We start from the raw sequence: 72,089 nt of genomic DNA on the forward strand, positions 1-72,089 counted from the left end.
CACTCAATATTATTTTATTTTCAAATAATATTAATCCTTCCGTTAAATATTCCCCATTAATTTTTATTTCTAACTACTAAAAATTTTTTTCAAAAATTTTTGAATTTAAACTTATCTACATTTCCTTAACAAATACTTTAATTTTACAATCAATATTCATATTATATACACCAATCTATTTAAAATTACTAATAAAATACATCTTACAATCATATAATTCTAATTTATTATTCCCTATTTCTATAGACTTCATATCTATATCTCCCGTTAATGTTACTGTCTTATTTAAATCATTTAAATTTATTATATCAGATATTAACCTTACTTTTAATATTTCATCCTATATAAAATTATTGTTTTTATTCATTATCTCTACATCTGCTTCTATAATAAATTTTTCACTGTCTTCCTATATGTCTATCTATATCTACTTTATTATAGTAGAATTCTTAAAACATATATTAGGTAAATTTATTATCTTCATTAATCCCTTCCTTACATCTCCATTCATTTTTATATTTAATTTATCCTTATTAAATATCATATCTTCTGCATCTTTTTCCGTAAAATCTTTACTAAATACTGTCTTTTTACATGATAAAAACATATCCTCTAAATTAAAAAATTCTCTTATTATCTTATTATTCTCTCCATCCACCTTAGAATTAATAAAAAGTCCCTTTTCTTCCTAAGTATTCTTTAATTCATACTTCTATTCCTATACTCCTAAAACAGACTAATTATTAAATACAGAATGCTCCTTCGCTACCTATATTTTCTTATGATTCTCTATCATAATATCCCTTAATACATCATCTTCAAACTCAATCTTCATACTATATTCTAATTCTCCATCCTTATAATTAAAAACTATATCAACTTCACATTCTTTTCCAAATATTATCGTTTTACTCTTATATATTTTCAAATTATTTTCCGATAATTCTCTTTCATTCATTCCCTTTATAATTAAACTATCCTAATTGATAGTTTTTTTTAAAAAAATTTCATCCTAATTTCCACTTCCACTTTTAGGATCTAATTCATTCTATTCATGCAATGTTTTCTTATTTATAATTATTTCATCTTCCGTATCTATATTATTTATTCTATTAAGTAATAACTATGTCATATAAATATCCTTTTTTAATAAATAATAATTTCTAATTAACATAAAAACTGATGTTATTAAACATAATATAATAAAAATTATTAAAAAGAAAACCTTAGGTTTAATTTTAATATATTTTCTCTCTTTATACTCTTTTTTCATCTTTTATGTATTAGTGTTATGTTAATTTTATATACTTTATTCTCGTTAATTTTACGTCTATTCTATACATAAAATTTATTATCCTTTATTTTAACCCTTTCTTATTTTTATCATAGGTTTAATTATAAAAATAGTTTTTAATAATTAATTATATCATTAAAAAATATACACCATCCGGGAATCGAACCCGGGCCTGTTAGTTGGCAACCAACAATCCTACCACTGGACTTATAGTGCTTATATATAATAAAATAAAATAAAAAATAATTAAAAAAAATAAAAAATAATTAAAATTAAAAGGTATAACCGGGAATCGAACCCGGAATCTTAACATTACTAATGTCACGCTATACCATTAAGCCATTACACCTTATATTAAATTTATAAAAAATTAATTATTTATTCTTTGTAATTTACTAACTCTATTATATTAGCTCTCTTACAATATTCCTTCTCTAAACATAACTTTAACATCTATTTAAAATAATTATTCCTTATAAAATCTGGTATTTCTACTGTCTTACTTGTATCCTTTAATCATATAATTTTCTCCTTTTTATCCATATATTCAAATGGTGTTTTCCCTACTAATATCTAATATAATATTACTCCTATTCCCCATATATCACTACTCTTATTTAATCTATACTAATTCCTCTTCTTATCTCTTATTAACTCTTCAGGTGCTATATAATCCATTGTTCCTATAGGAACTTCTCTAAATACTGAATAAGTATTCTAATTATCTTTAACTTCTTCCGCTACTCCAAAATCTATTAACTTTAATATATTCTAAACAAATACAAAATTAGAAGGCTTTATATCTCCATGCATTATATCCATCATATGTATCTCATATATACATGTTAATATCTATTTTCAAACTCACATTAATGTAATCTAAAAAAATTCATCATTAATATCTCCACTTAATCTATTCTTAATAAACTATAATAAATCCTATTCTCCTATTTCCATCACAAGATAAGCATATGATGACATAATTTCATATTCTATTAAATCAATTACTCCTGCTTTCCCCTATAATATCTTTAAAATATTAATTTCTTTTAAATAATTCTTATTATTTTTTAATTTAATACATTTTAATGCATATATTTTCTCCTTATATAATGTACAATAAATTTTTGCATGTCCTCCTTCTCCTATCTTATATAACTTTTTATATTTACTTAATACTTTTCCTATATCTTCATCTTCTGAATCTATCGTTAAATTATTATAAGAAACTTTAACTGGCTTTCTTTTTTTTATCATATTTGATGGAAACATTTGTGTAAAAATTATTATTTATAAATTTATGTAAAAAATTAATAAAAATATAAAAAAATTAAAATAAATTAATAAAAAGATTAAATAACTAATTAATTATTTGATTTATTTCTTTATGTACTATTTAACACTAAATGGATTATAATATTATACAAGATAATTTCTATAACTTTATAAAATATTCAAATTTATATACAAATGATAAATTTGATTTTAGAACTTTAATTTTTATTAAGTTAAAAAATATTAATTTATGCTATACTATTAGTATTCATAATTCTCATAATTTTAACAGTAAAATTGTATCTTTATTATACGCTATTAATGCAAAATTTGATTCTTCTGGTATATATTTTATTCCTACTTTATTATCTAAATATACTTGTTTAAATATAAGAAAAAAGGATGAAATTATTAATATTGATAAATTATATGAAAATAAAAATTTATTATTAAATAATATTAAAATATTACGTGATAAAATAGGAAATAATTAGAATAAAAATGAAAATATTATCTTTAGAATAAAATCTCATTGAGATTATCTTATAGATGAAATGAAAAAAATGTCAAGTTATTTTAAGTGAGAAAGAATTACTATAAAAAATAATTAGAAAAAAATTATAAGATCTTTTATTTCTCATATTAATAAGTAGAATAAAAAAAATTATTCTGATGATAAAATAAAAAAATTAAAAAAATGTTTTAGTGAAATTAAAAAATTATATAAAAATATGTTTAAAGCATTTGAAATAAGACAAATTTTAAATAAAAAATTAAAAGAAAAAGATGAATCATATTCTAAATTAAATAATATTTTTAATCAAGTTAATATAATTAACATAAATTTAAATAAAGAATAGGAAATACTTTAGAAAAATTTTAAAAAACATTATAATATTTAGAAAAATTTTAATGAAATAATAGAAAAACAACCAAATTTATTAAGATTTGGAATTTTGCGTAATTATCAAATAAAGGGAATGAATTGATTTATATCTTTATATAAATAGAAATTAAGTGGAATATTAGCGGATGAAATGGGTTTAGGTAAAACTATTCAAGTTATTGCTTTATTATCTTATTTAGCTGAAAATGAAAATAATTGGGGTCCACATTTAATTATAGTTCCAAGTTCATTAATAATAAATTGAGAAATTGAATTAAGAAGATGATTACCTGCTTTTAAATTAATTATTTATTATGGAAATGAAAGAAAAAATAAAAGAATTGGTTGATCTAAATTTAATTCATTTCATGTTTGTGTAACAAGTTATAATTTATTAATACAAGATATAAATATATTTAAAAGAAAATGATGAAATTATGTAATATTAGATGAAGCGCAATATATAAAAAACTATAAAAGTAAAAAATTTATATCTTTATTATAGATAAAAAGTATTAATAGAATATTATTAACAGGTACACCATTATAGAATAATATTACAGAGTTATGAAGTTTATTACATTTTTTATTACCTGAATTATTTGAAGAAAATACTGAATTTAAAGAATGATTTTAGAAGCCATTAATTAATGCAATAAATAAGTGTAAAGATGGAAAAAATACTTTATTATAGAATTAGATTATTAATTGTATACAATAGATAATTTCTCCATTTATGTTAAGAAGAATGAAGAATGAAATAGATATATAGTTACCATAGAAAAATATAAAAATTATTTATTGTCAATTTAGTAAATTATAGAGAAAATTATATGAAGATTTTTTATAGAATAGAGAAACAAAAGAAAAATTAAAATCTAAATAGTATTTATCTATTATGAGTGTAATAACTAATTTAAGAAAAGTTTGTAATCATCCAGATTTATTTGAAGAACAGATAATAAAGACACCATTATATGTTAATATTAAATCAGATAATAATTATTTATTTAAAAAATTAAATTTTAAAAAAAATTTAAATTTAAGAAAAAAAGAAAATTTAAATTTTAAAATTTAGAATAAAAATATAAAAGATGAAAAATTTAAAAATTATTATATGAATTTAAGAAAAGTTATTAATAAAGAATATTTAAGTTAGATAAGTTAGAAGGGAGATATAAACAAAATAATAAAATTTAAGAATGAAAAATTAATAATTTACAATTCGGGAAAGTTATAGTTATTATATAAATTATTACCGGAATTATATAGGAAGAAGAATAGAGTATTATTATTTTGTTAGATGAGTAAAATGTTAGATATAATAGAAAGATTTTTAAATATATTATGTTTTAAGTATTTAAGATTAGATGGAAGTGTTAATATAGAATAGAGATAGTTAAAGGTTGAAAAATTTAACATAAATTTAAATATTTTTATAATGATAAGTACAACAAGAACAGGGGGATTAGGATTAAATTTAACGGGAGCAGATACGGTAATATTTTATGATATGGATTGAAATCCAATGATAGATTTATAGGCAGAAGATAGAGTTCATAGAATAGGATAGAAGAAGGAAGTTATGATTTATAAATTAATAAGTAAAAATTCTATAGAGATGAATATAGAACAGGTTACTATATAGAAGACTAAGATTACTAATTCTATATTAAATAAGGAAGTTGAATAGAATTTAATATATAAGCCTATATTAGAATATTTTAATTTAAATAATATGTATAATATAAATGAGAAAGAGTATATTAAGGAGGAAAATGAAGAGGAGTATAATAAGGATTTATTTTATGAGCATTTTATAGGAAATATTAGTAAGAAGATAAAGTAGCATGAGTTATTATTAAGTTAGGTAAGTTGAATAGAGAGATGATATTATATGTTAATAAAGAAAGAGACGATTTTAAAGGAGAACAATTTAAAAAACTATAATTCCTCTGAGGATATTAAGGAAATATTCTCAGAGGAATAGGAAGAAGAGCAATTTTTATGTGATAAGTATGTTACGGATATGATAGATTATTTAATAGTGAGTGAATAGAAGAAATATAATAATAAGAGGAAAGAGATAAGGAGTAGAAAAATTAAATTTGTCAAGGAAATATTAAAGGAAAGATTTGTAAAGATGTAGAAGAAAATATTATATAATAAGAAGAAGGAAGATAATAAGGAAATTATTAATAGTATATTAGTTAATAGTAAGTAGTAGAGTGAGAAGATAACAAAATAGTAGAAGGGAAAAGAGGAGAATAAAATAATATAGATATAGAAATAGAGTTTATTATTAGATAGGGAAGAAATTAATTTATTAAATTATTTTATATAGAGAAAGAGAATAATAAGTTAGCCTATATGTATACATTTATTAGAGAATATAATAACAAAATATAAGAGTAATTTTTCACCGATAACAATAGGAAGATTAAAAAATTATTTATAGGTTAACAAGATATAGAATTATGACATTGAAGATTTCAATGAGATAATATCTAGTGTAGGAACAGAAAACAATTAGAAGAATAATTAGATAAGGGAGTTATTAGGAATGGATGAGTATAGATATGAGATATCAATGGGTAATTTATTATAGTCATTATAGACGTGAAAATTAGTATTTGAATATTTCAACAAATTAGATTATAGTAAGAAGGAGATATTAGATGATGAAAAATTATTTTTAAAAAATTAATAAGTAGAAGGAGTTTATAGTAAAGAAATACAAGAGTACAGATAATAGAATGATAACGCCATCAATATTATATAAATATTATAATAATGAAGAATAATTTTTTATTTTTTTAATTATTTTATTTTGATCACAAATTTAAATTTGTGTAAATATTATTATATGAATTTTTATATAGATGTGATTTATATGAGGAATATGGATGACAGCTATATAGAGAATTATATAATAATAAATATAAATTATTTAAACAATTTTTTATATATTAGTAGTATAAGAAAGAATATTATTAATATTATAATGGATAGTTTAAGCAATATTTTATTTATATTATTACCACCTAGTATGGAGTTTATTATATCTTTAGAGTAAGAGGAGAGTGATTTTATATTATATATTTTATCACCTATATGGGAGATTCTATCTTTTTGTTCTTTCATATTTTTCAAGATATTTATGCCTACATCATGAATATTTTTTAAAAAAAATTTATTATTATCGTTATTTATATCTTCATTATATAAATTTTCATCAATATTATTAATATTAGGAATAGAAGATTTTAATTTATTAATTTTATTCTATTTATCTTTATTTTTAATATAGAAATTTGTTTTTTTATTAAGGAAATCAAATTCATCTTTTATAATATAGAGTTTATTTAGGAGAATATTATCAGTATCATCAATTAATAATTCCAAACGTTGGTATAAAATTTTTATTTCATTTAGGGCTTCTAATGCTCTAAGGGGATTATCTTTATTTTCTTTTTTAATTAATTTTAGTAAGTTATTTATTTGATCAAAATAATTTTTTTGATGAGAATTCATATATTTTTATTTACTTTAACACAAAGAATGGATGAAAAAGAAATAACAATTGAGATTTATTTTAACAATTCAATGTATAAATTAAATGCAAAATTGGGTATGAATGTGGACGAAGTGCTTAAAGAGGTATGTTTTTATTATAAATTAGATAAGAGTTAGTATTCATTATATTATAATGGGGAGGTATTAGGAATAGAGAATATGATTAGTAAGTATGGTAGTGAGGATGGAAACAAGATAGTATTTGTATTAAAGAAAAACTTTGAGGGATAGCCAGAGAACAGTTAGTTTAAGCTTATGAAGAATGTATTAAGTAATCCATTTGTATAGTAGATGTGTACTAGTAAAGATTTTATAAAATAGTTTACAGATAAGAAGGAATTTTAGAAAATATTTAAATCTAATCCGGAGTTATATGATACTATGTAGTCAGAAGTATTTTAGGAGGAGATGGACAAATTAGTTAAGAATCCTGAGTATTTTTAGCATGTAATGAATAATACGGATAAGATAATGGATAACATATAGACTATGCCGGGAGGAGCGATGATGTTGTAGAATATATTTAATGATTGTTAGAAGCCATTAGAGACTGCTATATTTGATATGTAGAGTAATAAGTAGAAGGAGACATTAGAGGAGGAGAAGGGGGATAATATTAGTATAAGGAGGTTAAAGAATCCTTATAGGAGTTAGAATGAGAAGGCAAAGTATGTGATAGAATTAGAGCAAATGAGTAGTATGGGGTTAGGGGATTAGGTTGAAAATTTAGAGGCATTAATTAAGTTTGAAGGGGATATGGATTCAGCAGTGGCTTATTTATATGAGAAGATGAACTAAATATTTTTTATATTTTTTATTAATAATTATTATTGGCTATTGTAGTACAAGGGTAGTACGATACGTTGTGGTTGTATTAATCCGGGTCCGATTCCCGGCAATGGCAAGTTTTTCTTATTTATTTTTTTATAGGATATTAAATATGTTTTTTTTGATAATTTTATTTAAAAAATATAGCGTTTTATATTATAAATAAATGTTAAGAATAATAATTTTAATATATATTGTATTAGATATATGTTATAATGAATCAAACGAGGATGAAAATACGATAAAAGAAGTAGTTAATCAAATAAGGAAAGATTGTGAAAAAATATTATTATTATTTAAGGAATTGAGTGGTTTAAAAAACAATATAGATAATAAGGATGCTATTAATAATCAATTTAAAAAATATTTTTTTATAAATTATCAATTTCATATAAACATTTTATATAAAAATGAAATAGAAGAAAATGATTCAATTTTTATAAAATTAATTATAACATTTAATAAAATTAGAAATAAAATATATGATTTACAAGATGATTTATCAGAAAAAAGTGATATGAAAATTAAGTTAAAAGAAATATTTTATTATCATTATTATTTTATTAATGAAAATATGTTAGATAAACTATTAAATGATTTTTACAAGAATAAAGGAGAGGATGTAGTTGAATATAAAAAAAATTTAAAAATAATTATTAATATTATAGAAATACATAAAAAAATTTATATAGAATGGGCAGATTTATTAGGATTAAGTTGTATTAATTGAAAGAAAATATTGATAATAATTGTAGTGGTTATTATTATAATTATTATAATTATTATAATATTAGGAATTATATAGTGTATTCGTATAAAAAAAGAATGTTATTCATAAGCAAGTAATTTTAGGAATTAATTTAGTATATTAATTATTTAATTTAAATATATAATAAAAAAATATATTTATTTGGGATATTTCGTCATAATGATTATTATATATTATTTAAATATTAATTTATAATGTAACACGAATAAAATAAGGAATAAAATATGTTTAAGAGTAATATGTGAAGAATAATGATTATAATATAGTTTTTATTTAGTATATATTGTGAAATAAGAGATGAAGAAAAACTGAATATAGCAAAAAATCATATATATCTAATACATTAGGAATTAATGGATTTATTTAATAAAATAGATGATATGAAAAAAAGAGTTAATAATATAATAAGAATGAAAAGTGAAATAAGAAAATATATTATATCAAATGAAAATCCTTATGATAGAGAGCACGATAATTCTATTTTATAGAAAATATATAACAAATATACAATAATATCAACAATATTGGATACACTTGCGTATAATTTAAATGATAATAATGAACTTAAAAATTAGCTTGAAAAAAAAATAAAAAATGTGGAAGAAATATTTTTTAAATTTTAGAAGTATAGAATAGAATGTATTGAATTATTTAAAACAAATAATATAAAAATATATAATGAAAATATTATAAAAAATTTTTTAAATACAGTAAAAAAATTTAAAATAGAATATTTAAAAACAGTTAAATTAGTGGGTATAAAGAATTATATAACAAATTTATTATTAATAATAATATTATTAATAATAATATTTTTATTATTATATTTCTGCACATCTAATTTTTTTTATAAAAAATAAACCTGATAATGATTTATTTATAAATATTGAATAGAAAGAATAATTATTTTTTTATATTTCTTTAAAATTTTTTGTATTATTAAATAAATTTTTATCATTAAGATATCAAATATATATAACAATGTTCAACTATATTAATTAATAAATATTATAATATTAAATTGTGTTAAATATAATTTTACATTCAAAAATATAAATATATTATTAAATGATAAAAAAAATAGTTTAGTTATAAATTAATTTCTATAATAAATCTATAATTATATTAAATTAAATTTTTATATAGTATTTTGTATATTAATAAAATAGTTGAAAAGTAAAAATTTAAATTTTAGAAAAAAAATATATAAAATTGAAGAAAAAAATGTTAATAGAAGTAGACTTACCAATATGATTAATTGTTATAATTTTTATAATAGTATTTTTACTTATAATACTAGTTTATTATAAATTTTCATAAATAAATAAATTGTTTTTTATATATATTATTTTATTATAGAATATTAAATTTTATAAAAAAAATTCTTATAATAATTATTTTAAAATATTTATTTAAAATAATACAATAAAAAAAAGATATATATGGATAATATAATAATAGTAGTTATAATACAATTTATATTTAATATATACTGTAAAGAAATATCTGAAAATAAAAAATATATAATAGAAGCACATAAAGAAATATTAAAAGATAATAATGAAGTATTGTTTTTATTCAATAAAATGAATGATTTTAAAAAATATAAAGATAATGCTAAAGATATATATGATGAAATAGAATATTATTTTTTAGATCATGATATTTTTTTAATTACCACTTATTATACTATTTTTAATTTAAATCTAATAAATTATAATGCTATTTTTTTAAAATTAATTAGAAAATATAAAAATATATTAAGAATATTAAATAAATTAATCAATAATTTATCAAAAATAAATAATATAGGCATTATTATTAATAAAATTAATAAACAAAATTAGAAAACTATAAAACTATTATTTGATATTATTGATAATTTTATATTACTAAAAATAGTTATATATAGTTCATAGTATGATGATAACTCTAATATAGATTTTTATGATTATCATAATTTGAAAATAAACTTTTTAAAATATTTAAAAGAATTTAAAGAAAAATATTTAAAAATATTAAAGACATTAAATTCAGAATCTAACCTAACATCATATAAAAATGATAATGATAATACTTGAATATGAGTATTAATCATAATAATATTAATTATTATGATTATATACTGCTTTTATAAAAGATCAAAATCTAAATCAAAACTTTTAATAAATAATTTTTAAAAATAATTAAATAAAAAAAATTTAAAAATAAATTATCATTATGATTATATCCTATTATAACACAAATAAAAAATAAAAATGTATAATAAATATATATTAATAACAACCCTATTGTTTATTTATACTATTATAAACTTTACTTATAATTTTGATAAATCAGATAATGAAGTAAAAAATGAAGCAGATGATAAATTATGATAGATCAATAATCAAATATTAGAATTATTTATATAGATTAAATCCATGAAAATAACCCTAACTAATGTAGACGAAATAAAAAAAGAAATAAAAAAATATTTAGTCTTAGAGTGTAGTGAGGACATTTTAAGAAATAATGATAATTCTGTGTTTTTAATTAAAATTCAATCGGATAATACTATTTTTGGAAAAATAATAAAAAAAACTAATATTGTATTAAAAACTATATATATAATTATTAAGGTAAGTCATACCGATATATTAGAGTCATCAAATTCAAGAAGTAATTTTATTAAAAATGTTTTTAATAAAATTACTAAACTTAGACATTTTATTATTGATATTGATAAATTAATATTTATTTTTGCTTTTTATATTAATAAACCAGATCAAAATTTTACTGATATTAATAATAATATAAAGAATTTTTTGGAAAAAATGGAAGAAATGGAAAAATTATATAAAGAATTAATGATAGATTTATTAGAATTAAAAATTGGTTCTCCTTGACCATTATGAGCAATAATTTTATTATCAATTTTTTTACTTATAATAACATCATTATTTATACACTCGATTTATAAAACATTATAATAAAATAAATAATTTTGGTCTTAAAAATAATAGTATTAACCTATTTTTATAATATTTATTAAATAATTTCTCTTTATTATATATTATTACAAATAAAAAATTAAATAATTATATTAAAATTATTATTATTAATTATATTCTTAATTCTAGAAAACTTTTTATCATATATTTAACTTAATCGTATTTTTAATAATTAAATTAATATCTATCACTAATTTAAAAATTTTAAAAATTAAATTAATATAAAAACATTATTACTAAAAACTTTAATTAAAAATAAATAAAAAAACTTAAAAATATATATAATTAACTCTTATTCTCTATCATACTAACTCTTATCACTGTATCTGGATACTTTCTTAATTTTAATAAATCCATAAGCTTCTCTGATCCTATAAATACATCAATATATCTCTTATGTATTTTCATCTTATATTTTGCCCATGTATTAGTACCTGTTCCTGATGTTCCCTTTCTAACACATATTTTTAATGTCTTGTTAGGTAACATAACCTATCCTCTATACTTAACTCCTAATGATATACAATTATTTATTATTTCCTATCCTAAATTATTTAATATCTTGTGATCTTTTGATGATATTGTTATTCTAACCCTATTTATACATTCTAATTCCTTCTTTATTGTCTATTCACTTTCTATCATAATAAATTGATATTTTTATTAAAATAAAAATTAATTATTTAATATATTAAAAATTCGATTTTCTCTCCCTTATTTCTTATTGTCATATTATATAATAAACTCTTCTCAATCTACTCCTTTATCTTTATATTCTCAAAATATATATCTTCATATCTATTATATATCTTATTAAAAATTAAATAAATTATTCTCTTAAATTTTATATTCTTTAAATACTAAAATGAATTTATTATATTGTAATATATAAATATATCCATAACCTTATTAATTAATATCTTCTCATCCTCTTTTCCCTATATTAAATACTATAATATTACCATATTAGCTATAAAATTTTTATTATTTTCTAACTTACTAATCATAAATTTATATATTTTCTCACAATTTAATCTATTCTAAATCTTGTTAAAATATATCTAAAATAAATATCTCTTATTGTAATTATTAAATACATAATAAAATGTTTCTATTAAACTAGTTAAACTATACTCATCAATCTTTGTAAAATTTATCTCCATCTCATTTAATTTTTCAAATATATCTATTAACTTCTCATTCTCATTCTCTATCTTTATCCTATATAAAATATTCCTTATTAAATTATTTTTTACCTTTACCTTATCAATCTTCTCCTTTACTATCTCCTTCTTCTTTATATTATTTCCATACTCTATTAAATACTACTTATATCTCTTCTATGCTATCACATCTAATCCTATACTTTTATACTATTCTATACTAATAAAATAATTATATATATCAAATGATACCTTCCTAACCATAGAATTCATATCCTTAATATTTCTAAATATAATTTCAAAAATTTTATCCTTAATATTTCTTTCCTTAATTAATCTTAATTCTAAAAAATGTAATATTATTACCGATGAATTATACCTATACTATCAATTAATATTATCTAAATATTCAATTATTTCATTCATATCTATTATATATTCTTTTATATTATTTATTATATGAAATATACACGAAGATGCTGATATCTTAATTACTGATATAGAATTCTTTAATAATTTTAATAAATGTGGATAATATTTCATAAAATATTTTTCTATAAATTTATCTTTTAATATAAATGAATGATACGCTAATAATATACAAACCTCTTTTATAAGTGCCGATTTTATTGACTATAATAATCTTATAATAGTGTCCTATATAATTTCAAATGCCTATATTATATTTAAATTTTCATAATTCGAATATAATATATAATTTAATTTCTATATAGAATTAAACTATACACTTCATTTATTACTATTTAATTCCTAATTAAGTCTCTCATATTCTTTTTCTAATTCATCCTATGTTCCTATCTTCTATTCTTTTAATTCCTTTGGAAATGTAAATCATACTGGTATATCCATGTTAGTGTTTTAAAAAATATTATTAAATAATATCTATATTGCTGAAATTAAATCCAACACATACTCAATTCCATCGATATAAACATTATCTAATAATATTTTTTAAACTTACTCTTTATAATTACTTACTAATGTCTTGATCTATTCTTCTTCCATTATATAAAATAACTATTCATTTTTATTTATATGACCAATATTGATATTTTTATAATTTATTCCTTCACTTATTATATTATTAACTATATCAAATAATATCTTTATACTCTCATCAAATGTTAAATCTTCTCTATATTTCTCTTCTAATTCTTTCTATGCCTATTCTGCTCCTGCTCCTATAGCTTTAGCCTTATATCTTAATGATACTCCTGATGGATTTATAAAATATAACTATGATTCATTCTAATCATATGAACAACATAATATACTAACTCCATATGGTCTTGATATTTTACTATCTTTTTCCGTAAATGAAAACATTTTTCTAGCTAAATTCTATGATAAATTTTCTATTTCTATACATTTATTAAACTTTAATCAATGCTATATTCCCATCATTCTAGCCTGTTCTACTAATGAAAATCCATCTGTAACTATTCCAGATAATCCTGCTCCTATATGCTCATCTATTAAACATATATTCTAATAACTACTAGATACTAATAAATTAGATATATTCTTTTTCTCTGCTATTATAATACATCCATCCTTATACTATATTCCTATACATATTGATCCTAATTTTGTTGCTTCTATTGCATACTCTACCTAATATATTCTTCCTTCAGGTGAAAATGTATTTACACCTCTGTCATATTCTGATGCATCCTAATACATATTTGTGTTAAAATAATAATAAAAATATTTATTTTTCTGTATAAAAATAATTATTCTACTCTTTCTATTTTATATCCAATAAACTATTAGTCTTATTTATTCTTGGTCTAAAATAATTTTTATCTCTTCTAAATGTTATATTTAATTTTTTTAAAAATTTATTCATTGCATCTTTAATATTCTATGGTTCATAACTATAACATTCTTCTCCCGGTATACCATCATATATTATCATCTTATCTGCTAAATATGTTGCCATTAAAAAATCATGCTCTACAATAAAACATGTTTTTTTCTTATTTAATATAAATCTTCTAATGACTTTTGATACAATTGTTCTCTATTCTATATCTAAATATGCTGATGGTTCATCTATTAAATATATATCTTTATTCTAACCTAAACATAATGTTATCATTACTCTCTATAATTCACCTCCTGATAATTCTTCTAAATTTTTATTAAATAATCCAGTTATTTCTAACTAATCAATAACTTCTTTTTGAAAAAAATTATCATATAATGATGATTTTATCCTATTCTATAAATAATTTCTTACTTCTCCCTTTTCTTCTATATAAATTGACTATTTTTTATAACTAATACTAAAATTATTTTCTCAAATTCCATCTATTTCTATATATTTTTTATCTATATTATTAGCTAATACTTTAATAAGTGTACTTTTTCCTGTTCCATTTTCTCCCATAAGTACTATTATTTCAGAAGTTGAAAATTTTCCATTTTTTATATTTAAAATAAAATTGTCAAATTTTATTTTCATATTAGGATATTTTATTATTTCATTATGTTTTTTATTAATAAAATTATCTTGAGTAATATCTTTATATGTTATTTTATTATCTCTAAATTTAATATTATCTCCTGGTATATATCCATCTAAATAAATATTTATACCCTACTTTATAGTATAAGGCTATGTAACACACCCATATACACTAGGTTCACCATATAATATACATATCTAATCACTTAAATAATCTAAAATAGATAAATCATGTTCTATACATATAAAATACTTATTTGGATACTTCTAACATATATCTTTAATTAATTTAGATGCTACTAATCTCTATTTAACATCTAAATAAGAAGATAATTCATCGAACATAAAAACATTTGCATTCTATAATAATACTAATGCTATAAGTACACGCTATAATTCTCCACCTGAAAGTATATCAACATATTTATTAAGTAAATTATTAATATTTAATTGATTTATAATAAAATTAGTATATTCTTTGTCTTTATTTTTATTTAAAATTATTTCAGAAATTAATTTTTTATCTTTTAAATTTTTAAATTTTTTTAAGAATATTTCTATATATTGTGGTTTAATAGAAACTGTAAACTATTTTTCTAATATTTTAGAGAAATAAGAGTGTAATTCTGTACCTTGAAAATATTTTAAAATATTATCTCATTCTATATTATTATTTCCTAAATTAGGTTTAAGAGTAGAAGATAAAATTTTCATAATAGAAGTTTTACCTATACCATTTCTTCCTATAAGACCAAGAATTTGTCCAGGTTTAGGAGTTGGAATTTTATATAAATGAAAATTATTATGACCATAAGAATGTATTAATTGTTTCTATATAGGACTAGGAATATTCACTATTTTTATTGCTTTAAATGGGCATTTTTTAATACATAATCTGCAACCTATACAATTATTATTAATTTTTGCAATTTTTTGTATTGTAATAGCAGAAACTGGACATATTTTTTTACATTCAAGATTACATTTAGTTGGTTTACATTTATCTGGAAGAATAACTGCCAATCTTTCTTTTTTCATTAATATATAATTTTATATTAAATTTATGATTTTATAAAAAATAATTAATTAATATTATTGTTTAACTAATTGATACATTTATTACCTAATTCTAAAGAAATTTTTTTATTTTGAATATTTGAGAAAAAATCATATCTAGCACAGAGAGCTATTTTAGCAGCTAATTGACGAATTAATTTACCTTTTTTATTATTATCTGAAATTTTAGTTATTCAATGTGAATTATATAAAATACCATATTTTGGAGTATTTGTATTATTTTTTAAGGATTTAAAAAGAGCAGCTTCAGCACCTAATAATTGTATAGTAGAAGAAGGTTTTTTACTTATAATATCTAAACCGCCTATATGAGTTAATAATTTAGCTGTTAACATTTCACCTAATAATAAGGAAAGATTAGGAGTAATTATATTAATTTTATTTTTTATATAAATTTCTATATTATTTTTATGATATATCATTAATAGTATCTAATTAGCTAATGACAATATAGGTTCAATATCTTTATTAGAATATGAACACCCAAAGGAAGAAGCTGAAGAATTAATAAGTTTATTATAAGTATTTTCATTAATATTTAAATCTTTATTAGTAAATTTATTAATATTATTAATATTTCCGTCAATTTTTAAAATAATATTTAAAGAAATTTCATAATCTGTAACAATTTGGAATAATTCTGGAAAATATCAGGAATATCATTCTTTTAATCTATTAATATATGTATTAATATCTACTATAGTATCATTATATAGTTTCATATTTTTATATATTAATATTTCGGTAGAAGAATCATTATTATATTTTATAGTATTTTTTGCTATTATATGACTAATACAAAGAATTTTATCATAATTCTAATTCTAGATAAAAATATTTGATTTTATTATTTTAGTAGAAGAAAATGATTTTAACAATTGTAAATTATATAATTTTGATAAAATTTTATTTGTTGTTAATAAAATTAAATTTTTATTTTTTAAGAAATTTTCAATTAATTGTTTATGTTTTACGGAATTTTCAATATTTTGTAATGAATCTATGGCATCTTTATGATCATCAAATAATATTTCAATATATAAATGATAAGTGTGATTATTATAGATTGAAACAGAATTTATTGTTTCTATTATTATAAATGAATTATTTTCTTTTTCTATTTTATTCATTTTTTAATATATATTTTTTTCTTTTTAATTAATTTTATTTGGGTTAAAAGTATATAAATAATAAATTATGGATGCATTAATAAATAATATGAGAGATAATTAGATTAATATTGAAGATATTTATATATAGATTAATAAATTAAATGATGAAGAAAAATATAAAATAATAAAATTTATAATAAATAATAATAATGAAAAATATTTAGAATTTATAATAAATTTAATGGAAAGAATAAAGAAAATTAATATGGAAATAATAATCGAAATATTTAGAGAAGGATTAGTGAATAAATTATTAATAAAAAATATAAGTACGATATATAAGATAGTAATAGAGATAATATCATATAAGAAGTATAAGAGATTAAATGAGATAATTATTTATATATGAGAATATATTTATGATATAAGAGATAATATTGAGGATTTTTTATATTATAGTGTAATATTAATTAATAATGAAAACATTGGAGAATATATTAGTATATTATAGAATTATTATGGTAAAAATAAGGAAATTATTTTTTATTTAAATAATATAATATTAGGAATATAGAGAAATAGAAATATGATAATATAGTTTTTTTAGTATATTAAAATAATATAGATCGATGTATTTATATTATAGATATTAATGGAATTTATTAATTATTCATTTAGTTTATATAAAGAGGAAATTTATATATGTATTAGAGATATAATATAGAGAGAGGAAATTTTATAGGAAAATAATTTTTATAAAATATTATATGAATTAATAGAATTATATATAAATAAGGATATAGTATATTGTAAAACATGTGAAAGTTTAGTTTTATTAAGTTTTTATTTTTTAGATATGAAATAGATAGAAATAGGAAAAAATATTTTATTAAATATATATGAAAAAATAGAATATTCAAGAATTTATATTAAAGAGGGAATATAGAATAGATTAGTATATAATATGGGAAATATTTTTATATTATAGGAATATTTAAAAATTATCATTTATATAAAATAGTATGAAAATATAATATTTTTTATGGAAAAAATATTTTTTAAAATTTATAAAAAAATAAATATGGAGAAATTAATAATAGTAGAAAATGAAGAATTTTTTATAGAATTTATAAATATAATATTTAATAAGGGAAAATGTATATAGAAAATAATAAATTTTTTAATAATAAATAGAAAATTAATAAGTAAAAGAGTGAATAAAGTATTAAGTTATATAGTAAACAATATGTATAGTTATAATAATATTTATATATTTGAATTAAAAATTTTAATAGGGTATAAAATAGGGCATAAAATTTTAAATAAATATATAGAAGAAAATGATGAAAATATTATATTATATATATATTATTATATGAAAGAAATAAAGGATGAATTAATAGAAATAATAAAATTAAAATTAATAAAAAATTCTATAATATATAATAAGATAGTGCAAATATTATATATTAATTTAATAAAAAGAAAAGATTGAATAGAATTATATTATATAATAATGAAAGATTAGGGAGAAGAATTACATTATTTTAGTTATTTATTTTATGATAAAACTATTAAATTTTATAACTTTATAATAGTTTTTATAATAGAGAATGATTTTTTTAATAAGGAAAAAAATATAGAAATATTTAAACATATAATAAAAACAATAAATTTATATATAGAATAGGGATATATTAATAAATGTAAAGAATTATTAGATAATATATTAAGATTATATTAGTTAAAAATGAAAGAAATTATTTTATTAGAAGAAAGTAAAATAAAAGATATATATAAGATACATGGTTAGATATTTAATATAATAAAGAAATTAGATGATGGAAAAATTATAATAGAAGAATTATCTTTATTAATATGATTATTAGATAAAAAATCTAAGCATAGTATAATAGCAATGAATATAATTAATTTATCAAAAAATAAAATAATAAAAACAATAAATATAGAAAAAATAATAGAAAATAATATAATAAAATAGTATGTATTATTATTAGAAGAAAAGGAATAGAAAAAATTAATATTAGAATTAATAAAAAATAGATAGTGCGAAGAATTAATAAATATTTTATTAGAAAAGATAGAAAAAAAATAAATATAAATAAAATAAAGAAAATAATAAATAATATTAAAATAATAAAAAAATTTAAAAAAGAAAATGAATATATAAAAATAATAGAAAAAATTATTAAAAAAATTATTAAAAAATTAAATATAATATTATAGATTTTATTAATAAATATAATAGAAAATAATATTTTAATAATTATAAGAAATATATTAAATAATATTTTATATATTATAAAAAATAGTATATATATTGAAGATGATATATAGGAAGAATTATATGAAGTATTTAATGGTAAAATATTATAGGGAATATTTAAATATTTATCATTTATATAGGAGTATGGAAATAATAATAAAGAATATATTATAAAAAATATAAAGAAAAATAAAAAGATAATACCAAATATATTTTATATGATAGATAAATTCAATTTTTTATTAATTAATTATTATAAGGAGAGAAATAAAGAAAATATTAATTGTAATAATTATTTAACAAGAGATTTTAAATTATTAAATAATTAATTTTTTTAATTCGGAATAATATAAAACTAATTAACTACATAAAAATTATGGTTAAAAAATATAATAAGAAAAATTCTATAAAATGTTAGGAATGAATAGAAAAATTAAGTAAAACTGGAATAAATATAAATGAAAGAATTATTTTGCAAGAAAAAATAAAGAAATATATAACTATATAGAAAGATAATAATTTAACAAAAAAATAGACAAAAGAAATAACAGATTTAGAATAGAAATATAATAGTATAATTGAAAAATTTGAAGCAGATAATTTTATAGATGATTTAGATATTTTTGAAGAAAAATTAAATAAAATATAGGATAAAAATAAAGAAATAAATAAAGAATTATATACTCAAGAAAATTTAATATAGAATACAGCAATTAATATGGAATAGAATATAACAAGAATTGGAAAAACTACAGATAATGTAGAAGATATTAAACAAATAGATAATAAATGTATACTTGATTCAATAATATTATTTCTATTTATCATTATTATCTTTAAGATATTATTTTAATATAATATAACTTTATTTTATTTAAATTTTGAATTCTTATGTAATTATATTAGATTAAAACAATATCTTAAAGATAATAATAGTTAATAAATAAAAATTATAATTATGTATCTATTTCTATTAATAATGGAATATAATAATAAAAATTTATATTCATATTTTCTATATATAAACATATACAATCTTTACTTATTATTATCTATAATATTTTTGATTTTAATAATTTTAATAAAGAGAAAGTTAAATATAAATAAGATGTATAAAACTATATACTTGTCTAACTTTTTATTATAATTTTTCTATTTAAAATATCTTTATCTAATATATTAATAATTGAATTAAAATGAAAATTATTATCAATATAATCATATAAAATAAACTATAAATTATTAGAATTTTTTATAATTTTTATTATATTAAAGAATTTTAATTTATCTAATTTTTTATATATAGAATAATAATCCAATATAATTAATTCATGAATCTAATTATCATTTATTTTAAAATTAGAAATAGAATTTATACTCTAAATAGAAATATTAAATTTTTTTATTATTTCATTATTATAAATTAATTTAAAGGATAAATAAGTAGTATTAATATTTATTATAATTTCATTAAAAATATTAATAAAAAGTAATTTATCATAAAGATCATGTAAATTTATATTAAAAAGAATATCTTCATATACAATATAATTATCAAAAAAAGAGCTTTCTATTATTATTTTTAATAATGCATTATTACCAGGTTGTTTAATGATATTAAAAATAAATTTATCTTTATCTATCTTTATATCAGATAATATATTAACTGTCTAACAAATATTTATTATTTTTTTAAATAACCTTAACTTATTTATATTTTTTATAGATATCATTTATATGATAAAAATAAAAAATAAAAATTCCCAATAGTGTTATAACTAGTAATACTCCTAATACTATTAATAAGTAGTGCCATCATGATCATCCATCTAGGGTATGGTTATTTATTAGATCTATTATTTTATCAATTTCACTTTTTATCTCATTTAATTTCGTAATAAAAGGCTACATCTATGGTTTTTTATACTGAGTATTATCATTATCATTTATAACGTTCGTTCTTATTACATTCAATTCTTCAATTTTTTCAGATGTACTCTATATTTTTTGTTTTATTTTTCCTTTAAATTCGGAATATTTTTCACCAAGACTATCAATTTTTTTTATTTCCTCAGCAATTTCTTTAAATTCCTTATTAAATTTTCCAAATCAAGACTTCGCAGTATCATTATTATTGTCGAAATCTGCATTAACTCCAATAAATTCTTTTTCTTTTATAATATCAAACTTAACCTCATTAGAGGTATTATTCGTCATAATAAAACCATCCTTAGCTTTTAATAACTCTTCAAATATAGTTTTCAAAGTATTATTCTTTGAGTTTATATCATTCTTTATTTTTTCTAGCTTTTCTCTATCAGTATCTTCTTCTGTACAGTATATATTGAATATAATATTTATTATGAATAATAATAATACTTGTTTTGATATATTTTTTCTAAACATTTTTCTTTATATTTTTTGTGTATATTCGGTATAATAACAAAATATCAATATAATCATTATGATGATTACGGTATATTTTTATGTATATTTTTATTTTATTAAAATGAGTTAATAAAATAATAAAATAATATTAGTATTAGTATTTTTTATAATATTTTATTATTATTATTATTTTATAATATTTTTATAATATTTTTTATAATATAATAATATTATAAAAGTATTTTTATGTGTTGTATTATATTAATTATAAAAATTATTAATTAAAAATATATAAAATTTTTAATCTTATTTACTTAATATATAATATATTAATAAAATAATTGTCGTTAATAAGACTATTATAGCAATTATTATTAATATTTTTGTTAATAATGAAAATCTTTTTTTTAAGTTTTTCTAATAAGTTATTCAATTCATTTTCTATTTTATTTATTAAATTTAAATATATTTTACTTTTATAATATAATTTTTTTCAGTTATTACTATAATTAATATATTTTTTCTTTTTTGTAAATTCTGATAATTTATCTATTATTTCAATTTGTTTTATTGTATTATTTAATCCTTTTATTTTATTTATGAAGTTTTTAATTAATAATTTAGTTTTAAAATCATTTATATATTTTTCATTATTAAAATATTTATTTAATTCATTTCTTATTTCATTATTTTTTATTTCTTTAAATTTAAGCTATTATATTATCATTTAATAGTTTTATTTTCTTTTATTATTATAAAATATATTAATAAATATACTAAGTATAAACAATATATAAATTATTTTTTTAATAAATAAATTTTATTTTATTTTATAAAAATTAATTATTTTTAAAATTATTTCTTTTTATATATAAATATATTATTAGAATAATTATTATTAATAATAAAACTATTGTTATTACTATACCTGTTTTGTTCAAATTGAAAGTTTATTTAATTTATTTATATCTATTCCTAATTCTTTTAATCATTCATTAAGAATATCTTCTATATTTTTTAATAAACTAAAAAATTCGTTTATTTTTTTCTTCATAATCTACTTTAGTTTTAACTTTTAATAATTGTTTATTTTTTTTCTTCATATTTATTAATTAATTCTAATAATAAATCTTTTTAAATTTTAATATATCTCTTTTGAATTAATATTAATTAAATTGTAAATATTTTGAATTCTTTATGTAATTTATATCCCATTTTAGTAAAATTAAAATATTCATTTATTTTATTAATTATCTTTATTTCATTATCTTCAATTGTTAATGGTATTTTTTTATCTATTTAATATTTTTAATATTGATAATATTTTGTAATTTTAATAGAATCTATTGTTTTTTATATCCCCTTTCTTTTCATCATCACATAATATATTAATAAATATAATCTGCATTATAAATAAAAATATTATTTATTTTTATGTATTAAAATTTAAATATTTATTTTTTTTTTAGTTTTATTTTTAATATTTTTATTAAATAAAAAAATATACTAAGTATTTTAATATAAAAATTATTTTTTTTAAATAAATTTTATTTTATTTTATAAAAATTATTATTTTAAAATTATTTCTTTTTATATATAAATATATTATTAGAATAATTATTATTAATAATAAAACTATTGTTATTACTATACCTGTTTTTGTTCAAATTGAAAGTTTATTTAATTTATTTATATCTATTCCTAATTCTTTTAATCATTCATTAAGAATATCTTCTATATTTTTTAATAAACTAAAAAATTCGTTTATTTTTTCTTCATAATCTACTTTAGTTTTAACTTTTAATAATTCGTTTATTTTTTCTTCATATTTATTAATTAATTCTAATAATAAATCTTTTTTAAATTTTAATATATCTCTTTTTGAATTAATATTAATTAAATTGTAAATATTTTTGAATTCTTTATGTAATTTATATCCTATTTTAGTAAAATTAAAATATTCATTTATTTTATTAATTATCTTTATTTCATTATCTTCAATTGTTAATGGTATTTTCTTTATCTATTTAATATTTTTTAATATTGATAATATTTGTAATTTAATAGAATCTATTGTTTTTTTTATATCCCCTTTCTTTTCATCATCACATAATATATTAATAAATATAATCTGCATTATAAATACAAATATTATTTTTTTCATAAATAAATATTTATTTTTATGTATTAAAATTTAAATATTTATTTTTATTTTTCGAATTTTTAATATTTTTATTAAATAAAAATATACGGAATTATTTTATTATAAATTTTTTTCTTTCTTTAAATTAAATATTATTAATAAAAATTATAAATACTATTTTTTATTTTTTTTTCTATATATATAAAATATTATTATAATAACTATTATTAAAAATAAAATTATAAATATTTCTATACCTCTTCTTATTCAAAATGAAAATTTATTATCTTTATCAATAATACTTTTTGCTCCTAATTCTTTTAATAAATTATTTATACTATATCTTATTCTACTTAATAAAACAAAATATTTTTTTATTTCTCTTTCATAATCCTTCTTTTTAGTAATATTTGTTAATTCATTTGTTTTATTTTCTAATTCGATCTTTTCAGTATTTAATATTTTACTTTTTATTTCTATATTATTTTTCTTTTTTTTATTTTTTATCCAATTTAATTTAATTTCTATTTTTTCAATAATATTGTTTATTAATTTAATTATTTGATATGCCGGTTTTTGCTATATAAAATATTTAGATATTTCACTTTTAATCTCATTTTCATTAATTATTAATTTTATTTTTTCTATATGTTTAATCTATTCTTCTAAATTAAATCTAATAGGTGAAATTAAATTAATTATATCCTAAATATTTTCTTCATCTGTTTTATCAAGAGAAAATATATTAATATATATAATCTATAATATATATACTCTTATTATTCTTTTCATAATTATTTTTTAATTTTATGTTAATATAAAAAATATATATAAATTTTAAAAAAATATAAAATTAATTAAATTTTTTATAATTTCTTTCTCTTCTATATTAATATAAACTAAATTATTAATAATAAATATAAGTATAATTATAAATCCTATATTTTATTTTTAATGTTATAATAAAAATATTTAATTAATAATATATCCATCTTAATTTTCTATTATCGGTATATTTTTATTATTTTAAAAAAATATTTTAAAAATAACAACTGATTTTTATTAATATCATTTTTATTATTTTATTAATATATATATATAAACTATACATTATTTTATATCTTTTTAATAAAATAATATTTTTATCATTTAAGTTTATGAAAAAAGAAAAAAAGAATAAGTTTTTAGATTTATCTTAGTTAAAATCTGATCTCATAAAAAAATATAATATAAAAGAAAAATTACCCCCTTCTGCTCCAAATCCTGATAATTTACATAAAGAAAAAGAAAAATCTAAAAAATCTGATGTAAAAACAATAAATTTTAATTTCAAAAGAAAATCATCCATACAAATACAACAAAAAGATACTCAAAATACTCAAAATGAAAAACAAATTAATTTAATAAAAAGAAAATCTTCAATCCAATTAAAACAACAATATTTAAATAAAATAACTTCCAATGATACTATTATCAATAATAACTTAAATTTAAATAAATATCAAAGAAAAATCAACTGTTACTCTTCAAAAAAATTTAAATCAAAAAAATATTATAGAAAATACTGAAAAATTAACAAAATTATTAAATCTATTACAATTAAATAATAATTTATTAATAGAAAAATCAAATCTAATTTTAATAAATAATTCTCTTGATCTTTCCTTATATAAAAATAAATTATTTAAAAAAAATTAAAAAATTGTTAAAAAATGAAAATAATCTTAATTATATTCTAATCTTATTAGATGATACTTATGATAATCCCATAGCATTAACCCTAATTTTAGAATTATTCCAATATATAATAGATTCTTCAAATATCCTACATTTAATAAATTTATTAGAAAAATTAAATATAAATATTTTAAATTTAAATTGTATAAAAAAATATAAAAAATCCTTTTAATAACTTTAAAGAATTAAATTATTTCTTTTATATTAATGAATTAGATAATTACTCATCTAATATATTTTATGATAATCATAATATTTTAAAATTAAATATTATTTTAGATAAAATTTTTGAAAAATATTTTTTAAAATTTAAAAAAATTAAAAATTTATCCCATTATTTTAATTTTATATTAAAAAATAAATCAAATATTAATTATTTCTTAAAAAATTTATGTATAAATTATAATATTAATGAATCATATACTGTAATTTTAGATTTGTTAAATCAAAATATTATTTCTCATGATTTTATCTTAAAATTTTTTAATTGAAATAATTTCGATAATAATACTAAAAAAGAATTAAGAATTTTATATTTTTCTAAAATTACAGAAAATAATAAAATAAAAAAAGATTTTTCTTTAAATAATAAAATTTCAGATGAAAGTTTGTCTTCTGACGATAATATAGATAATATAGAAGATATTTTTCAAATTATTAATTAATTATTTTTTACTAACACAAAATATATATAAACTAAACTAAACTTTATAAAATATGGTTACTAAAAAAGAATTAAAACAATAGTTAAAAAATAAAACAATGAAAAAAATATTTATTTTATACTCAATTATTACTATATTATGATTTATTACTTTGTCAACTAATATGTTAATAAAATCTACTTCAGATTTATCTATTCCTTTATATAAATTTTGAAGAAATAAAAAATTTGATCCAATTTTATTTATTTTATTTTTATTAATTTTGTTATCAATATTTCCCATTTTACAAGGCACTATATTGTCATGATATGATTATAAATGTTATTATCAACATATACCAAGAAAATAGAAAAAAATTATAATGTTTAAAAGATTTTGTTCTCCTATTTTTATTCTAATATTATTTTCTGTTTTTCTCTCTATTTATCTACCATTATATGCATATAAATACACTATGGCTGGTCATTTTGGTGGTTTATTTTATTCTTCTATAATGATTTTAATAATTTCTATTGTTATTTTATTATTATAGATATATAATGGTGTTCATAGAAAAAAATTTAAAAAATATTTAAATGACATCATATATGAAGAAGAAACTTCTGATTATGTCTGATTAAAAAAAGATAAAGATTTAAATGAAATGCCTATGGAATATGAAATAAATAAAGATAATTCAGATGAAGATATCGTAATTAATTAAATTTTAAGTTAAAAATAATTTATATCCCTTATTATTGATATTATTAAGAAAGTAAATATCATGGTTCTAGATGAAATCAAAAAAAATGTAAAAAAAGAATTTTAGAAAAATCCTTCAAATTATTATCCAGTAAATTTATTAATGAAATTAGAATATATTAGAAAGTAGTGCCCTTCTTGTAATGCCTTTTACTGAACTAAACAATAGAATAGAAATATCTGTGGAGATTCTAATTGTACGCAAAAATATAATTTTATCAAAAAAATTAGAAGAAAAATAAACATTCAAGAATGTTTTAAATTATTCTTAACTCATTTTTAGAATAATATAGACATAAAACATAATTATCTTGATAGATATCCTGTTATAGCTAAAAGATGAAGAGAAGATGCAGATTTTGTTGCTGCCGGAATTTATTGTTTTTAGCCTTATATAGTAAATGGAGAAGTAGAACCTCCTTGTAATCCTATAATAATGCTTCAACCTTGTATAAGATTTAATGATTTAGATAATATAGGATTTACTGGTAGACATTATTCTTCTTTTTATATGTTAGGAATTCAAGTATTTAATTGTAAATCTAAAAATAAATTTGTTTATTTTAAAGAAAAATGTTTATTATACAATTATACTTTTTTAACTGAAGCTTTAAAAATAAATTCTTATGATATAATATTTATTGAAGATGTTTGAGCAGGTGGCGGAAATTTAGGTCCATCTTTAGAATATTTTATTGATGGTTTAGAATTGGGAAATATGGTTTTTATGTAGTATTATATTTTGGATAATGATGATGAAAATATTTTAAATAAATTAAAATTATTAGATACTCAAACTATAGATGTTGGTATAGGTTTAGAAAGAATTTCATGATTATTAAATGGTGATACAACTTCTTATTATAGTGTATTTAAAAATCCATTAAATTATTTAATTAAAATATTAAATATTATATCTATAGAAGAATTTGATGAAAAATATTTTAAATTTATAGCGCCTTATACTTCTATTTTTAATACTGATGAAAATAATATAAATAGAGAAGAATTTTTAATTTAGAAAATAAATGAATATAACTTACCAAAAGATACTTTATATTATATTTATTTATTTAAAGATTTAATTACTATTTGTGATACTATAAAAACTTTAATTTGATTATTTAGTGACGGAACTTTACCCAGTAATAATGGACCTTCTTATAATATAAGATTTATTTTAAGAAAATTTTTTTATATTTTAGAAAATAATAATTGAGAACAAATTATTAATATAGAAATTTTAACTGAAATAATTCATAAAGATATAAAAAATTTATATTTTGATAAAAAAAGTTTAAAAATTTCTATTGCTATGTTTGATATTATTCAAGAAGAATTAAAATTATATAAAAATAATAAAATTCAAAGTAAAAAATATATAGAAAAATATAAAAAACAAAATAAAATATTATCTGAAAATGAATGAATAAAAGCTATTACTACTTATGGTATATCTTGTACAGAATTAGAAAAAGAATTAAATTAGAAAAGTCCTTATAATATAAATAAATTAATAGCGGAAATGTATTTAACTTATAAAAAAGAAGAAGAAATAAAAAATAATATTTTTTTAGAAAATTTAGAAAATATAAAAGAAACAGAAATTTTATATTATGAAAATTCTTATATTTATGAATTTGAAGCTACTATTATTTATACAAATAATAATTTTATTATTTTAGATAAAACTCATTTTTATCCTACAAGTGGAGGATAGATGTTTGATACAGGTTATATTTATTTTAATAATAATAAAATTAAAGTTATTGAATGTTTAAAATATAAAAATTATATTTTACATAAATTAGAAAAAAATATTTCGGAAATTAATATAAAAATTTATTGTAAAATAGATAAAGAAAGAAGACAACAATTAAGATATAATCATTCAAGTACACATATTGTATTTGCTGCATTATATGAAATATTAGGTAATCATATTTGACAATCTACTGTTAAGAAAACACCAGAAGAAGCTTATTTAGGATTTACTCATTATAAAAATTTAACTAAGGATATTTTAGAAAAAATAGAAGAAAGATGTAATCAAATAATTTCTGAAGATTTAGATGTCGATATTTCTTTTTTACCTAAAGCTGAAGCTGAAAATTTATATGGATTTGAATTATATCAAGGTGGTGTAGGAGCATTAATAACTAGTAAAAAAATAAGAATTGTAAAAATAGGTAATATAAATGTAGTAGCTTGTTGTGGTACTCATGTTAAAAAAACAAGTGAAATAAAAATGATAAGAATTAATAAATTTATTAAAACTTCTGATAATGTTTATAGAATATTTTATTGTTCTGGTAATATAGCTATCAAAAAATGTTTAGAGGATAAAAAAATATTAGAAAATATTTCAGAAAAATATAATATTTCTAATGATAAAATTGAATCTACAATAGAAAGATTTGTTGAAGGATATAAAAAATATTTTAATCAAATTATAAAAGATATAGAAATTTATTTTCAATTATTTGAATATTTTTTTAAATATCAAAAAAATTCTAAAATTTGTTTAAATATAAAAATTAATTTATTTTCTAATACTTAGAGAATAATAGAGGATGAAAGTTTATTATGTTAGAAATATATAATTATTTTTTAGAAACAATTTAAAAATAAAATTAAAGAAAATAATATAAATTTTATTATAACAAGTTCAAAATATTTTATTTATTTTTTAATAAAAGAAGAAGAATTATTTTATATAAAGAATTTAATAAAAGAAATAATTAATGAAAGTAAATATATTGAAAAAAAAGAAAAAAATTGATATGAAATAATTATTAGATATAAAAGTAATAAAGAATTTATAAAGTTTCATAATAATTTTATTAAAAATATTAATTATATTATTTTTTAAAGAGATTTAATTTTTAGTGTTTTATTTACAAATCAAAATGAGAGAGGCATTAACTACTACATCTCAAGATACAAATGAAGATAAAATTATGTTAAACTTTTTATTTAATAATGAAGAAACAAAAAAGAATATAAAATATAGAGGGTATATAATATATTATTATTAAGTTTTTTATAATAAATTTTATATTTATTAGTTTTGGAATATGAACATTTATATTTATAATTCCTATAGTATTATTTTTTTTATTTTTAGAATTAGAAATTGTAAAATATAAAAATATTTGGTTAAGTTTTCAAGATAAATTTTTTGATAAAAAAATTTAGACAATATTATATGCAACATTATGTGTATATAGTTTTTTATTTACATCTTTATGTTTTATAGGAAAAATTATTATTTCTACATTTTATGGTTTAAATATATTTTTTATAACTACAAAAAATTATTCTAATTTAGTTTAAGTTATTGTGTTTTAATTAAATAAAATGAAATTTTTATTATATTTTGAAAATGAAATTAAAAACAAAGAATATAATTTTGAAGAAATTATATCATTAATTAAAGAAATTAATTTAGATATTATTTTTATTATACATCCTGAAAAAATTAAAAATAAAGACTGAATAATTTATCTTTATATTTAGATATTAGAAAGAATAGAAAATTTTATTTTATATAACAAAATAAATTATTTTATTAATTATATTTATTTATTAATTATTTTTTATGAAAATTCAAAAATAAAAATTCCTATTAAATTTTCTTTAATAAGTCCTATAACAGATATTATAATTAATATTAAAAATAAAGAATTTATTAGTATATTCAAATATTTAATAGATAATTGTATTTATTTTACTTCTAATTATTCGGATCATTTTTATACTGATTATATAATTGAGATAAAAATAAATTAGTATACCGTAAAATCAAAAAAATTATTAAAATTAAATGAAGAATTTATAAAAAAAATTAATAATGAAAAAGAAAATTATAATGAAATTAAAAGTTTATTGTTTGAAGTTAAAAAGAATTATATTTATTACACAAAATTATTATAAATGTTTATTTTTATTTTTTTTATTTTTCATTTAAATTGTATAATAACAGGAAAAAAATTTATAAAAAAAACATATAGTACATTAATAAATATTTCATATTGTCCTTTTTATTTTAATAATGACAATGTTTATGGATGTATAGAAACAAATAAGAAAATATATGGTACTTTGCGTTATTTAGAAGATATATCTTAGATTAATAAATTTATAAATATTAAAGAAGATTTTGCTTTATTAATAGATTATATTAATTTCAATAAAGAAAATATTTTTTTATTTGAAAAATTATTTGGAAATAAAAATGTTATAATTATATTTTTTAAAAGAGATATTTACGAAAATAATAATATTTAGCCTATGACATTTTTAAATGGAAATACAGATTTTTTAAATAGTTTATATGGGTCTAAAAAAATATTTAAAATACATATAAATTAGGATAATTTATTTGAAAGATAGTACACTTTTTCATTTATTTTTATTAATGAAAAAGAAAATATTAATATAATTAATTAGGGAAAATATAATGAAAAATTATTAAAAAATCTAAACATAAACCAATTCATTTTATTTTTTTAAAATTAGAGAATGAATATATGTATAATAATAATTCTAATTTGACAATAGAAAATATTATGCGTAATTAGAATAAAATAGGAAAATTTATAGGAGGAATTTCTATATGAGGAGTTGTAACAACTAAAATAGAAGAAAAAAATATTCAAATTTTAGATCAAAAAAAAGAATCAAAAATGATTAAATTAATAAATGTAGTAGATTCAAATAAGAAAATAATAATAATATATTCTAAATTAAATACTAAGTCATTAATAATACCATATTAGAGTCAAAGTATAAGTACTATAGTACCGTAGTTAACAATATCTTTATATTTATTTAAAACAATATAGAAATTAAAAAAAATAAAATCATTAGATAAGTATGAAATATTATTTTTTTATAGTAGTGCGGATGATTATTCATTTATGGGATTAGCAAATTTTATAAAAAGTTTAAAATTAGAAAAGGAAAAAAATTGTATGCAAGCTATTTATTATGATAAAAGAAAATTTTGTTTAAAGGATGATTATTATTATGAAGATATGTCATATGAAAATATAAATATAGAAAATATAGAATATTTTTTAGATTTATCGTAGATTATAGGAAATGAAGAAAATAAATTATATTTAAATACAGAATATGATTTTAATAATATAATTAAAAATATTAATATAGAAGGATTAGATTTTATTATTTAGGAAAATGAAATATCTACTGCATATTATTTTATAAAATATTTTATACCAGAATTAAAGGGAGGATTTTTTAGTTCTTATAAGGATACTATAAGTAATAAATATTATGGTTCAATATTTGACAATAATAAGCATGTTAAATTAGATTATAAGTATATAGAAAATGTTTATAAATTTTTAAGTAATTTTTTATATAAGATGATAGGAGGAGAAGGAAATATAGATAATTATTTATATAATATAGAGGAATTATTAATATGTTTTACATATGATAAAAATTGTAAAATTTCTAGAGAATTAGATGTATCACCTACGCATAATTTATCTGCAAAATGATTTACTAAGAGATATGATGAATAGAAAATAAGAAATGAGAAGAAAAAAGAAGGATGAGAAAATATTTTAAACAATAATTTATATAAAGAAGATTTTATTTTTATATTTAATTTTATAGCAAGTTTTAATAAGTTACCTTAGGGAGAATATTGTAAAACTAATGATGACTGTGAAGGATCATGAAATAAGTGTATAAATAAAGAATGTGTAAGAGGATATGTTCATTATCATATTTCGCATACACCTATGTATAATTATAGTAGAAAATAGACAAGATATAGAATTTTTAAAAATCTTAATTATACATGAATGATATTTGATTTGGAACCAAACCCTATAGGAATATGTTATATGATAGAGGATAGAAATATTATAATTATCAATTTTATAATTAGTATTTTATATGTTATTTTTATAAATTATATTATTAATCCGATATTAAAAAAATATATTTTTAATTAATTAATTTTTATTATATGTATTGGGATATTAAAATTATATTTATCATTTAAACTTAAACATATATTTATGACAAAAGAAAAAAAGAGAAAAATTGTAGCATTTTTTGCACATAAAGGAGGGGTATCTAAAACAACGAATGTATTACATTTAAGTTGAATGTTAGTATTAAAATATAATCTTAATATAGTTATGATAGATGCAGATCCATAGTGTAATTTAACATAGGCAACAATACCGGAAGCAAGAAAGAATTTAAATTTTAACAATGATAAAAAGAATGGAAATATATATAATTGTTTATAGAATATATTTTTAGGAAATAAAGATACTAAAATAATGGTAGAATGTATAAAAGTTAATGAAGAATATTTTAAAAACAAAGGATCAACAGGTAATTTATATTTATTACCTGGAAATATAAAATTAGCAAGTTTAGAATCTGAAATTTCATTATCGCATCATTTATGTACATCTGAAAATTTTCCTATATTTGAAAATTTACCTGGAGCAACAAGGGGATTATTTAAAGAAGCTGGGGTTAAGTATAATGCAGATATTGTTATAGTAGATATGGGACCAAGTATAGGAGAAATGAACAAAAATATATTTCTTAATTCGGATTATTTTATTATACCAACAGCAGCAGATGCATATTGTAAGTCTACTATTAATACAATGGAAAGATTATTACCATTATGGGCAGAATAGCATAAAGTTATAAGTCATTTTACATAGAAGCATGTATATCCATTTAATAAAGAATTACCTAAATTTTTAGGTATAATTATAAGTATGTTTAATATAGTAGGGAAGGAAAGAAAGCCAACAAAGCATTAGGGAATGTGAATGGAGTTAATAAAGAGTACAGTATGTAATAGTTTTGTTTAGACATTAGATAAAATTGATATGATGAATAACATATGTTTGAATAGTCATTGTTTAGCGGAAATTCCTAATTTTTTATCATTATTACCATTAGCATAGAGAGTATCATATCCTATATATGATATACCAATGGAGAGTATGGAAGTATATGATGAGAGAATAGATGATTTCAAGAAGATGAGCAATAGTGAAATAAGTAGTCATTAGGAGAGAGCGAAGGTATTTTTAGATATTTATAATGAGTTTTGTAAGAAATTATTATGTGTATTGGACATTAATTAATTTAATTTTATGATTTGGTTTTATTTATTTTTGAATATATTATTATAAAAATTACTTACGGAAAATAAAAATAAAGAATTATGGGATTTAAATCATTTATAAAAAATAAGATTGGAAATAAAACAAATACTAACAAAGGGAGATATGAAAATTTTAGTAAAAATTTATCTTCTATTGTGGAAGGAAAGGATAAATAGGAAGAAAATTCAAATATTAATGAATAGAAAATACAAAATGAATATGTAATTAAGCCAGGAGAATATAAAATAACAATACATTTAATAGAGACAAAAGATATGAAAATAAGAACAGGAGGGGGAGTAGGAACTATAGCGATAGTTGTTACTATAATGGGATAGAGTTAGAAGAGTAAAAATAAAAAAAGTGTAGTTAATGCGGTGTATGATGAATTTTTAAATTTTACATTTGATTATATTAGTATATAGGAATTTAAAAGATCAAATATATTAATTGAAGTATATGATAACAGTAAGTGATTTAAATAGAAATTAATTGGTGTATATGAATTAGATTTATAGTATATATATTCATTAGATAATCATATGATGAAAAATCAATGAATAGTAATATATGTACCTAATGTGAGTAATGATTTTGTTAAGGGATATTTAAAATTATCTGTAATGATTATAGGTCCGGAAGATGAAATTAATTTTTTAGACGATGAGGAAGTATTAGAATAGTGTGAAGAAAAAGATAATAATACTATATTAATACCGCCTATGTTTTAGATAAGTTATAAAACTATATAGATTGATATAATAAAATTAGAATAGTTACCGGTAGTATTACCATGTTATCTTAAAATAAAATTCAATGGAAGAAAAATAAAGACTAAATGTATAAAGGATAAGAATATAAATTATAATTAGAGTGTGAGTATGAAGATAAGATAGCCTATGTGTAATAAGAATATAAAAATATAGTTATGGATCAATTCATATTTAAAACATATTATGATAGCATCAGCAAATTTAACAATAGATTAGAATAGTAAGAATTATTTTTGAATATATTTTTATGGTCCGCCATTATATAAAAATTATTTGAATTCATATTATATTAAGAAATAGATAGATGGAATAGAAAAAGGAGAAACATATACGGGGAGATTATTATTAAGATATAGCATATTAGATGAGGATAAAATAGAAAATATATGTGATTTTAATGGTGAGATTGAGGAGCCGAAAAAGGAAATTTATAAAATAGAAATATTATTACATTAGATATTTGGAATAATAGGAAATTATGATAAGTATTGTATATAGGTTTATATTGGTAGAAATATATTAAAAAGTGATTTTATATCTATACATAATTTATCAAGATATGGTAAGTTAGTAAATAGTAGTGGATAGAGTAGTATTAAACTTAAATTATCATCTGATGATATAGATTTATTTATTTATTTATGTTGTAAGGATGGACCGGTAGGATATAAAAGAATTAAATTTAAAAATTTACTTGATTATGGATGGAACCATTTACCTATATATTATAAATTTAAAAAAATGTATTCATCTACGTTATCTAACAATATGATATGATTAGGGGGAGCATTAATAAATATTAGTATTTCAAAACATTTAAATACTGAAAGGAATGTTATAGTAAATGATCCTATATTATATGTTGATGATAGGGTTATATATAATACTAAAAATTTTAAAATATATATTAAATTATAGGGAAAATTTGATATAAAGAATATGTATATTATGTATAAAGGTAAAAAATATGAATTTGAATTATCTAAGGATGTTTTAGTTATAGATGGTAATTAGGATGAGAAAATTTTAAATGAATATACTATATGTATAAATGATTATAATATGTCGGAACCTTTAATACGTTTTTATAAAAATGGATTATGTGAAAAATTTGGATTTAAATATTAGATAATGCATAGAAAATATAAATTAAATATTGTATCGTTTGGATATAATCTTGATATAGATATAGTAAATGAAAATAATTGGGGTTAGATTAATTTTAATAAATAGATTAAACATAATAAGAAAAGAAATATGATATTTATTTTTAAAATGAAATTATATGGAGCTAGAAATTTAACTGTATATGATAAGGTTGATTGTTATATTTTAGTTAGATTTTATTAGTAGACAATAAGAAGCGATATAATATAGTAGTCATTATTTCCAGAATGAAATAGTATATATAGTATAGAATTAGAATTACCATTTATATTAGATTATAGTGGAATGATAGATGTTTTATTAATTGAAAATACTACTACATTATTATTAGGATATTGTTAGTTTGATCCTAATGATGTATATTATAATACTATTAATATTCAAAAAGTATTAGAATGATAGAAATTATTTGATATATCAGATAATAGTATAGTAGGAGAGTTATTAGTATAGTTTTTATTATTAGTTAAGGATTCGGATAATTAGATTGATTTAGAAGAAAAGAAAATAGAAATAGTACATAATAGAGTACATGTAGAGATATTAGCATTATCTGTTAAGAATTTAGTTAGTACTATGGGAGTAGTTAATCCATATATATAGTTTAAAATTTCAAATAATATTGATTTTTAGACAACACCTAAGAAATTACCGACACCAAATTCACCAAATTTTAATGAATATTTTAATATAGAAATAGATTATCCAGTAAATAATATATTTACACCAGTTATATAGTTAATAATATGGGATAATTTATATAAAGGATTATCACATAAAATATTAGGATATGCAAATATCAAATTAGATCATGTTTTATATAGATTATATAAATCTAAGAATAAAATGAGTTATATTAAATCAAATCCTTTAGTAACTAATACAGATGAATCTGATTCTACTACATTATCTCAAAGTTCTACGGAATATATTGGATCAAGTGATGAGGAGGAAAAAGAAGATTATATGAAAGATAGAGATACAGTTAAAAAATCATTAAATGATGTATTATATGAGTATGATAAGTGTATATATGTAGATTTTTATTTAAATACAGTTAAAAAAACAAAACATAGTAAAAACTATAGAACTACAGGAACATTTAAAGGATGTATAAATGTAACATCGGATTAGAATAATACATTGAAAAATTTATATGAATCTGAAGTAGAAAGTATTGTAGTTAGATTATATATTATTTCTATTAAATAGTTATAGATAAAAAATAAAGGAAAAAGAAATACATATGTTAGTCCATTTATATAGGTTTGTTTAAATGAAGAAATATAGAAGTCTGAAATATTACTTAAAGGAAGTAATTTACATTCAGATGAGATAAATGTATTTTAGTTATTTTAGTTTAAAACAAAGATACCTGGAACTACAGAATTAAATATTTCTATAAGAGATGGTGAAAAACTTAATTTTTTTATAGGAACAAATATAATATGTCAATGTATGATAGATATAGAATCTAGATATTTCAATAATATGTGGCAATCATTTACTAAAAAACCATTAGAATATAAAAAATTAAAACATATATCAGGAGGATCAAATTTAGGATATTTAAAAATGATATTAGAATTAATACCATGTACAGAAATAGATAAAATACCAATATATAAATCTATATCATTAAAAGAGCCTTTATTATTTGAATTAAGAGTTATTATATGAGGTATTACAAATGTAACAATAAGAAATTCTTTAACAGATTTAGGAGATTTTTGAGTAACAGGAACATTAATTTTAGGAAGTTATGAAACAGAGAATTATAAATAGTCTACAGATATACATAGAAGAGCATTGTATGGAGAAGGAAACTTTAATTGAAGATTTATATATAAAGATATAAAAATGCCCTATAAAAAATTTTATTCTAAAACAATGGAGCCTAGATTAAAATTATAGATATGAGATTAGTAGTTTATAAAACTATCAGATTGTATATGTGAAGTTGATATATCATTAAAAAAATTATTTTATAATTCATTTGATAATTAGAAATCAACATCTATTATAATAGAAGATAAAGATAAATTTACATTAACAGATTTAACACATCCTTATTATACAAATAATTCATCTAATATAGAATTAAGTATAGAATTATTACCAAATTCACAAGCTATTTCTAAACCAGCAGGTTCAGGAAGATCATCGCCTAATACTAATCCATTTTTAGAAGAACCAAAAGGTAGGATTAAATATACAGGAAATATAATGACATTTATAGCAAGTATACTTGGACCAAAAATTATAAAATATTTTTGAACATTTTTAACAATTATAATTTTTGCTACATTAGGAATTTATCTTTTACCAACAATTATAAATATTCTTTTTACAATGTTTTATTTTTCATTTAAAAAATAAATAATTATTTTTATAGATTAAATCATAACACTACATTTACTTAAATCAATATTCTGTTATCAATTGAAGTTAATATTTTGTTATAATCTAAACTATAAAAATAATTAAAATATTAATTGAATTATATCTTGATCTATTAATTTGTGTTCAAGTCCAACTTTCTAAGGATGATGTTTAACAGATTTTCCCCATACTAAAGCATATTTAAAAGTATTCTTTATAGTTCTATGTACTTTATCTGCTAAATTATATACATGATTTTGTAATTTAGATAATAAAATAGGTTCATCATCAATATTTTTATCTCCTTTTTTCTTAGTATATACTCTAATTATACCTAAATTATTTCAAACTCTATCTAATAACATATTTAAATTAGTAGAATGTTCTGCACTTATACATATAAATTCATTATTATCTTTATATTTTTCTATATACTTTATATCTTCAAATAATTTATCTATTTTATTTAATATATATAAACAAGGTACATATACTCTATTCTTACATAATGCATCTATTATTTCATCTATTGAAAATACTTTCTCTTTAATTTCTATACAACTATTATGTAATTTATATTCTCTTGCTATAGCTAAAATCTAATCTCTTAATTCTCTACTAATCATTCTATACTATGAAAGAATAGTAACATTAGACTATTTATCTATTTTTCTAATATTAATATTAGGTCTTTCCTTATTTAATCTTATACCAAATTCTTCTAATTCATAAGTTAATAATTCTATATCTTTTTTTATCTAATAATTAGAAGAATCTACTATTATTAATATAAGATCACATGTTTTAGCTATATTAATAATCTATTTTCCTCTACCTCTATTATCTCTTGCTCCCTCTATTATTCCTGGTAAATCTAATAACTAAATCTTACAATTATTATAATTAATTATTCCAGGAATACATGTTAATGTAGTAAAAGCATAACTAGCTGTTTCAGATTTATTATTTGTTAATTTATTAAATAATGTAGATTTTCCTGCACAAGGAAATCCTATTAATCCAATTCTTAAATTTCCTGATTTTGGTACTTCAAATGTATTTTTTGATCCTCCTCCTTTCTTACTTCCACTACATTGTTCTAACTATTCTTTTTTTAATTTAGCTAATTTAGCCTTTAATAATCCTAAATGTCCCTCTGTTGCTTTATTTTTCTATGTTTTTTTTATTTCTTCTTCTATTTCTTTTATTCCCATATAATAAAAAATAAATACACAAAAATTAACTTATTTAAAATTAATATAATAATATTGATTTTCTACACTAACTAATAAAGTTTTAGTGTTTCGATTTTTCTTAAATATGAAAAATAACTCTAAAATAAATATATTAATTAAATTTAAATTTAAAATTAATATCTATTAATTATTTATTTATATTTATATCCATAATTATTTCTTTCTTTTTCTAATCTCTCCCCTACTCATTTCAATAATACTTGAAAAGTTGTTTTTTAAATTTTTGAAAAATTATTTAATTTTAAATTTATCCAACTAAATAGCTAAATCATAATCAATAATACCTAAAAAATCTAAATTAGATATATCATATTCTTCCCCATACTATTTATACTTTAAATCCTTTATACTTAATGGATTTAAATAAATTATTCTCTTATTTATCCTACAATAAACTCTATGATATATAAATTTTATTAAAAGATAATAAAATTTCTACGTATAATCATTCTTCTTAAATAATTTCCATAAAATTTTGACATAATTTTCTCTATATCTTCCTATTATAACTATTATTCTATTTAATTCTATATTTTCCCTAATCTAAATATAATCATTTTTTAATAATAAAAAAAGTATATTAAACATTTCCTTACTCCATTCATTAAATTCCTCTAATTTATTAAAATTATAAACTAAATAATTCATTGATTTAATCTCTAATCTAAAAATAATATTATAACTACCATAACCCAATATATTCTTATTATATGTATATATATAATCTATTATCCCATCCTTCTATAATTTTATTAATTGTATTATAGGATCATATGCTATTAAATTATATTTAATATTTTCTGAAAAATTATAAATAAAATACTTTATATGTTTATATATAGTCAATTCTATTAATTCTTTCCTATATCTTCTACTACTTAATCCATTACTTTCCCTATAATTAATATTAGATACTATCTACCTAATTAAATTCTAATCTATTATATACTCCTTAAATATATTAATCCTAAATAAAATAATCACATTAATATCTTTTTTCTCAATACTCCTTATAATATTTATTAACTTATTCATTTTCTATTTTATAAATCTATTTTTTAAATATTTCCATATATTAATCTATAAAAAAAATTTCTTTAAAATTGAATTTCCATCAATACCTAAATTTTTAATCTAAGTTTTACCCATGTTATTATGTATTAATTGTTTTTTTATATGATAAAATAATGATTTCATTTTTATATAAATTACCCCTAAAAATCTCGGATTTTACTCTATTTATATTTTTTTCATTTTTACTTTTTTAAAAAAAATATTTGCCCTTTTTCTTCATTTTTCATTTCTCTTTATTTATAGATTGAAAAATTTACATAAAATTTTAAGAATAAATTCAAATGAATAAATTCTATAAAATATTACTAACAATGTTTTTATTAAACTTTATATCAATGGCATCATCTAGTAGTAGTAGTACCAAAAGTAGAAGTAAAAGTAGTACTAGAAGTAGACTCAATAGAACCATAAATAGAGAAATGAGTTTTATAAAAGCATCCACTACTGTTGGTAATATAGAAGAACCAACAACTGACGCAGAAGAACAAAATCAAGAAGGACCAAAAGATGGAGAATTCCTTGGATCATCCTCCGCAAGTGACGCAGAAGGACAAAATCAAGAAGTTATAATACCACTACAAAATTTAAAAGATGCTATAGATTCAGTTAGAACCGATACAAATGCTCAAGAAAGAGCAAAATTAAGACTTTTAAAAATGGCAGAATCTGAACTTTGTTCATTACGTGGCTTAAGTTAGTAGGGTATTGAAGATATTATAAGCAGCTCAGAAGATGAAAATGGTGAATTAAATATACAACTCATAAATTCAAAAAAAATAAATCTAAATAATATGAGTGGTGGTGAAACCAGTGAAGAAAGTAGCGATACAGAAGCTCTAAATAGAATAAAAATATTATTAGCTAATTCCCACGTAAAAGATATAACTAATTCAATAAATGAAGATGAAGAAGACGAAGAAGATAACTCTACATTAGTAAGTAGCGACCTTGAAACAGTAATATCAAAACATAGCTCAAAATCATCAAAATCCTCATCAACTATTAAAAAAGTTTCAGCATAAAAATAAATAAATATTTTTTTTATTACTCTCCATATACCATTTATTTTAATGATTATTCAAAATATATTTATTCTATCAATATATCTTCTACTCATATTAATCATATGATACTACTCATTGTCCATATTACTCTCAAAAAGAATTAAACCCTTCCATATACTACTATTAAATATTAAATATTCCCATCTAAATCAAATAAATTCCTTAAAAATAATAAAAAATGTAGGTGATTGCTACTATAATCCAATAAAATTTTCAATTTTCTTTAAAACTCCTGAAATTATTCATCTAATAAATGATGATACCCTACTATATAATAATCTAATCTACTTCTATATCCTAAATAAATTAAACTTTGAAACTACAATTGATATCCATATATTTGATCAAATCTTATTACGCCTTAATCCTAATTCCTATAATAATCCCTTCTCTTCCATATACTACTCCAATATATACTTAAAAAATATTCTAAAATATATCTCCATACTAGATAAAGTATTATATAATAATTTATACCTAATTAATCATTTACCCAATGACTTTATCATAATTAATCCATCGACCCTTCAACCATCCCTAATAATAGATAAAAATGATATTTTCTCCCCTTTCTTGTCCATTGAATTCCCTCTCATAAACTTAAAAAATAATATTCTAATAATAAACTTGTTAACCTTACCAAAATATATACTAATAAATGTATTAAATAATAATGATATTAAAGATACCCTAACATATACCTCAATTAATAATATAATATACCATTATAAACCAATACTATACTGATTATATCAAAATAATAATAATATTTCTCACTCATTCTATTATAATCCTCTTTCCGATACTATACATGATTACTTTCTATCCATAAATATTAACTCCATATATCCTAATTGAAAAAATAATACCCTAATAAAAATAAAAATAATTTTATATAAATTATATAAAATAATTAATTAACTCTCATAATAATTGTCTCTTCCCTATCTATAACTTCTAACTATATCATTTATTCCCTATTTAATTAAATTATTCTCATACTTATATCCCTTTAACTACTATATCTATTCCTAACTTAATATATCCGGTATTACCTATATAACTCCATTAATAAATTCTATTCCTATCTACTTAATATCTAATTTCTTATTGTAAAATATCATCTAATTAAATACATAATCTATTATCTCCTATATACACTCTATCTCCATATATATACTTAATGAATATCTAAAATAATATAATATAGATTTTATTATATCGCTATGTATATATAATCTCTTTATATAATTATTTAAAAATCATACATAAAATTCCTTGTCCATATTGTACTCATACTCTCTTAATAATATAAATATATACTATAAAAATGATAATCTTATATTAAACTATTTATAATTTCCCTATCGTAATATATTAATAACTCTTCTTATATATACCTAATAATTAATTATATATTTTATTATATTAATTCTAATCTTATCCATATCTATTATCTTATACTCTCTCTTCTCCTTACTTAATTTCTATCCTCTCTTTAATCCTAATATATACTATAAAAAACATTTCTAAATCTTAATATTCTTATTAAATATACTATTTAATACTATATTAATAATAACTTTGTCCTTTTTCCTCTCTATATATCTCATAAATATCTTTAATATATTTTTCCTAATACTAATATCTATCTTCTCATCCTATAATTTAAATTTATATTCCCCTACTTCTAACTAACTAAAATATTTTATTATCTTTATTCTAACACTCTTATCCCTTACTCTACTATAATATAATATTTTATCCTCCTTTAACTACAATCTCTTACATATATTTATTATCCCATCAATAAATATTATCCTAAATTTCATCTCCATATTTTCAATCTATTCATCCAATAATTCATAAACTTTACTTAATAAACTCCTATTAATCTCCTCATTATATTTTATAATATATTTAAATATAAATTTTAATAAAAATCTTATCCCCTTGTTCCTATTTCAATTCTTATTTTTTAAATTAAAATACTCTTTATTTTCCCTAATAATACCATAAAACTATTCTACCTACTAAAGGAATTCCTTCTCATATATTTCTCCATCTTTCTTAATTAATTTCTCTAAATTGTTAATGTTATCCTACATAATAATTATATAAAAATATTAAAATTTAATTAATTTAAATCCTATAAATACATAATACTATATCCTAATCAATCTCAAACTCACACTCTTCCATAAATATAGTTAATCTCATTATTAATCCTCCAAATGATCCATAAATATAAAAAAATTCCCCCTTTTCCATAATCATATACCTTAATTCTTCATCTAATTCCTCTCTCTTCTCTATCTTAAATATTACTCCTAACATACTATACTCAGAACTCTATATCTTCTCTTCACTCTTTAATATACTCTCTGTTAATTCATCCATATTACTAACTCCATATATACATATACTAAACTCTCTCTCTATTACTCTACTATTAAATACTCCTATATTAATATCTATCTCTAATATCTACTTCTAATCATATGATACACATATATATCTACTTAAATTCTTATATAATTCCTCACTAACTCTATTCTTAACTATAAAATTATTACTAAAAACTTTATTAAACATACTCTTAACACTAATGAATAATATATTTAATATAAAATTAAAATTAAAAACTTTAAATAAAAAATTGTTAATAGAAGATATAGAATTACTTCTCTTATTTTATCAAAATAAAATGATTGAATTAAATAAAATATATAATTTCTCTGAATATGTTTATTATACTGGTATAATTTATTTTAAAAATTATTATCTAAAAAATAATATAGAAAAAAATAAATTGCCTCTAATAATGTTAAGCTCCTTCTACTTAGCCTCTAAATCAACTGAATATCATATTCAATTAGATAAATTCTGTAAATTATGTAAAAAAGATGAAAAAGATATTGTTAATTCCCTCTCCCTCATCTTATCCTCCCTAAATTATTCCATTTTCTTTATCTCTCCTATTCCTATAGTCTCCTTTATCTTAAAAAAATATAATATAATTATACATAAAAATTCAATTTTAAAAATATTTAATATAATTTCTCATAGCTTTATAACTATAATTCTAGATAATTATCTTTTATCCATCTTTATACTATATAAACTACTTAATGAAAATAATTTTAACCTAATAATAACTAAAGAATTAAATAATAATTATAATAAAATTATTTCCTTGTTCAATAATTGTAATAAAGAATTTGTCCTATATGAAAAATTACTTTCTACCCCTATAGAAAAAATAAAAAAAATAAATAATTTAATTTAATTTTCTTCCTCTATAATTTCTTCCTATACTTCCTCTATAATTTCTTCCTATTTCTCTATTATCTCCTAAAGCTTCCTTATCTTTTTATCTTTTTCCTTAATTGATAATTTATTTCATATATATTTTAATCAATATATTATTCTAATTAATATTAACATAAGAAATTGCTCCATTAAATCCTTGTTTAATATTCCTATTAAATCCATATACTCCTATATAAAATTATAAATTTTTAAATAATTTTCATTTCAAAATATGTATATAAAAATTAATGTATTGATATAATAAAAAAATGGTATAAAAAATAAAATTTTATATAATAAATTATATATTCCTATATATGTCATAAAAACAATATAAAATTTTAATATTTTTTCCTTACTCTTTTTAATATTTCTTCCCTCCTCTATATTTTTTAATATTTTTCATAAATAAAAAATCATCACAAAATAAATATATATAAAAAAATATTTTTTAAAAATAATATTATCATAAAATCTGATAAAAATAATAAAATTCTGATAAAAATAAAAAATATATAATGCAAGAAATTAAATATGAAAAATGAATCAGTGAATGAATCATATCCTTTAAACAAAAAAATAATTTAGATATAAATATAAAAATAATTTCTGCTATTTCTCTCTCTATTCCTAAACTAAATAAAAAAGTTAGTATTATAAAATATCATATAAATCAATGCAAAAAAATAAAAGAAATACAAAATTTAATTATTGATCAATTGGAATTAGCTCTTAATAGATATATTATTTTAATCCCTAGAAGAAGAAAAAATAAACTTGATAGTAAAAAGAAATTAACTGATAGAATAATAGAAGATATAATTTTTCCTTATCAAATAGAAGGAAGAAGAACTCAATTTCTTACTAATAATATTAAAATTCAAAAAATTTATATATCAAAAATTTCTAAAGATAATATAGATAGAATTTATGCCTTTACTATAGCAACAACTCATATATTTAATAGAAAAAATACTAAAATTCAATTTATTACTAATTAATTAAACTTAAATTTAAACTTATTATATTAATATAATCTTATTATTACTAACTTGTCAAATATTCATTCTTTCATATTCCTATAAACATTCCATTATCTATTCATCATTAAATCCCTTTAATTTTAATCCTTGTTTAAGTAAATTAATCTAAATTGTTCCATTGTTATTATTTAAATATTCCTTAATAAAATTATATATTTCTGAAATATAATTTAATTTTTCCTTTTTCTATTCTTGTTCTATTAATATATCTAAATATAATAATCTTATCGCTTCATCTATATCTTGTTTTATTATTTCATCACTTAATCTTATCCTTGCTAAAGCCTAACTTAATCTAAATATTGATAATAATATTCTAGGTGTTGTTATTTTGTTCTAAGATCTTAACTTAATATATTCTACTGTTATATATTGTTTAATATTTTCATCCTTTATTTTAGGATTAAATTCTTTTGCTTTTCTTATAAAATCTTTAATATAATTAAGATCTATTTTCTTCTATTCCTATAACTAACAAATATGTGAAGAAATATTTTCATCCTATTCTATATTACTTTTATCTATTAAACAAAATACTAAATCAAATCTAGACAATAATGCAGGCTCTAATTTAATATTTTGTTCTATACTTTTCTTAACATTATATCTTCCATATATAGGATTAGCAGCTGCTAATAATGAACATCTAGCATTAAGTGTAGTTGTTATTCCTGCTTTAGCTATAGATATAGTCTATTGTTCCATTACTTCATGTAATGCGGATCTATCAAATTCATCCATTTTATCAAATTCATCCATACAACATATACCAGAATCTGCTAATACTAAAGCACCTGCTTCTAAAACATTTTCTTTTAATAATTGATCTCTTGATATAGAAGCTGTTAATCCTACACCACTACTTCCTTTACCTGTAGTATAGACAACTTTTTCACATATACCACTTGAAGAAATAAATTTTAAAAGTTGAGATTTTCCTAATCCAGGATCTCCTACTAATAAAATATTAATTGTTCCTCTAATATTTTTATAACCAGGACTACCTATTAACTATAATAAAATAGATTTTTTAATATCTTTTAGTCCGTATATATTAGGAGCTATAATATTACTTATATTTTCATAAATATTTTCTATTTTATAAAAAATTTCATTTAATTTTATATTATTTAATTTTATGATATTTTGTACTTCTATATAAGTTGAAGTAGAAAAAATATTTTTTTTATTATTTAATTTAACAGGTAAATAAATACCATTTAACTATATACATTCACCTACATTAACTTTTCTTGTATTAGAATCTAAAATTAATAATGTTAAAATTTTAGGTACACCACCTATGTCTACTTCATCACTCATTTCTTGAATTTTAGCTATTTGACATTTAATAAAATTGGATTTCTTTATCTATAACATAATATCACATTGTTTATTGTTAATACATTCATTAGAAATACAAGTAGTTAAAGGAGTGAAACGATCTTCATTAATATATTGTTTTATTTCAGTATTACATTTATCACATATATATAATAAGGATTTTGTTAAAGGTTTTACTTCAGATATTTTAGTTATTATTCCTTTTATAGTAATTAAAGAACCTAAAAAATGACTATTTAAATTTTTCATTTTTAAGAGTTCAGAAGTAGAGTTTATAATATTAACTTCTTTTGTTTCATCATTAAGAATATTTTTAAAGAATTTTATATATCTTTTAGTATTTTGTATAATAAAATTTGGATTAATTATTTGAGTCTAATAAATATGTTCTATATCTATATTAATTATTTTATTATTTTTATCTATATAATTATTAAGATAAGTTTGACAATTTTTATATATTTCTTGATAATTAGGTATTATTTTTAAAGAATTCATTCTTATTATTTTAGTGTTATTATTTTAATAATGAAATTATATATACCATAGATAGTATGACACAGTGATGGTATTTAGAAGCCAGATCCTATATATTGTTGTTATATTGACAGTAGAAATTTACTTTATACAGGGGGCGGAGATATGAAAATAAGAATCTGAAAATATAATATAAAGTAGGAGATGGAAGTTATATTATATAATACATTGAGTGGACATATAGGACCAGTTAATGTTATTAAACATGACAATAGTGAGGAATATATGGCAACAGGATCATCAGATAAGTCTATTATAATATGAAAGCATAATGAAGAGCATTATGAAAATAATAGTATTAAATAGTATGTAAAATATAGATTATTATAGGGACATAATCATGAAGTTACGGCACTTGATTGAATAATAAGGGAGAAGAATAACAAGAAGGAAATTTTATTATTATCTGGATCAGTAGATAATAAGATTATAATATGAAATATTAAGAGAGGGGAATAGATTAAGGTTATATATAGTCACAATGGATATATAAGAGATATTAGAGTACATCCATATTATAATAAGGTATTTTATAGTTATAGTGTGGATAAGAAGGTATTATTAAATTATTATAAGGGTAAATATAAGAAGATTAATATATATGACTATGTTAAGGGAGAACCAGTTGAAGAGAAGGAGTCTAAGTATTTATATAGGAAGATGAGTTGATCACCGTGTGGAAAATATATTATAATACCAGGGATTAAGAGTGAAGGAGAGTATATAGGGCATATATTTCATGTAAGTAATTTATTTAAGCCTATATTTAGTATAGGGAATAGTTTAGAGTAGAATTTTATTATTTATTCATTTAGTCCTGTATTATATAAGTGTAATATAGAGATTGAGTATAGGATGATTAAGGAAGATTATAGGATGTATTTTATAGCAGCGAGTATTAACAGTATATTATTATATGACAGTGAGAGATATGATCCTGTATTATATATAAGGAATATTCATTATGCGGAGATAAGTGGGATAGAATGATCTAAGGATGGATAGATTATTATGGTGAGTAGTTAGGATGGATATTGTTCATTTATATATTTCTAGTGTGAGGAATTAGGGGAAAAAATTATATATAACAAGTTTGATTTTTAGGAAATTGAAGAATTTTTACGTATTAATAAGGATTGATCTTAAATAATTATGTTTTATTTATTGACATAAATATTAATATATGAAAGTTAAAATTGGAATAAATGGATTTGGAAGAATAGGAAAATTATTTTTAAGATGTGTATTAGAGGAGGGAGAAGATGTATAGGTATTAGCTATTAACAGTCCTAATTTAACGGCAAAATCATTTTATTATGGATTAAAGTATGATTCTACACATGGAATATTTAAGGGAAGAATTAAGATAATGGATGATTTAAATGTGAGAGTTAATGATTAGATTATAAGAATATATTGCGAGCATGACCCTGAGGATATACCATGAAAATCACATGAGATAAGAACGGTGATAGAGTGTAGTGGAGTATTTTTAAATTATAAGGAGATATCTGAGCATAAAGTTGATAGGGTTATATTATCAGCACCACCAAAGGATGAGTGTATACCTGTTTATGTTTATGGGGTTAATTCTAATGAGTATAACAATGCATAGAGTATAATAAGCAATGCGAGTTGTACGACTAATTGTGCGGCACCATTATGTAAGATATTATAGGATAGGATAGGGATAGAATATGTATTTATAAGTACAGTGCATGCATATACTGGAACATAGGCATTATTAGATAGGAGTAATTAGAAGAATTTAAGATTAGGATTTAGTGCGAATAGAAATATAATACCTAGTAGTACGGGTATGGATAGTGCATTAGTTAAGGTAATACCTGTATTAGAGGGGAAAGTTAAGGGTATAGCGATAAGAGTACCTATAGAGGATGTTAGTTTATTGGATATGACGGTATAGTTAAGTAAGGATGTTACTAGGGATGAGTTAATTAAGATATTAAAGGATGAAGTTACGATGAATTATAAGGGGATAGTAAGATGTTCAGATAAGGATGAGCCTATAGTATCATAGGTAATAAGGGGAGATAAGCATTCATGTATAATAGATTTAGAGTAGATAGTGAAGATGGATGGAAGATAGAATGTATATAAGATAATAGCATGGTATGACAATGAGATAGGATATTGTGAGAGGATGAAGGACATGTTATATTATGTTAATAGGGTACCTAAATTATAATTAATTAATATTTAATTATTTTTGAGGTAGGAAATTTTTTTTTATTTTTTAAATTAAATTTTTTTTTAATTTTAATTCTTGAGATTTTATTTTTTTTAAATTTTATTTTTTTAATAAGGATATTTTTTATTTTTTCTATATTAATATTTGATTTATTTTTTATATTATGATATAAATTAAGTAGAGAGAGTAAATTATTTAGATTAGAGGGGGAATTATAGAGGTCTTTATAATAAGTTAACAATTTTTTTCAGTATTTAAAGTTTTTTATGGGAATTTTTTCATTAGGAGAATTTATCATTTTATTAGTGTTTATAGGGGGTATTAACAAAATAATTAATTATGGAATGATTTAAGGCACGGATCTAGATCATAATTTTGTTTTATTTCATTTTTAAGGGTAATGTACATTTCATAGAATTCTTTATGGACTAGATTTGGATTATAGTATTTTAAAAGTGTATGATCTGAGTAATCATTAGATTTTAGTTCATGATATGTTTTATTTGTAGAAATTACGGTTTTTAGTAGGGTATTAAATAAATTTATATTATTTTTTAGTAAAGATTTATGATTTTCGAATAGATTTTTTGATAGAGTTATGAAAATATTTAATAATTTTTTGAATGGTTCATCAGGTATTAGGTTAGAGATTAGAATATTTTCAAAAATTTTCAAAGCTATTTCATTATACATGTAAGTTTTTTCTGTTTTTTTATTAGTATTTGATATGAAGAGTATATCTTTTAGTAGTATTTCTAGGAATATATTATATTCATCTTTAGGGTAAGAAGGGAGTATTATGAAGAATAATAAGTATAGAATTTTATATTTTATATTTATGCGTATAATTAAATTTTTTGGTTTATTTTTATATATGAAGAAGATTGTTTCTAGTCTATAATGTATGACGTGATTATTAATTTTTGGAATAAAATTATTATCTGTTCAGGATCTAAGAAGACTTTTTATTAGTTCTATGAATATTACGGAGTATTTATCGGTATTATAATGGGTATGAAAGAAAAAATTTATGAATTGTAGTATTAATATTTCTAGGATATCTGTATTATTAAATATATAATTTTTATTTTCTGAGATTAATTTTTTAGTATAATCTATGATATTATCGGCCATATTATATTTTATATCATCTCTATTAATGAAGGTATTAGGTTTTATTAGATTTTCTGTTAATTGTAGTATTATGAAGAGTAAGAATTTTTCATTAGTTATTTTTATTGAAGAGATAAATTGTAGGATTGTTTTATACATGGGAACAACTAGCATATAGATTAGATGATTTTTATTTTTTAATTTTTTAGTAAGAGTTTTTATTGTATTAAATGCGTTAATAATTAATATTTCGTCTATATCATGATTTAATTGAAGTAGATTTATTGTATCATAAAGGATAGCGATAATGAACATTGTTTTTTCTATATTATATTTACTACTAATTTTTAGAATATTTTTTTCAACATTTTTTAATTTTAGGATATGATCAAGGCTACGATAAAATATATTAGTAAAGTGAAGAATTGATTCAGCGATTATATTTAGGAAGTTTAATTTTTTATAGGAGTACAATTGAGGGGATAAAAGAAAGTTACAGAAAAGATCTAAGCGATTTGATTTTCTTTTACTTTTATATATAGTTTTATCATTAAACAATTCTAGTAATTGGTATGTTAGAATATTTAATAATTTTTGAATAAGGGTTATATCTACTATATGAATTATATTTTCATCAAGAATATATGAAATAAATTTTATTATTATGACAAACAATTGAATTTTATTATGAATAAGATCTTTTTTTAGGATAATACTATATTTTATTAGAATGAAAAGGAGTGAATTTAAAGTATCAGGTTGATTTTTTTTTAAATTTATAATTTCGGTAATAGTTTTTTTAATTATTATTAGAAATTCTGTTAATAGATCCTTATTTCAGATATTAGTACCGAGTATATCTTCTATTTTATTATTGAAGTATTCGAACATATAGAGTTCTTTTAGAATATTATTTATTATGAAGTATTGATATAGTTTAGTAATACCATAAACTATTTTTTTTCTATAGAATAAATCAAATTCTTTATTAAGAAGGAAGAAAAATCAGTTCATAATGGTTAGAACTATATCTCATAATTTTTCAGGAGCTATATTCATATTAAATATATGTTTTTCTAGGATGAATATATTAAATATTGCATCTTTTTCTAGTTTAATATTATAGATATATAATTCATATAATTCTTTTATTTCATTTCAGTATACATGAATATGAGTACCTAGGCCATTAACGATATCTTTTAAGATAGGGAGATAAGTTGGTTCAAGGAAATGGGTAATATATATTTTTTTCATATATAGAATCATTTCTTTTATGCTTATATGTGGATCATCTATACCATGAGTGTATCTTTTTACGGGTTCTTGTTTTTTTTCTTCGGGTATTTCTATTTCTTCTGTTATAGGTTCTAGTTTAGTATTGGAGTGTTCTGATATTCTATATGTTTTTACGTATAAATTATTAATATAGTTTAGAATTATTGTCATTAATAGCTATCTTAATTTTGAAGATATTTTTTTATTTATTTTATAGGCATTTTGTATATTAGGTGATTTAATTTCGGTAGTAATTACTACGTTCTATTCTTTTAATGGATTAACTTGGCTATCTTTTTTATTTATAAGGAATAGATCTAGAAATTCTTTAAATTTTATTCAAGATTGATTTAAATAATCTAATGATTTTAAGGTATATTTTTCATATAATTCTAGCATAAAGATAATTTTTTGAGAAAATTTTAGAGGTATGGATGGATTAATATTTAAGTATTCGTATAGTTCTTGGATATCATTTATTAATATATTTACGGTAGAATATATTATATTTTTCTTTATATTGAAATTATTTTGAGTTAGGTATAAATGAATTGCTTTATATAATCCATCTACGGTATTAGTTATGTATGGATAAAGTATCATTTGTTCTTTTTGTTCTTCTCTTTCTATTTGAAGCATTATATATCTAATAAACTATAGGGGAATGGACCAATCATTATCAAAATATATTCCGTAATTTATTATGGAATAAATATATTCTTCTAATCATTTTCTATTCATTTCTTCTGTCAAGGGTGACAATTTTGAATTTTGTTTATAGGAACCGGATAGTTTATAAAAATCATTTTTATTAACTATATCGAATGAGAAATAAGGAAATAGAATATTTTTAATACCAGCACCGTGTAAATAAATTATTAAATCTTTATCTTTATTGAAGTAAGCTATAGGAAACAATTGAAAAAATTTTTTAATATTATCTTTATAGAAATTTTCAGAGCAGAGAAATTTTTTCATTACGTTTAGATAGAATTTACTATATAAATCAAACAATTCTTTATTTTGTTTACCTTTATCGATATCATTAAAGTAAGCATCATGTATAGTAGAAATTAATTGAAATAAAAGATGAGTTAATAGGGCATGTTTCTATTGTTTTTTCTTAATATTTTTATATATATCGCTATTTAGAACTATTTCATATGTTCTAAAATAATCATAATCGCTTAGATATTTATCCTATGTCAATTGATTTTTCATTAAAAATGTGTCTAGATTCTATTGATATTTTGGCAATCTATTATAATTTTTTAATTTATATGATTCTAATATTCAATCAAATTTTGAATATAATTCTGTTAGTACTACTTCTAATAATAATCCTGAATCTTTTTTTATTTTATAATTAATTATAGCTTCATTTTGATTTTCATATATTTTATATAGATTACCGTAGTCTGAAAATATTTTTATTAAAAATCCTATATATAGTAGATTTTTTCTACCGCATAATTTATGTATTTCTCCTAGGGTTAGGTTAAATTTTTTTAAATTTTCTGTATTATTAATGCTAAGAAATTCTAGATAAGTTGCTAGTAAGTCATAAGTTATTCTTGTTTCTAATTTATTTTCTTTTTCTAGATGTTTTGTTGTTAAATCTACGACTTCATGTATAGCGAGCAATCTTTTTCTCTATTCTGGAATTTCTTTTCTTTCTATTAGAAGCATTCCTTTAGTTTTCTAAGAAATATTATGTAAGATATAGACTAAAATATTTTTAACTTCATACTAATCAATTAGGTCATTAGAATATGTGAGAATTCTATATGCTGGTTTTCCCTAAAGTAATGTGCATAAATCATATATTATACCTGTTATAATTCATATAGCTAATTTTTTTCTTTCTGATTCATCGTTGCTAATTTCTAGGTCAACATGTTTATCGATTGTTTCGATTAACAATTCTAATATTTTCTATTTGTAGGAAGTACTTAAAAAATTCTTCATAATACTAAAAATCATACTTTGAATTTTTTTATCATTATAATTTACTCCACTTAACTAAAATCTTTTTAAAACTACTAAAATTTTATCATTTAAAATACTTTCTTTAAATGGTGTATAAGTATGTAAGAAGTATAAAAAATAAAAGAATTCTTCTTTATATAACAATTTCTCTTTATCTAATTGATAAAACAATTCTATTACGAATTCTTTTACTTCTGTTTGTGAATCGGAATCTACTTTTGCGAGCATCTATCTAATGTAAGGAACTTCAGTTTCTACAAAATGAATTGATTCTTCTATGTATTTTTTTACATGTGTTGAGTTATGTAAATCTTTTACCCATTCTGATGTTTTAATTTGTTCTAGATATTTGATTATTTTTCCTCTTCTTTGATCTATCATATTTTTTATATTTTTTAATCGTATTTAATAAACAGTGTATATTTGAAAACATAAAGTTAATTTTATATATTTTTTGAATACATAAATTAAAAAAAATATTTTTTTATTTTGAATACATAAATAATAATTATTTACAAATCAAATTTATAATCGCCTTTCAACATATGATTCATTTTATTTCTTAATGCAATTATTTCAAGGTTCATTCTTTCATTTATTATTTTTTTCATCATCATTATATTTTCTTTTATAATAATTTTTTTCTTTTTCTAAATTTTTTATTAATTCTTTTGTTAATTCTGGATTAGTTGTTTCATCATTATTTGATTGTATTTCAAAGGAGTATTTAGATTTATTTTCAATATTTTCTTTATTTTCTATGATTGTTCAATCATAGATATTATCATTAATATAATTTTTCTTTTTAAATAATTTTTTAAATAAATTTTTTAAATATTCATAATTTACTTTTGAAGTATATTCTAAATTTCTACAATATTCTAAGTAAGTTTTAAATATTTCAGGTATATTTTCACATAATTTAATTAAGTCTGTCTATTTTTTACATTTCATTATTCTATTATATTTTTCTTTTTTATTATTAGCGCAGATTCCCTATCAAGGTAATTTACCTTTTAGGAAATATATGAGAATATAACCTAAAGCTTCTAGGTCATCTCTAGGACTATAAGTTATTCCTTCATGTACATTAATACTTACGTATCTAGGGGTTCCTACTAGGCTATGTTTTTGAGTCATTGGAATTTGAAGATTATTTTCATCTATATAAAGTTTTGATAAACCAAAATCTATTAAATAAATATTATTATCTGATAATCCTATAAGGAAATTATCTGGTTTTAAATCTCTATGTAAATAGTTTTTATTATGTATTAATTCCAATCTTTCTAGCATCTAAATGGCTAGCATTATGGTAGTTTTTAGGGTAAAGGTTCCATTATTTTTATTTAATAAAGTTTCTAAAGAATTTCCTAGTTTTTCCATTATTAAAGTGGCTTCTCCGCAGTGATAACCAAAATAAATTATTTTTGGAATTCCCAAATTTTCACCTAAATTTTGATATATTTTATGTTCAGTTTTTAACTAATTAGTTCCGTATGCTTTTTCATTCTCTATCTTAGCTACATATTTAATACCAGTATATATATCACATACATCAAAGACATCGCCAAATGAACCACTTCCTATCTTTTGATAAATCTAATATCTTTTGTTAATGAGACCAGTAGTCTTATTTTTACTATATTTTGAGTTTGTTGGACTATTAAAATCTGATAAATTCTATAACATAAATTTAAAATATTATCATTGTAATTTTTAATAAATTATTTAATTAAATAAATAAATTATTTCTAATTTGGCCAATATTTCTTCCTAATAAAATACTTTGTCTTCTTAAATATATTCTATTATCATTAATTATGAAATTACTTAATGAATTTGATTGTGGATCGTTATTTTCTTTTGATTTTTTAGAAATAGTTGGATTAATTCTTTCTTTTCAATATTTACATTGTAATTTAAAATTTCTTTTAAAGGATTTTTTATTAGAATATGATAGCATATCGTTAGGATTTAATTCTTTTATATGTTGAATAGAAAGTTTTAATAAGTTCTATTTTTTCATTCCATAAGTGGGATTTTTCTCTAAAACTCATGTTGTAATATTATTAAATACATTATGATTTTCTTTTTTCTTTTTGAATTTATTTTTCAACATTTACAAATAAATGGAAAGAGTAATTTTTTATGTCGTAAACAATTTTTTATTATTTTAATATAATTTTGTGTAATAAAATGCATAAGTTAAAAAATATTAAAGAAAATAATGGATTAATAAGTGCAAAATGATCTAGATTTGTAGAAAATTGTATATATTATAGTACATGAGATGGAAATATTAATATTTATTCAATAGAGAATGAAAAGAATATAAATAATATAGAAATAAAGTAGCCAGTATTATCATTTTATGAGGAAGATAAAGAAAATATTATTTTAGGATATGAAAATAAATTATCATTATTAAATATATAGAAAAATGATACAATAATTTTAGATAAAAATTATTTAGCGCCTATTAGTTGTATAAGAAAAAATTTAGAAAATAATTTTTTAATAATAGGATCATGATCAGATAATTTAGTATTAAAAGATTTAAAAAACAATAAGCAAAATATTAATATTAAAGTTAAAAATAAAATTTATTGTTTAGAAACGATAAATAATTATATTATAGTAGGATGTGCGGACAATACTATACAAATATTTGATATAAGAAATTATTCAAAAAATTTATTATGGAAGCATATAGCTAGTAGAAATGTGATTAGATCATTAGCTATAGATCAATTTAATTAGAATATATATACAGTAGCAGGATTAGATGGAAAAATATTTGTTAATTCTATAGATGAAAGTATTTCTTTTACGTTTAGAGCACATAGAGAGCAATTAGAGGATGAATCTGTAAAAATTTATCCAATAAATAGTTTAATTTTTATAAAGGAAAATATTTTATTAAGTGGAGGATCAGATGGGCATCTTATAATGTGAAATTTAGAAAAAAAGAAAATAATAAAAAATTTATAGACATTTAATAATTCTATATATAATTTAGATTATAATATTAATAAAAATTTATTATTAGTAAATGAAAGTTATGATTATGCATATAGTAATAAGTAGAAAATTCCGAATGGAAATATTTATTTTAATAAAATAAATAATTTAGATCTTAATTAATTTTTAATTTAACATAAAAATGAAAAATAAATTTATACAATAGTAGAGAATTATTCATATGATAAATTATTGTAAAATAATAATAAGTAATAATAAATTAGTTAAAAAAATGATTAAAAGAATAATTAAATATATTAACAAAAATAAAATAAAAATATGTAAAGAAATTAAATAGTAGATATGTAAAAAATGTTTTTTATTATTAGTTAATAATATTAATAGTAAATATACAAGGAATGAAAAATATTTAATTGTAGAATGTATTAATTGTCATAAAATAAAAAAATATAAAAAAAAAAAAGAAGAAAATTTAATATAATTTTAATTTTTTTAATTATAAGTAAATAATTTTTTATTTTTTAAAAAAACTTAAATTTAAAAACGTATATTATTTAAATAAGTAATGATTTTATATATAAATATCATCGGAGAATTAAATAAAAAAGAATATGGAGTTAGAAGTTAAATTTATAAGAGAATGTTTTGGCAATAATTTTACAGAAATAGTTGATTCAACAACAGGAAATTTTTATAAAAAGAAAAGAACATTTGTTATTGCACATTTTAGAGAATTGTATTTTTATATTTTAGAAGATAACAATATAAAATTAATAAATCATGTGAAGAAATTAAAGAGAATAAAAAAAATATTTGTATTAAATGATAATGGGAAGGATTTATTAATTGTTTTATTTTGAACGCTTGAGCTTATAATAATGAAATATGATAATAACAACAATAGTGCATATACTATAGAAACTTTTGAATTAAAGATTTTTAAAGATAAAAAAATATCAGATTTTAGTGAATAGCATAGATTATTATATACTAGAAGTTTTAATTATAATGAAAAATCACATACTTATTTTAATAATTCTATAAAATATGCAATATCTTCAGATAAAAGATTTTTAATATTAAAAAATGATTATTCATTTTGTTATATATTAGATATAAAAAATAAAGATATAAAAAAATTAAATAATAAAGATTTAGATATTGAAAAAATATTAAATATTGTTTGATTAAATGATAAAAAATTACTTATTGTTTATATTGAAAATAAAAATATTATTTTCAATATATATAAATTAGATTTAATGATTATGGAGATTAGTATTTGTAATGATTATGATTTAATTAATAAAAATATTATAGTTTATAAAAATAATGATTTTTAGTATTATACAAATATTATATCTATTAATAATTGGCATATTCTATGTATTCGTAAAATTGATGAGTTATATTATTTTCATATTAATAAAAATAATGAACTTATATTTTTTAAATGTAATTTTTTAAATATTAAATTAAATTATTATAATCCATTTATTTACAATTATGCAATATATAATAATAATTTAATAATAATAGTTACGATTAAACATTTTGTTCTATGTATAGTATCATATGAAAATAATAAAATACAATTAGAATGTAGGAAGATTTTATAGAAAACTGATGACAATATTTTTAATAGTTTTACATATATCGATAATAATATTTTCTTTGTTAGTATTGTAAATTTTTATAAATATAATGGAATATTTTTTTATTTAAATGAAAATAATATTTTAACAATACATTCAACAATATATAATATAAATTTAAAATATGAAATTAAAAATATTTTAGATTTAGTATATAAAAGATCTACAATAAATATAGATTTTTTAATTATAAAAAAAGACATTATAAAAAATATAAAAAAATGTAGTCCAATAAATTATTATAATAATAATTTATTTTTTGAATTAAAAATATTAAATAAAAAAATATTAAAGATGTTAACAATATATATTTATATTGTAATAATATATTTGTAACCGGACATGATTTTACTTTTATATTTAATAAATTTAACAACATAATACATGCAAAAATAGATTCTGAAAAAGAAACTAAATATATTCATAAAAAAGACAATTTAACTTATTATTTTACAAATTTTTATTGTATTATATTTAATGAGAATAATATTACTATCAATAAAATATATTTCGAAGATGGAATACAAGAAGTATAGAATTCTATAGATTATTTTTCTATTAAATTTATTAAAAAATATATTATATATAAAATATCATTTAATATGTCTATAGTTAAAGAATTTAATAATAATTTTTCATATTTTTATTTATTAGAAAATAATAAATTATTTATAATAATAAATAATTTATTATCAATATATGAAATAAATACTGGTAGTTTAAAAAATTTAAATTTAGAAGAATCAAAAGATAATGATAATAAAAATTTTTAGATAAATTAGTTTTTAATTTCATCAAAAATATTAATAGTATTAAAAAATTATCAGATTATAGAATTTTATGATATGAATAATATGAAAATTTTAAAAGTAAATGATAATGATAATAAAATAAAGTTAAAAAATTGTGATATAAAAATGATATATAAAGAAAAGTTTATTATATTATATAGCGAAAATGATAAATTTGCATATATACTTTTTTTAATAAATATAGATACAGATAATAATAAATTAATATTTAATCTAAATGTATTAAATATTAATATTAAATATTTATTATATATTAAATCATAGGATTATGAAATATTTTATATTTATAATAACGATAATGAATTAATAAGATATAAATTAATTTATAAATTAAATTTTTTTACTAATAAAAAGTTATTAAATCACAATGAGAAATTGATGTGATATAATTTTTTCTATATTAATAAAACAAAACATTGATTATATTTTTATTATATAAGTAATGATAACTATAAATTAGTTTTATTAGATTATAAATTAAATATAAAAGTAATTAAAAGTTTTTTTTGGATTCTTCCTGAATTTTTACATATATTTTATAATAATTCTTGATTTACATTTTTTAATAAAAAATATATATCAGCAGTTGTAAAATCAAATGGAAATATAATATTAATAAATTTAAAAAATAGTTTGAAATTTCTTAATTCTATTATTATAGAAGAGGGGTAGACTGAAATAAATTTTGTAAAAATTAAAATAAAAAATAGAAAAATTTTTATATTACTAAATAATACATTATATATTTATAAACTAACTAAAAATGATATAATAATATCATTATATTATAAAATAAATGAATATAAAATATTAAATTTTAGAATATTATATAATGATATATTAATATTATATAAAGAATCAAAAATTTTATATTTAAAATTATGATTAAAGAAATATGAAAATGTCGGATATATATGAAAAAAATATCAAGATTTAAATAGAAACACCTGTTATATTTTTCTTTATTTTTCTTTCATATTTAATTTGATTTTTTATTATCAATAGCTTTATTATAAAATAAAAAAAATTGATGAAGATATTGAAAAAATGAATACTTGTTATATAAGCTGTTTCTATATAAATATAAAAAAAGATTATATAAAAATATTATATGTAGAATGAGAAAAAATTATATATTATATAATTTTTTATACAAATGAAATAAATATATACACAATGGAAATAACTCTTGATAAAGATTTTTTTGGATATAAAATGAAAAAAAATAAATTAAAAAGTATAAAACTTCATGATCATATATTAGATGTAATTAAAATTAATAATCTAACATTCTTGATACAATTAAAATCATATGAATTTTTATTATTTAAAATAGTTATGGCTAATAAAACAACTGATGAATTTAATCCAGATTATACATATTATATATTATGTGATAAAGAATTAAAATATTTAAATTCTAATTATTATCTATAAAAAATCATTAATTAATTTTTTAAATTTTTTTTAAAAAAAATATAACTTTTTTAAATAAAATATTTACACTATTAAATAAATTTTTATTGTTAAGATATCAAATATATATAACAATGCTTATCTATACTAATTAATAAATTCTATAATACTAATATATCTTAAATATAACTTTATAATTGAAAATACAAATATTATTATTAATTAATAGAATAATAAATATAGATACAGATAATAATAAATTAATATTTAATCTAAATGTATTAAATATTAATATTAAATATTTATTATATATTAAATCATAGGATTATGAAATATTTTATATTTATAATAACGATAATGAATTAATAAGATATAAATTAATTTATAAATTAAATTTTTTTTTACTAATAAAAAGTTATTAAATCACAATGAGAAATTGATGTGATATAATTTTTCTATATTAATAAAACAAAAACATTGATTATATTTTTTTATTATATAAGTAATGATAACTATAAATTAGTTTTATTAGATTATAAATTAAATATAAAAAATAATTAAAAGTTTTTTTTTGGATTCTTCCTGAATTTTTACATATATTTTATAATAATTCTTGATTTACATTTTTTAATAAAAAATATATATCAGCAGTTGTAAAATCAAATGGAAATATAATATTAATAAATTTAAAAAAATAGTTTGAAATTTCTTAATTCTATTATTATAGAAGAGGGTAGACTGAAATAAATTTTTGTAAAAATTAAAATAAAAAATAGAAAAATTTTATATTACTAAATAATACATTATATATTTATAAACTAACTAAAATGATATAATAATATCATTATATTATAAAATAAATGAATATAAAATATTAAATTTTAGAATATTATATAATGATATATTAATATTATATAAAGAATCAAAAATTTTATATTTAAAATTATGATTAAAGAAATATGAAAATGTCGGATATATATGAAAAAATATCAAGATTTAAATAGAAACACCTGTTATATTTTTCTTTATTTTTCTTTTCATATTTAATTTGATTTTTATTATCAATAGCTTTATTATAAAATAAAAAAAAAATTGATGAAGATATTGAAAAAAATGAATACTTGTTATATAAGCTGTTTCTATATAAATATAAAAAAAAGATTATATAAAAAATATTATGTAGAATGAGAAAAAATTATATATTATATAATTTTTTATACAAATGAAATAAATATATACACAATGGAAATAACTCTTGATAAAGATTTTTTGATATAAAATGAAAAAAAAAATAAATTAAAAAGTATAAAACTTCATGATCATATATTAGATGTAATTAAAATTAATAATCTAACATTCTTGATACAATTAAAATCATATGAATTTTTATTATTTAAAATAGTTATGGCTAATAAAACAACTGATGAATTTAATCCAGATTATACATATTATATATTATGTGATAAAGAATTAAAATATTTAAATTCTAATTATTATCTATAAAAAATCATTAATTAATTTTTTAAATTTTTTTTAAAAAAAATATAACTTTTTTTAAATAAAATATTTACACTATTAAATAAATTTTTATTGTTAAGATATCAAATATATATAAACAATGCTTATCTATATTAATTGATATATTCTATAATACTAATATATCTTAAATATAACTTTATAATTGAAAATACAAATATTATTGTTAATTAATAGAATAATAAATATAGATATAAATTTATTTATATTATATATCTATAATTATTTTATATTAGATTTTATACTATTATACTATATAATCTAAAAATAGTTGAAAAGTAGAAATTTAAATTTGAGAAAAAAATATTTTAATTAAAAAATTATTTATTTTGGATATTTATAATAAAATAGAATATGGTAGTTAAAATATAAATATATCAAATATGTTAAAAAATAATATTGTTAAAATTTTTATAATTATTATAATATTCACATATATATTCAATTTATCATATGAAAAGAAATTTATGGATAGAATTAAAGATAATATATCAAAAATAAAAAACTGAAAAAATAAAAGGGATATTAAGAAAAAGGAAAAGGAAACTTAGAAAATTGAGAAAATTTTAAGAAATATACAGGAGAAGGATATTAATAAAAAAAACAGTACTCTAAAAGAAGAACCATTGGAAGAGTATGATGATGATTCATCAAACTCCTTATAGGAAGATCATAATAATATTTCAGCATATTCATCAAAAGATGCTAATAGTACTCCAGAAAGTGCACATATCTCTACTAGATTTTAAATATTTTATAAATAATTTTGATTTTTTTAAATATGAACTTAAAAAAATAAATTAAGAAGTATAAAACTTTATAATCATATATAATACACAATTAAGATATTTAAATTCCAATTATTATTCTATAAAAAATATACATAAATATAAAAAATTAATAGAATTTAATTCAAAAAATTTCCATAAAAAATACTTCATTCAATCTAGAAATAGAAAAAAGAAATAAAATAGATTTCTAACAGGAGGATAGTTTTAGTCTAAACTTGACTAAAAGAATAAAGGATTAAAAACAGATCAATTCCTTTTTATCAATAATAATTTTAGTTCATTTTATTATTAAGGTTGATAGTTTATAGTATAAAATCATTAAGAGATTCTTTGTTAGTGAATTGAGTTATTATTATTCAAATAGTTATTAATGTATTTATTGCTCTTATAAAAAACTTTAATTATCTAAATTTCAAAGGTAATTACTTGTTAACATATAGACACATAGATAGTCTATATGTTAACAAGTAATAGATCATTAGATATAATTTGAAGAAATAAATGTGTATAAGCACATGATAATAAAATAATTAATTAAATTTAAAATTTTATATTAAAAAAAATCATTTAAAATTTACTTATTAAATTTATATAGTTTTTTTTCGAAGAAATTAAAATGTTATTTTTATAAAAAAATTTTTTATTATTTTTTTTAAAATGTTATTTTTATAAAAAAAATGGAAAATATTTATTCATTTGAAAAATTTAAAGAATATGAAATAATAGAGAAGATTGGAGAAGGAACATATGGAGTAGTTTATAAAGTTAAAAGAAAAGAAAAAATTTTTGCTCTAAAGAAAGTTAGATTTAATACAGAAGAAGAAGGAATACCAAGTACATCATTAAGAGAGATATCTATTCTTTTAAAATTAAAACACAAAAATATCATAAATTTAAAAAACATAATTTATGATAAAGACAGTAAGCTTTATTTGATAATGGAGTATATCAGATATGACTTAAGAGTATATTTATAGAAAGAAGGGAAGATAAGTAATAGATATATGATGAAGAAGTATCTCTATCAGCTTGTCGAAGGAATTTTTTATATTCATATTAATAATATTATACATAGAGATTTAAAACCATCAAATATTTTAATACAAGATGAAATATTAAAATTAACAGATTTTGGATTATCAAGAATTATTTATTGTGAATTAATGAATTATACTGATAGAGTTATAAGTTTATGATATAGACCACCTGAGTTATTAATAGGGACAAATAAGTATAATTAGAGTATAGACATATGATCATTAGGATGTATAATTTATGAAATGATAAGTGGAAAAATATTATTTAAAGGAGATTGTGAAATAGATTAGTTGCATAAGATATATAATAAGTTTAATAAAGAGACTGGAGAATTAGAATTAGATTTATATTATGATGAAGATTTATTAGAAATTATTAGACATAGTATAGTAATAGAACCAAATGATAGATGAAATATATTAGAAATAAAAGATCATAAATATTTTTTATTTAATTAAAGAAAATATTTCATATAAACAATATAAAATAAAATTACTTATTAAATTACTTATAAATTTACTTTAGAAAATATATTTTAAAAATTAAAATATTATAATATTATTATCTTATTTTAGATATATTAAATCATTATTATTTTATTTAACCCTAATTTAGTACAAATATGATTTTAATATTGTTTTTTATAGCTTATTTTTCTATAATATATACAAATGATACATTAAAAGAAAAACAGAAAAATTTGGATATATATTTAAATTATTGTATTGAATTAAATTATCTACATAATAAATTGATTATTTTTAATACATATGAAAATTTGAAAAATTTTTATAAAATATATAATTGATTATCACCTTTACAAAAACAAATGTTTGTAATATATAATATTATATCTCATATATTTATATATCATCAAGAAAAATATGAAAAATATTCAACAAATATAAAAAAATTAATAGAAAATTTTCATCTATTAAATGGATAGATAAAAAACAATTATAAATAGATTTTATTTTAAAAATCTGATTGAAAATGAAGATGATTTTAATAGTCTTTTAAAGCATCATTTAGATAAAATAAATAAATATGTAATTGAAATAGAAAATAATATAAAAATAATATATAATGAAAAATTTGAAGAAATATATTAGAATATATGTAAAAAATATGAAAATTATAAATTTAATTCTATCGATGATATATATAAAAATATACTTAATAATTCCAAAATATTTAATATAGATGTGTATTTTTTATATAAAATAGCTTTAGAAAATCATATAGACAATTTTATATGTTTAAATATATAATAGATTCAGAAAAAATACCTTTAAATAATAAAATAAAAATTCTTTTTAATAATGAATTTTTATATTCTAAATTTATTTATAATTAGTTATATAATATAGATTCATATGTAACTAATATGTATTATAATAATGATCCTAATATACATAAAAAAGATATTATATATGCTAGAATTTTTGATTTTAATAAAAGTTTATCTTATTTTTTAAAAAATATATTGATTCAAAAAGAAAAAAAAGATTTAGAAATAACAAAAGAAGATTATAATGATAATACTGACAATTTAAAAAATATTTTAATAAATGAAATTAATAAAGATATAATGTTTTTTACAACTAAATTTATATCTAAAGAATATTATGATAAATTAAAAAATTAGTCTGAAATTTCAGCAAAAATTATAATTGAACTATTGGAAGAAGAATATTATGATGATATAGAAAAAGAAGAAAGAAAAAAGAAGAAAAGAATAGGAAGAAGAAGAAATATAGAAATAGAAAGAATAGAAAGAAAAAAGAAGAAAAATATTAATAATAATAGTCGTAATTGCAATTATATTGATTATTTTTGTTTTATTTATAAAAAAATATAAAAAAAAAAAAAATAAAAAAAAATATTGTTTAAATAAAAAAATATTTACACTATTGAATAAATTTTTTATTGTTAAAATATTAAATATATATAACAATGCTTATCTATACTAATTAATAAATTCTATAATACTAATATATCTTAAATATAACTTTATAATTGAAAATACAAATATTATTATTAATTAATAAAATAATAAATATAGATATAAATTTATTGTTACTATATATCTATAATTATTTTATATTAGATTTTATACTATTATACTATATAATCTAAAAATAGTTGAAAAGTAGAAATTTAAATTTAAGAAAAAATATTTTAATTAAAAAATTATTTATTTTGATATTTATAATAAAATAGAATATGGTAGTTAAAATATAAATATATCAAATATGTTAAAAAATAATATTGTTAAAATTTTTATAATTATTATAATATTCACATATATATTCAATTTATCATATGAAAAGAAAAGTGAATCTAAAACAAAAAAATCAAAATCTTTATCAAAAAATGAAAATATAAAGACAACTTAGAAAATTAAGAAAGATAAGAAATTTCATAAGAATGATATTAATAAAAAAAATAGTATTTCAAAAAAAGAACCATAGAAAAATGTTAATGTTACTCTAAAAGAACCATAGAAAAATGCTAGTATTTCAAAAAAAGAACCATAGCAAGATGTTAATGTTACTCTAAAAGAACCATAGAAAAATGCTAGTATTTCAAAAAAAGAACCATAGAAAAATGTTAATGTTACTCTAAAAGAACCATAGAAAAATGCTAGTATTTCAAAAAAAGAACCATAGAAAAATGTTAATGTTACTCTAAAAGAACCATAGCAAGATGTTAATGTTACTCTAAAAGAACCATAGGAAGATCATAATAATATTTCAGCATATTCATCAAAAGATGCTAATAGTACTCCAGAAAGTGCACATATCTCTACTAGATTTTAAATATTTTATAATAATTTTGATTTTTTAAATATGAACTTAAAAAAAAAAAATTAAGAAGTATAAAACTTTATAATCATATATAATACACAATTAAGATATTTAAATTCCAATTATTATTCTATAAAAAATATACATAAATATAAAAATTGTTATTTGTCAGTGGCATGAATGCAGTGAGTAGAAAATGAATCTAGCAGCACAGCACCTGAAGGGTGAAAATGATAGAATCATTTTCCTCTTCATGGATGACATGAAAATCATGTCAGACAGCGCAGAATAGTTAAATAATCTATCCTCTGTATTTATAGAAGAAGCTACAACTATTGGGCTTGTTATTAACAAGGACAAATGTAGCTACTAGACTACTCTTAAAGAAAATCCATATTTAAATACACGGTGGTAGGCCCTAAAGGATCTACCAATATCCTCCTAGTATAAATATCTAGGCATGTAGGAAAGCCCTACTATATAGGATAAGGCCATTAAAATTCAACTAACCGATGAATATTTTAAAAGAGTGAGGAAGCTTACATTAACTAAACTTAAATGGTAGGAATATGGTTAAAGCCATAAATACCTTAGCTGGAAGCCTTTTCTAGTATTCATTCGGTATAGTTAATTGGAATGAGTCGGATCTTAAGAAGATAGATGTTTAGACTAGGAAGATATTAATGGAATGTAAGTTCCATTACCAAACTGCTTCAATAGAGCAGTTGTATTTAAAGAGAAGATTTGGTGGTCGTGGTTTAGTCTCTATTCAATAGAGATGAAATGGTTCTAGTTAGAGACTAGTTCATAAGATTAATTAGGAGATAGAGACATACTAGGATGGAGAAAATCGAAAGGAATTTCTCTTGAGTATGTTATAGGCTATCCCTAAGAAAACTTATGAAATATCTCAATGGTATCAACCTCAACCTTTATAGTAGTATAGTCAAGGTGTAATGTAGAAAATAGAGTACTTAAGGGAAGTAGCCTTATCGGCTGCTAATGATTTTAAGACGTCTATAGGATACTTATTATGTTAAAAAAGAAAGATGTCTTATATTAGTAACTAAGATGGAGTCTACTCTGAGACGTGAAGACTATTGTTGTTCTAGTAGCTATAAGTATTATTATAAAGAACTACAATTATTTGATTTTAGAGGTCATACCTGCCAACATAGACAGGGAGGTGGTCCATAGAGCAATCCGTGGAACATTAGATATCGTCTGTCAAAGTAAACGTGCATAAGGCAACCATTAGAAACAATAATTAATTTAATTTTAAAAATTAAAATATTATAATATTATTATCTTATTTTAGATATATTAAATCATTATTATTTTATTTAACCCTAATTTAGCACAAATATGATTTTAATATTGTTTTTTATAGCTTATTTTTCTATAATATATACAAATGATACATTAAAAGAAAAACAGAAAAATTTGGATATATATTTAAATTATTGTATTGAATTAAATTATTTACATAATAAATTGGTTATTTTTAATACATATGAAAATTTGAAAAATTTTTATAAAATATATAATTGATTATCACCTTTACAAAAACAAATGTTTGTAATATATAATATTATATCTCATATATTTATATATCATCAAGAAAAATATGAAAAATATTTAACAAATATAAAAAAATTAATAGAAAATTTTCATCTATTAAATGGATATATAAAAACAATTGAAAATAGATTTTATTTTGAAAATCTGATTGAAAATGAAGATGATTTTAATAGTCTTTTAAAGCATCATTTAGATAAAATAAATAAATATGTAATTGAAATAGAAAATAATATAAAAATAATATATAATGAAAAATTTGAAGAAATATATTAGAATATATGTAAAAAATATGAAAATTATAAATTTAATTCTATCGATGATATATATAAAAATATACTTAATAATTCCAAAATATTTAATATAGATGTGTATTTTTTATATAAAATAGCTTTAGAAAATTATATAGACAATTTTTATATGTTTAAATATATAATAGATTCAGAAAAAATACCTTTAAATAATAAAATAAAAATTCTTTTTTAATAATGAATTTTTATATTCTAAATTTATTTATAATTAGTTATATAATATAGATTCATAGATAACTAATATACATTATAATATATAATCCCAATCAATATAAAAAGATATTATATATGCTAGAATTTTTGATTTTAATAAAAGTTTATCTTATTTTTTTTAAATATATTGATTCAAAAAAAAAAAAAAAGATTTAGAAATAACAAAAAGAAGATTATAATGATAATACTGACAATTTAAAAAATATTTTAATAAATGAAATTAATAAAGATATAATGTTTTTTACAACTAAATTTATATCTAAAGAATATTATGATAAATTAAAAAAATTAGTCTGAAATTTCAGCAAAAAATTATAATTGAACTATTGGAAGAAGAATATTATGATGATATAGAAAAGAAGAAAGAAAAAGAAGAAAAGAATAGGAAGAAGAAGAAATATAGAAATAGAAAGAATAGAAAGAAAAAGAAGAAAAAAATTATTAATAATAATAGTCGTAATTGCAATTATATTGATTATTTTTGTTTTATTTATAAAAAAATATAAAAAAAGAAAAATAAAAAAAATATTGTTTAAATAAAATATTTACACTATTGAATAAATTTTTATTGTTAAAATATATTAAATATATATAACAATGCTTATCTATACTAATTAATAAATTCTATAATACTAATATATCTTAAATATAACTTTATAATTGAAAATACAAATATTATTATTAATTAATAAAATAATAAATATAGATATAAATTTATTGTTACTATATATCTATAATTATTTTATATTAGATTTTATACTATTATACTATATAATCTAAAAATAGTTGAAAAGTAGAAATTTAAATTTAAGAAAAAATATTTTAATTAAAAAATTATTTATTTTGGATATTTATAATAAAATAGAATATGGTAGTTAAAATATAAATATATCAAATATGTTAAAAAATAATATTGTTAAAATTTTTATAATTATTATAATATTCACATATATATTCAATTTATCATATGAAAAGAAAAGTGAATCTAAAACAAAAAAATCAAGAAATTATAGAAAAAGTCAAAGAAATTTTATAAAAATTATATTAAAAATAATATTCCACAATATCACCCATTACAAAATTATCATAATATTCCACAATATCAAACATATAATAGATAGATAAAGAAATAAACAAGTAAATTTTAATTTTTTAAATATAAACTAAAAAAAAATAAATTAATAAGTATAAAACTTAATAATATATTTAAATTCTAATTATTATCTATATAAAAATAAAATAAAATAAAAAAAAATTATTATTAATATTATAATGTGCCTATTAATAAATTTATTTCATTATTTTCATATATCTTCTTACCTAATCTCTTATTGTTTTCCTTCATATTTCTAATATCTTTATAATAATTAGACTCAATTATCTTCTAATAAACTTTATTATTTATCTACTCATTATATACATTTCATTCATCATTAAAATCAGTTCTAATATATTTAAATATCAATGTTATAATTTTTACATTACTAGTCTTTCATAAATAATTCTAATACTTAACCGATAATTTTATTATCTTCAATGAATAATACATTAATAAATTCTACTTATCATACTACTATTTCATATTAAATTCTCATTCAGTCTTCTCTATCTCACCCACCATTAATACTAAAAAATCAAACTTTCCATTTAATACTAAATCCATTAAATATTTATTATTTTCCTTTAATACTCTATATAAAATTTTTAATATATTAACTATATTCATATATCTCATATTCTATATAACATCCTTCATCGTATCCTCTTCTATATCCTAAAATATATATTCTAAAG

The 72,089-nt window shown here is 18.1% G+C and overlaps 2 protein-coding genes, 2 non-coding genes and 2 pseudogenes across 4 annotated transcripts; 1 reads left to right on the top strand and 5 right to left on the bottom strand.

Moving 5' to 3' along the window:
- Positions 1 to 1,439: 1,439 nt before the first annotated feature.
- Positions 1,440 to 1,510, bottom strand: trnag-gcc. Its single transcript has one exon. It is a non-coding gene; the product is annotated as a tRNA-Gly (tRNA).
- A 61-nt stretch (positions 1,511 to 1,571) lies between these two features.
- On the bottom strand, positions 1,572 to 1,643 carry trnat-agu. The gene has a single exon. It is a non-coding gene; the product is annotated as a tRNA-Thr (tRNA).
- A 12,891-nt stretch (positions 1,644 to 14,534) lies between these two features.
- On the bottom strand, positions 14,535 to 40,124 carry LOC125290520 (annotated as a pseudogene).
- Positions 40,125 to 46,863: 6,739 nt separating this feature from the next.
- LOC125290521 lies at positions 46,864 to 48,000 on the bottom strand (annotated as a pseudogene).
- A 1,820-nt stretch (positions 48,001 to 49,820) lies between these two features.
- On the top strand, positions 49,821 to 50,599 carry LOC125290522 (glyceraldehyde-3-phosphate dehydrogenase 2, cytosolic-like). The gene is given in 2 exon segments (XM_048237205.1): positions 49,821 to 49,828; positions 50,023 to 50,599. Coding segments are annotated over 2 exon segments (585 nt in total).
- A 5,550-nt stretch (positions 50,600 to 56,149) lies between these two features.
- Positions 56,150 to 71,640, bottom strand: LOC125290523 (casein kinase 1-like protein 5). The gene is made up of 3 exons (XM_048237206.1): positions 71,616 to 71,640; positions 56,460 to 56,547; positions 56,150 to 56,273 (listed from the first exon to the last, which is right to left on the bottom strand). The coding sequence occupies exons 1-3, from the start codon at positions 71,638 to 71,640 to the stop codon at positions 56,150 to 56,152; spliced, it is 237 nt and encodes a 78-aa protein (XP_048093163.1).
- Positions 71,641 to 72,089: the final 449 nt, after the last annotated feature.

Source organism: Alosa alosa, unplaced genomic scaffold (genome assembly GCF_017589495.1).
Source record: "Alosa alosa isolate M-15738 ecotype Scorff River unplaced genomic scaffold, AALO_Geno_1.1 AALO_1.0_unplaced_6, whole genome shotgun sequence".
Lineage (NCBI taxonomy): Eukaryota > Metazoa > Chordata > Actinopteri > Clupeiformes > Clupeidae > Alosa > Alosa alosa.

What these genes read in the sequence shown, in the direction of transcription:
- LOC125290523 (XM_048237206.1), bottom strand. Translation starts at nt 71,640, where the DNA reads ATGAAGGAAAACAATAAGAGATTAG. An exon ending in GGAAAACAATAAGAGATTAG is followed by an intron (nt 56,548 to 71,615) that starts GTAAGAAGATAT and finishes ACTGCGGAGAAG; the next exon opens with CCACTTTAATAATGGAAAAA. An exon ending in ACCCTAAAAACTACCATAAT is followed by an intron (nt 56,274 to 56,459) that starts GCTAGCCATTTA and finishes TCAAAAACATAG; the next exon opens with CCTAGTAGGAACCCCTAGAT.